The 72,089-nt window shown below is 39.3% G+C and overlaps 1 protein-coding gene across 3 annotated transcripts; it reads left to right on the top strand.

Moving 5' to 3' along the window:
- Positions 1-4,786: 4,786 nt before the first annotated feature.
- Positions 4,787-26,789, top strand: LOC308076251 (neuronal acetylcholine receptor subunit alpha-9-II). 3 transcript variants are annotated; one of them, XM_080416459.1, is made up of 7 exons: positions 4,787-4,958; positions 7,451-7,605; positions 10,294-10,474; positions 18,541-18,798; positions 21,587-21,680; positions 24,650-24,852; positions 26,254-26,789. In XM_080416459.1, exons 1-7 carry the CDS (start codon positions 4,863-4,865, stop codon positions 26,734-26,736), a joined length of 1,470 nt encoding a protein of 489 aa, XP_080272585.1. In that variant the 5' UTR covers positions 4,787-4,862; the 3' UTR covers positions 26,737-26,789. The 3 variants fall into 3 exon arrangements, with proteins under 3 accessions (XP_080272585.1, XP_080272586.1, XP_080272587.1); XM_080416460.1 differs by lacking the exon at positions 4,787-4,958 and adding an exon at positions 5,763-5,778; XM_080416461.1 differs by lacking the exon at positions 4,787-4,958 and having other exon boundaries at positions 7,512-7,613.
- Positions 26,790-72,089: the final 45,300 nt, after the last annotated feature.

The raw sequence follows: 72,089 nt of genomic DNA on the forward strand, positions 1-72,089 counted from the left end.
CAAGGCACGCTCATTTATGGCAAAAGTACAAAAGTATTGGCATCAAAATATACTTAAGTAGAAAGTATAAGCTACTCATTATGCCGAGTGTCACGTTTTTCTTGTATTATTATGAAAAAGCTTTGAAACATGCTGTAACTCATTCACTGTGACGAAAACCCTCTTTCTGCGCCGCGTAGCGCACGGAGCGCACACGGGTTGAATGCGGGGTCTGTCGCCCTAAAACACAATCGCCCCGGGTCAAAATCCAGCGACCATGGAGCGGCCGTGGATGGCCCGCTCAAAAGGTGCGTGGGGCGTGGTGTTTTGGGACGACCGTTCCGGCTGCCCATGTAATGAATTGATGAAGTAAAACTCATCTGTTTTCGCTGCAGCTGCGCCCTAATAATGTTGTTTTCATTTATTTTTGTTCACGTATGCTATTAAAATAATGCAGCTATTGCAGTATTGGGCCTTAACATGTGATTAAAATGTATATGTATTTGGCCCCTCATATATAAAATAAATACAAATAATAAAATAGAAATCTGATTTAAAATTGAAACTTAACTTAACTTAACTTGATCAATGCGTTTCTGCGTTTACGTATGGACAGGGATAAAAAAAAAAAATCTTTGTCATGTGGCCAGGGATCCTTTTTAAAACTGAGGACTAAAATACCCGCTTAGAAAAAGGCTTATTAAATGACGCTATAGAATAGAATCATTCATTTTACACCGCAGGAGCGAGCGCTTCTCAGCACCAACCGTGGCCGAATTAGAGATTTGATAGGTCACTTTTGGACAATTCTGACAGCACTACTAAGCACGGACATGCGCAAAGGAATACATGTATTCCAAACAGAGAGGAGCGTTCGGAATAAAGTGTTTACATGGTCAATTCCGACTGGTATATCCCGATTCAAACGGTCTATACCACCCCTCCAAACCCGAATGACTGGAATGGAATATTCTATTCCAATTGACGCGTTTACATGAGCATTTCTATTCTGAATGAATTCATCCATTCATTCATTCCGAATAGAAGTGTATTCATTCCGAATGAAACTGTCCATGTAACAGCAGCCAGTATAAATTAACATCCTCTGGTTCATAAAGTATTCTCAGTGTAAATTAACATCCTCTGGTTCATAAAGTATTCTCAGTATAAATTAACAAAGTATTCTCAGTATAAATTAACAAAGTATTATTCTCAGTATAAATTAACATCTTCTATCTTATGGAAGGATCTAAATTGCGTCCTGTGTTGAGGCCCACCTGGCCTGCATGTGATTGACAGCTGAATAGCTCCGTCTGTGTGCTCATGCATGCGGGGGTCTGGTTTCTACCCTACAACCCGTCTGTCATTCTGCTGCCTGTCTGTCTGTCATTCTGCTACCTGTCTGTCTGTCATTCTGCTGCCTGTCTGTCTGTCATTCTGCTACCCTACCACCTGTCTGTCATTCTGCTGCCTGTCTGTCATTCTGCTACCCTACCACCTGTCTGTCATTCTGCTGCCTGTCTGTCTGTCATTCTGCCAAATTGTTGTTAACGCTCCCTCTGGTATTGTGACTGTGGGTGTCGCTAACCTTTTGGAGGTATTTACTCAGATATGCGGGATATATATATATATATATCGGGCAAATTTGCATTTACAATTTTGAAGGCCAGTCCCATTTTTAGTTGTTTAACCCTGTCTTCCACCCTGAGCCAGCCTAGGCTGGCAAAATGGGTGGGAGAAAGGTGGGTCATGGGCCCCAATCCGAGGAGTAGCCGAATCAGTTTGTTTTGGGAGGTTTGAAGCTTAGTCTTCAGTGACACTGAGGAGTTGGAGTACCAGGAGGTGCAAGCATAGTCAAAAAGTGGTTGAATCAGGGCCCTAGAGAGGGTCCTGAGGGCCTGAGGGTTGACAAAAGAGGAAACTCTGCCCATAAATTTGGTTCTCTGGTTTACTCTTTTGACCACCTTTGTAGCCATGCTTTCACCTGTCAGGTATTTGTCAAGAACACAACCCAAATAGGTAATCTCTTCTTTGCTAGAGATAATTGTGTCATCGACTTTGACCTTGAAATCATTCATACATCCATCTGTCTGAGGGAATGTTTGGTCCCAAAGAGAATGGATTCAGTTTTCCCAAGGTGTAGTGACAGTTTGTTATCGGTAAGCCAAGTACGGATTTTTGAGAGTTCGGAGCTGAGCGCCTCCTCAACTTGCAACTTGTCCTCTCCCGAGATCAGGAGTGCCGAGTCATCAGCGAACAGGAACAATTTGCAGTTACAGGCAGCACTCATGTCCTTAATGTATAGAAGAAACAGTAACGGCCCTGATAGTGATAGTAATCATTGCTACAGAGTGTTTGTTCGGTCACAGGTTTCTCTCCAGCTCTTTAGTAAACAGAATATAGTACATATAGTACATCTGTTTAATAGAGCTGGAGAGACATGGAGACTCCTTTTACTGAACAAACACTATAGTAACACTGTTACTGAACAAACACTATAGTAATGAGTACTATCACAATATAGAGCTATTTAACACTGTTACTGAACACACTCTATAGAAATGATTACTATCACAATATAGAGCTATTTAACACTGTTACTGAATAAACACTATAGTAATGAGTACTATCACAATATAGAGCTATTTAACACTGTTACTGAACAAACACTCTATAGTAATGATTACTATCACAATATAGAGCTATTTAACACTGTTACTGAACAAACACTCTATAGTAATGAGTACTATCACAATATAGAGCTATTTAACACTGTTACTGAACAAACACTCTATAGTAATGATTACTATCACAATATAGAGCTATTTAACACTGTTACTGAATAAACACTATAGTAATGAGTACTATCACAATATAGAGCTATTTAACACTGTTACTGAACAAACACTCTATAGTAATGATTACTATCACAATATAGAGCTATTTAACACTGTTACTGAACAAACACTCTATAGTAATGATTACTATCACAATATAGAGCTATTTAACACTGTTACTGAATAAACACTATAGTAATGAGTACTATCATAATATAGATCTATTTAACACTGTTACTGAATAAACACTATAGTAATGATTACTATCACAATATAGATCTACTTAACACTGTTACTGAACAAACACTATAGTAATGATTACTATCACAATATAGAGCTATTTAACACTTATTTTAACAAAAGTAAATCACTTGCCCTACCTTTTTAAAGTTCTCAGTTTATCATATTAAAGTGTGTGGACCAAACAGTCATATTTAAATACTGTTCACCTCTCTACTGAGACAGACAGACAGACAGACAGACAGACAGACAGACTGCAGACATTGCGGTGCAGCCGCTGCAATGTGATCTAGGAGATCACTAACAGACAGACAGACATGCTGCCAGTGTTCTAAGCAGCCTGATGGTGAGAGAGCGAAGCCGAACGGAAACACAGTCGGTTTGGTTAATATCCTCCTGAGAGGGTTCATATCCTGACCCTTTACGCTGAACGGGTTCAACTGGGGTTGAACGGAGACGTTTAGATCCATGAGGATTCCATTCAGGATCATTCATCTTCCTCTGAATGCTGCTGTGTTAGAATGAACAGGATGCTCTCTGCCGTCTGCCTGCTGATGATGCTGAAAGGTGAGACTGACATTATTATTACATATATGATTATTATATATGACGTATATGATTATTATATATATGACGTATATGATTATTATATATATGACTTATATGATTATTATATATATGACTTATATGATTATTATATATATGACTTATATGATTATTATATATATGACTTATATGATTATTATATATATGACTTATATGATTATTATATATATGACTTATATGATTATTATATATATATATAACAGGATGCTCTCTGCCTGCTGAAAGGTGAGACTGACATTATTATCTTTTCATTTGGATGTTTTCAACATTTAAGAAGTTCTATTTCTCTCTGACTTATAAACTTATAAACTTATAAACAGGTACAAGCAGCTAAATGTTAAGACTTCATTCATCATGAAGAAAATACAATATTAAGCAAGGAAATAAAATAGAATAACAATAATAAAGTTATACAGATATACAGTTATAGGACTATACACTAATGATAATAATAATAATAATATAAAGATAATATATACAGTTATAGGACTACACTAATGATAATAATAATAATAATATAAAGATAATATATACAGTTATAGGACTACACTAATGATAATAATAATAATAATAATATAAAGATAATATATACAGTTATAGGACTATACACTAATGATAATAATAATAATATAAAGATAATATATACAGTTATACACTAAGTAACTTAATATAATTTGCAGCTTTTCCTCATGTGTCAATTTCTGTTCAAAAACATCAGTTTTTGATCAGAAATTGAAGTAGATTGAAGAGTCTCCTACCTAGGAGACTCTACAAGACTCTACAAGTCTCCTAGGTAGGACACACACACACACACACACACACACACACACACACACACACATTCACACACCTACACACACACACACACACACACACACACACACACACACACACACACACACACACACACACACACACACACCTACACACACACACACACACACACACACACACACACACACACACATACACACACACACATACACACATTCATACAGCGATGGCGGAGGAAACCATGCAAGGCACCAACCTGCTGGTGTGTTCTTATAAAAGAAGTGCAGATAGTTTGAGGGACCTTGAATGGTTTGAGTGTGTCTATAGTGTGTTATTCAGCAGACTGTGTGTGTGTGTGTGTGTGTGTGTGTGTTAGTGTGTCACTCAGCAGATGGTCGTTTCGCCCAGAAGCTCCTGACTGACCTGATGGATAATTACTCCACGGCTCTGAGACCTGTAGACGATACGGACGAGGCTTTAAACGTCACCCTGCAGATCACCCTGAGCCAGATCAAAGACATGGTGAGAAAACTACATTACCCATAATTCACCCTGAGCCAGATCAAAGACATGGTGAGAAAACTACATTACCCATAATTCACCCTGAGCCAGATCAAAGACATGGAGAGAAAACTACATTACCCATAATTCACCCTGAGCCAGATCAAAGACATGGTGAGAAAACTACATTACCCATAATTCACCCTGAGCCAGATCAAAGACATGGTAAGAAAACTACATTACCCATAATTCACCCTGAGCCAGATCAAAGACATGGTGAGAAAACTACATTACCCCATAATTCACCCTGAGCCAGATCAAAGACATGGTAAAAAAAAACTACATTACCCATAATTCACCCTGAGCCAGATCAAAGACATGGTGAGAAAACTACATTACCCATAATTCACCCTGAGCCAGATCAAAGACATGGTGAGAAAACTACATTATCCATAATTCACCCTGAGTCAGATCAAAGACATGGTGAGAAAACTGCATTACCCATAATTCACCCTGAGCCAGATCAAAGACATGGTGAGAAAACTGCATTACCCATAATTCACCCTGAGCCAGATCAAAGACATGGTGAGAAAACTACATTACCCATAATTCACCCTGAGCCAGATCAAAGACATGGTAAAAAAAACTACATTACCCATAATTCACCCTGAGCCAGATCAAAGACATGGTGAGAAAACTACATTACCCATAATTCACCCTGAGCCAGATCAAAGACATGGTGAGAAAACTACATTATCCATAATTCACCCTGAGCCAGATCAAAGACATGGTGAGAAAACTACATTACCCATAATTCACCCTGAGCCAGATCAAAGACATGGTGAGAAAACTACATTACCCATAAGTCACCCTGAGCCAGATCAAAGACATAGTCATATCCATAGATCTAGAAACCTAGACACCTCATTGGCCTCTGCAGTTCGTTGGAGTGACCTGTTTGGTATGGTGGCCGCCATACGCGCTGTGATTGGCCAGTGCCCGTTCCCCCCCGAAATGGGGGGAACGGGCACTGGCCAATCACAGCGCGTCTTTTCCAGGACTTGTCAGAATCTAGTTGTCCCGCCCCCACCTGCCTCTCATTGGCCTACTGAACGCCCCTTCTGTGATGCACGCGGAAATGTCCAGCTGCCCCCCAAGGAAGCTTGGGAAGCGGAAGCGCGCCCGCCATACAGACGCTTCAGAGCCAGAGGAGGCGTCTACCTTTATATGTCTATGGTCATATCACCCTGCATAAATGTCTATGGTCATATCACCCTGCATAAATGTCTATGGTCATATCACCCTGCATAAATGTCTATGGTCATATCACCCTGCATAAATGTCTGTGGTCATATCACCCTGCATATATGTCTATGGTCATATCACCCTGCATAAATGTCTATGGTCATATCACCCTGCATAATGTCTATGGTCATATCACCCTGCATAAATGTCTATGGTCATATCACCCTGCATAAATGTCTATCGTCAGGTAGGTTAGTGTGGGCCAGCAATGGACGGACAGACGGACGGACGGACAAATCATAGTGACTATAAGATATGTCTGCATAGTAAACTATAAGATATGTCTGCATAGTAAACTATAAGATATGTCTGCATAGTAAACTATAAGATATGTCTGCATAGTAAACTATAAGATATGTCTGCATAGTAAACTAACATCAATAATAATAGATATGTCTGCATAGTAAACTAACATCAATAATAATAGATATGTCTTCATAGTAAACTAACATCAATAATAATAGATATGTCTGCATAGTAAACTAACATCAATAAGAGATACAGCTGGAGGGAGGTGGAGTCTGAAGAGACTATTGTGGAAAACTCACGCATGCATGCATGCACGCACGCACGCACGCACGCACGCACTGTACTTGCCCCTTATGCTTAATTAGTTTTTGACATTTTTTGCTATTTTTTAAATAGTGAAAACAGATGATCTGAGCTAATGTTGAGCTTCAACTATTTTAACTATTACATTTTTTTTCAATATAAAAAATGCCTAAAAGGGTTTAGAGTTGTTATGAATGTATGTCACCTTCTGATTACCCATTCAACAATGACTGTACACTTCTACTGTTACTGTGTGTGTGTGTGTGTGTGTGTGTGTGTGTGTGTGTGTGTGTGTGTGTGTGTGTGTGTGTGTGTGTGTGTGTGTGTGTGTGTGTGTGTGTGTGTGTGTGTGTGTGTGTGTGTGTGTGTGTGTGTGTGATAAGTGTCTCATTACCCATTAGGGGGTTGTGCCCCCCTCTCTCTTCATCCACCTGATATTGACAGATGGGTCTGGATTTCAACACCATGACAGCCTGTCTGTCAGTGTAACGCTCATAGTCACACGTGTGTGTGTGTGTGTGTGTGTGTGTGTGTGTGTGTGTGTGTGTGTGTGTGTGTGTGTGTGTGTGTGTGTGTGTGTGTGTGTGTGTGTGTGTGTGTGTGTGTGTGTGTGTGTGTGTGTGTGTGTGTGTGTGTGTGTGTGTGTGTGTGTGTAGGATGAGAGGAACCAGGTCCTCATAGCCTACCTGTGGATCAGACAGACCTGGTCAGATATAAACCTGAGGTGGAACAAGGAGGACTATGATGGACTGGAGGTGATCCGGATCCCCTCCAGTCTGGTGTGGAGACCTGACCTGGTGCTCTATAACAAGTACGCACGTACGTCACACACACACACACACACACACACACACATCCTGATTCTAAACCTCAATCTTTGTCTAATTATAAACGTAACCATTTCTCTTGTGAGGAACCAGATGAATGAAAGCCAATAGAACTCGTCTCTGTCTCCTTCCTGACCGCATTACTGGCGAGCCAATAATCACCGTAAAGTACACCGTCTGGTGTAGTATTACTTCATTAAAATACATACAGACTAGTGATGAGCCCGCGGGAGGTCGAGTCAGGATTTCAGAGGCAATTATGCGGGCTGCGGGTGAGCGGGTCAGCCGCTCCCACACGAAAAAAAAAAAACATGCTTGTTTATTTAGCCCATGATGTGCTACTGTAGACATTTAAAGCGACTTTGGGTACTTAAAAGAGCGCTATATAAATCTGAGCTATTATGATGATGATTATCTTTTTTTTCCCACCGCGGGTCGCAGGGCGGGTTGAGCCATAGATTTATGTATGGGTTCGCGGGGCGGGTTGAGGCGGGTTGAGGCGGGTTGAGGCGGGTCTGGTTCCGTGGCGGGTTGGGGCGGGTCATGAAAAAACCCGACCCGCACATCACTAATACAGACAGTCTGAACTATGGGATGAATGCTGAACTATGGGATGAATGCTGAACTATGGGATGAATGCTGAACTATGGGATGAATGCTGAACTATGGGATGAATGCTGAACTATGGGATGAATGCTGAACTATGGGATGAATGCTGAAATATGGGATGAATGCTGAACTATGGGATGAATGCTGAACTATGGGATGAATGCTGAAATATGGGATGAATGCTGAATTATGGGATGAATGCTGACGATTCAGTCAGTGAACGAACCCCCCCCCCCCTGTCGCTGTGATTGGACGAGAGGCATCAGCCCCTGTTTCACTGGGAAATGCATGGTGATGTGGTGACGAAAAGACATCCTTCATACGAATATTAATACTAATAATAATATAGTGAAGCAGTCACACCTGGTCTGAGTCATGACTGAGTGAAGCAGTCACACCTGGTCTGAGTCATGACTGAGTGAAGCAGTCACACCTGGTCTGAGTCATGACTGAGTGAAGCAGTCACACCTGGTCTGAGTCATGACTGAGTGAAGCAGTCACACCTGGCCTGAGTCATGACTGAGTGAAGCAGTCACACCTGGTCTGAGTCATGACTGAGTGAAGCAGTCACACCTGGTCTGAGTCATGACTGAGTGAAGCAGTCACACCTGGCCTGAGTCATGACTGAGTGAAGCAGTCACACCTGGCCTGAGTCATGACTGAGTGAAGCAGTCACACCTGGCCTGAGTCATGACTGAGTGAAGCAGTCACACCTGGCCTGAGTCATGACTGAGTGAAGCAGTCACACCTGGCCAAGTCAAACCAATTAAAGTCGACACAGGTGTGACACCAAACACCAGGTGTCCTGTGTTCTTCTGGATGAGGATGATGTGTAGGACTGTCAGCATTAATTTTCACATAAATAATTGCGATTAAGGATTTCATTTTTTGCCATTGAAACATATGAATACGATTTTAATTTTCTTCATAATTTGCTTCATAATTCATAATCACAAATTGCACAGGGGCAGATATGACAAATAACTTAATATACAAAGAAATGACTGTTTATTTTTTTTTGTTTCATTTGACTATTATTTGTATTTTTAGTTGTACATTTATATTGTATTTCTTTGTTCAGGAGCCCAGGACGACTAGAGGCTCATTCATGTGATCCTTTAATAAACATAAACATAAACATGACACATCTTTAAACTTAATGTGTTGTAAGCTTGTAGATCAGCTATTTTATGATGAGTATGTCCAGAACAGCATTTATTGATGCCTGCAATGTTGGAACCAATCAACCATTATTATTCCTAGTTATTCTTAGTTATTACATTATATTAGTTATTATTAGTTATCAGCACAAATAGCTGAAACAGCGTAAACATGGACGTCTCATGTAGTTGGTGAGACATGGTCGGTTGGTCGGTATCACCTGAGGGGAATAATGCTCATAGTGATTTCTGTCACGGTATACAGAATTGCACGAGTGGCACCTTTATGGGTGCTGTCATACTATCATGCTATCATGCTATCATGCATTTTATTTTGTAACACTAGTTGAAAATTAGAAGGGTCAATTTATGAAAAATAAATAAACTATTTAAACTATTTACGGTTCTGTTCCTATCGGGACATAACTCGGACGGCGCTGAGTTGGCTGAAGCGGACTTCATCGCCTCCGCCAAAAGTCTCTCCTCCTATGGAGACAATAATAAACAAACCTTCCCTTACGTCTCTCCTCTATGGAGACAATAATAACGTCCCGTAAAGGCGTCATTTTCAAGATGACGTGCAAGATGGCTGCCAGGAGCTTAAAACGGCTTTATCTCCATTACCAGGACTCTCCATTATCCTTTTAGCCTTACTGTTCCTCTGTGCTTGTTTTCATTTCTGACTAATAAAGTATTCAATCAATTGATATCCAGGGCTGATGAGGACTCCTCTGGTGTGTGTGTGTGTGTGTGTGTGTGTGTGTGTGTGTGTGTGTGTGTGTGTGTGTGTGTGTGTGTGTGTGTGTGTGTGTGTGTGTGTGTGTGTGTGTGTGTGTGTGTGTGTGTGTGTGTGTGTGTGTGTGTGTGTGTGTGTGTGTGTGTGTGTGTGTGTGTGTTATCCAGGGCTGATGAGGACTCCTCTGGGGTCATGGACACCAACGTGGTTCTCCGGTACAACGGTGAGATCACGTGGGACGTCCCGGCCATCACCAAGTCCTCCTGTTCGGTCGACGTCTCCTACTTCCCCTTCGACAGCCAGGAGTGTAACCTGACCTTTGGCTCCTGGACTTATAATGGAAACCAGGTAAAAAACTGTAAAACAATATAATACTGTGTGTGTGTGTGTGTGCAATAAGAAATCACACACACACACACACACACACACACACACACACACACACACACACACACACACACACACACACACACACACACACACACACACACACACACACAGCGTTTATTGATGCCTGCAATGTTGGAACCAATCAACCATTATTATTGGTAGTTATTCTTAGTTATTACATTATATTAGTTATTATTAGTTATCAGCACAAATAGCTGAAACAGCGTAAACATGGACGTCTCATGTAGTTGGTGAGACATGGTCGGTTGGTCGGTATCACCTGAGGGGAATAATGCTCATAGTGATTTCTGTCACGGTATACAGAATTGCACGAGTGGCACCTTTATGGGTGCTATCATGCTATCATGCTATCATACTATCAACACTTTATTGTGAAGGTATGACCGGAAAAAGAGTTGTTGTTGCTGCTGCTGCGTAGTTGTGGCAATGTATTATAACTCTGTGGTCGGCACGGCAGTCAGACAGAGACTGCGGTCCGGTTATATTAGATAAAGTTGTGTATTTAACAGTCAGTCAAACACAAGTTGTATCATTACGAGTTAGAATATGTCTCAGACACTAGGCTACTACAAGGGCACTTATGAGTAAAGTTGGCAAGTTGCCCTACTACAGATTAACAACAATGCAAGTTGAAGATGAAACATCCAACACAGATGCATAGATACTCTTCACAACAGCTATAGGCTGCTGCAACTGTGGCATCCATGTGAAACGACGTTAATCATAAAGGTGGACACGTTAAAACGATACAAAACTGAATAGCTCTATGTATCTCGGGTCTGGATCGCATCCTAGTGAACTATCTATCCTACAGTGTGTGTGATCCCTTGTCGGCGATCAATCATATAGATATATAGTAGGTGTAAAGATACGTTTTAACAACGATTCGATACGTATCACGATACTTGGTTGTCGATACGATACATGAACGATACAGGTTAATTTAGAACGATACGATACGTTTCGATTCAGTGATTTAGTCGATACGATACATGAACGATACAGGACAGGTTAATTTAGAACGATACGATTCGATAGTGAAAAGCACAACGATATATGACAGCCCATTTCAACAAAGACTTTAAATATCTTGCAGTGTGTAGCTGCCCTTTAACAGAGATAACAAGCAGTATCATTAGATCTCACTAAGCCTGCTGTTCCCAGATGTGTACAGATGTGTGTGTGTCGTTCAGAGGGGGTAACTGAGGCCAGCCAAGAGACACACTATTCTCTTTCTTTGTGTGGTAAAGTCATTTGAGACGGTGTGTGTGTGTGTGTGTGTGTGTGTGTGTGTGTGTGTGTGTGTGTGTGTGTGTGTGTGTGTGTGTGTGTGTGTGTGTGTGTGTGTGTGTGTGTGTGTGTGTGTGTGTGTGTGTGTGTGTGTGTGTGTGTGTGTGTGTGTCCTCAGTCTCAAACAGACTGAGGCCAAACAACATTAACGTTGACTCCGTTGCAGGGAAAGTTGACCTGCGTTGTTTCTCTGATCATTGTGTTTCACATTCCATACAAATGGTACTAAAATGCTGTTATTGTGGAGGATGTTTTACTAAAATGCTGTTATTGTGGAGGATGTTTTACTAAAATGCTGTTATTGTGGAGGATGTTTTACTAAAATGCTGTTATTGTGGAGGATGTAAAATTCACCATCAAAGCAAAGACCGCAAGTATTACCAACCTGTTTGTATTACCAAGTATTACCAACCTGTTTGTATTACCAAGTATTACCAACCTGTTTGTATTACCAAGTATTACCAACCTGTTTGTTTTACCAAGTATTACCAACCTGTTTGTTTTACCAAGTATTACCAACCTGTTTGTTTTACCAAGTATTACCAACCTGTTTGTATTACCAACCTGTTTGTTTTACCAACCTGTTTGTATTACCAACCTGTTTGAATTGGAATCCTGAATTATTTCATTTTTGCTATTTTTTCATTAGTTCATTAGAATCCTGAAAAGTAACATTTGTATTTGATTTCAAATGCATTTAGTTACTTATTTATGTTAACTTTATGAACTTAAATACAAATACATTGGACATAAAAAAGACAATAGAATGTTAATACTAGTCATTAAGCTACTAATATAGACTGAAGTCATTAAAGCGGGTCATGTTATGAATCATAACAGCTGAAATCAATAATATATCACTATTCTGATATTAACCTGCGGGCCGCATTAAGTGAAGGTGGGGGCCGCATGTGGCCCCCGGGCCACCAGTTGCCCATGAATGGTTTAAACCATCATGAGTCTGAATCTAGAATCCATTAAACACATGATGTAGAGTAGTGTGGAGATAGAGTGGATCTACAGTGTAGATTCATAGAGTGGATCTACAGTGTAGATTCATAGAGTGGATCTACAGTGTAGATTCATAGAGTGGATCTACAGTGTAGATTCATAGAGTGGATCTACAGTGTAGATTTGTAGAGTGGATCTACAGTGTAGATTCATAGAGTGGATCTACAGTGTAGATTCATAGAGTGGATCTACAGTGTAGATTTATGGAGTGGATCTACAGTGTAGATTCATAGAGTGGATCTACAGTGTAGATTTATGGAGTGGATCTACAGTGTAGATTCGTGGAGTGGATCTACAGTGTAGATTCATGGAGTGGATCTACAGTGTAGATTCATAGAGTGGATCTACAGTGTAGATTTATGGAGTGGATCTACAGTGTAGATTCGTGGAGTGGATCTACAGTGTAGATTCATGGAGTGGATCTACAGTGTAGATTCATAGAGTGGATCTACAGTGTAGATTCATGGAGTGGATCTACAGTGTAGATTCATGGAGTGGATCTACAGTGTAGATTCATAGAGTGGATCTGGGTCAGTGACGTGACACACCAAAAAAAGTGTTTTTTAAAAACCTTTAAATAACAGGAATAAAAATGATTTACTTTTGTTCTACTCACTCTCATCTTTATGGAAACATATTTTGTTTTTAGATATTTTATTGAAATCAGAGTTTATTCAGCATTTTGCTGTGCTTGTGCCTAAAATCGTCATATGGTGTGACATGACAATAATTGTTTATAAAATGAAAATGGAGTACACCTTTCTTAAGTTACTCCCTTTATCAAAGTCCTTTATCATAACTAACCTGTAATCCACTATAGTTTTGTGAAAATGTATTAAATCTGTATATCATTTTCGTAATCAACACTCAATCAACACTCAATGTTGTCGGCCTTTCAACATATTTTGTATTTATTGTGACAAAACTCTCTAAAATTACACAAATATTTGTGTAATTTTTATAATAATATTTTATAATAATAATATTTTTGTATTTCTTGTTTTCATCATTAATAAAGGTATGATTTTTTCACTATTTGGAACGTCACACCAAATGATTTAGTGTCACACCGTATGATGATATCTTCATGTTTCAAAGGAAACTGTGTTTTAACCACACAAACTGGGAGCCAAAGTGCCAACATTTTATCAAAACCAACCTAACGACAGTGGTAGAAAAAGGACTCGCGTTGTTCACTTAGTAAAAATATCAATTGATGCTGCAATACAAGTAAAAGTCTGGAAGTCAAAACATACTTGGAGTGAAAGTCCAAAAGTATTAGATTAGTATACATTTACTTATACGACTGTATTGTACATCAGCCAGTCGTATTTATTGAGGGCAGCAAATCGGCTGCCTTGCTGCGGCTGTGATATGCCACAGACAACCTCATGCTCCTGGTACAAAATGCAATCACGCCTCTTTGGCCAGACAAAACCATTTTTCATTTTCCCACTTTGTTTCATGCAGTTTACGTCCATTCCTTCCTTATTAATGTCCACAATCTGCCCCACATATGGTTTCCCCTCATATTTTATAAGGACAAACTGTCCTTTTGTGTATTCATCTGAACTGGTGTCTGAATCCTCAATTCCATCTTGGGCCTCTCCAATGATGCACTTGTGTACAGCACCTGAGTAGAAGACCTTCAGGAGGAGATATTCAAATGTTAGTGACACACTTAATTGTCTTCAGTTCAGTGATTGCAATATCTAGCTTCTACTCCATAACATTTTGTAAATATGTAGGGATTATACTACTAACTGGGTTTGGGGTTCTCTGGTGGGCGAGCTGAATGAACAGGAAGGCACCTCATCAGCAGAGCCACCATCACTAAAGTCAAAGAAAGACATTTATTTGTCAGGGAGATGTTTTTAGCAGTAAAATGTAATTGTACTAGCAGGTCCTCAAATTGGCCAAGTACGTTGTACTCACTGAGTTCCGGAGGCTGTTTTGGGCCTGCCGAGCTGGGAAGGGGGCACTTCCTCAGATGGGCCACCACTTAGTTAAGGAAGAGAAAGAATGAATGGATGAATTAAGTTACTTTATTGTCACTATACAGGTACAAGTACAGGTCTCAGGAAATTGGCAAGATAATCATTTAGTTACTTACTCATCACTTGTCTTGTCACCTGGCACCACAGCCCGGGAGACTTGGTCAAACTGTAGTCTTCGCGGGTTGTGACAGGTGCAGATCTGAGGAAACTGGCAGAAACAACTCAGGTCTCTGTAAAATATCTTTCCTGGGGAGAAAGAAAGAACCTGGTCCGTAGTGCTGATCCCAGTCACTGGACGCACTGTCGGAGGGAGCATTTCATCCATGGTGGATATCTTCTCTTCCTCGATCCACATGACAGTGACAGTATCGGAGGACTTGTATAAATACTCATACAGATCCCTTGGTGTTTGTAGGTCACTGCCTCCGAGGACATGCATGTCTGCCTTACGCTTCAGCACCCCTCCCACACCGTCAGGTGCGCCCTTTCCATGGGAACGCTCTGAAAAGTTCCAGGTGACCCTCTTGAATCCCCATGTATAAGGAATGCTGCTCATGAGGAAGCAGTTTGTGCGATTCCGGTACTGGGTTGCTGGCCCATCACTGAGGACATGCAGGGTGTCAATTGCATTTTCTTGTCTTCCTCGGAAATCATCAATAACTGGCTTGATGTGTGCCCACACAGCACGCTCATCATGACGCAAGGACTGTGAAATGGTGGCATAGCACTGGGAGCCACTGACTGAGTAGGCAACTCCGGTATGCACTGTTGCCTGCTGCCTATTGCCACCAAAATGAAACGCCTGAATCTCAGTGTTTAGTTTACACGCATAGTTCTCCGAAAAGTCTATATGCAAGACCATTTCATTGGGTTGGATGTTCTCCTTGATGTGCCTGAACTGCTTCACCTGATGAAGCCAGTTGAGCTGATGACTTGCAATCACATTGAGCCTCTGGGTGAACACATCAGTGAGTTCTCCCACTGTCCCAGTCTTCTTTTTCTTCAGCCAGTTCTTGTATGTTTTCTCTCCCACTACAACATCCTGCTTTTCCCATTGCTTGTTCTTGCAGGTTGGGCTCATCATAACAGCACTTTGCGCATACACGTTTCATGCATTTTGCATTTTCAGTATCACATGTGATAGCTGACAGCAGTGCTGACAAGCTTTTTGATGTGATCAAGCCTCTGCTTGAAAGAGCATCAATTAGGAGAGAGATGTTTGCATGTTCCCAGCACGCACATGTGTTGCGGTCACTGGACTTAGCCTCTGTGATGTAAAAAGGTTTATACCTTATGAATTGTCTGTAGGAGAGTTGGTGTTTTTTTTCCACATTTTTGCATGTAGGCCTTATGAAGGTCTTTTAGTGAAGAAGTCAGCACTCGTCTTTGTCTTTTATCTTTCCTGCCAACAGTGTCCTTCTTTCCAGGAAGCAGGATGCTGTTTTCATCCAACAGCAGGAAGGCTTCCACTTGAGCTTTTTTCTCAGGTATCATTTTTTTCTTGGGTGGCAAGTGGTATTTTTCACTGGCAGTTTGTTTTCTTGCAGATTGTTTCTTAAATTTTTCAGCCCTCTTCTTTTCTTCGCTGAGCTTTCCCTGGAGTCTTTTGTTCTGTGACTTCAGTCTCTTTAGAGCTCTCTTCATCTGTAGCATCTGGTCTGGAGGTGCTAATGTAGGACCTGAGACTGGACTTGGACCTGCACTGGACTTGGACCTGAGACTGGACTTGGACCTGGACTGGACTTGGACCTGGACATGACTTGTATCTGAGACTGGACTTGTATCAGATACAAGTCCAGTCTCAGATTCTGAGACTGGACTTGTATCTGAGACTGGACTTGTATCAGATACAAGTCCAGTCTCAGATTCTGAGACTGGACTTGTATCCGAGGCTGGACTTGGACCTGGGGCTGGACTTTGATCTGGGGCTGGACTTGGACCTGGGGCTGGACTTGGACCTGGGGCTGGACTTTGATCTGGGGCTGGACTTGGACCTGGGGCTGGACTTGGACCTGGGGCTGGACTTTGATCTGGGGCTGGACTTCGATCTGGGGCTGGATTTGGGTCAATCTCTCCATCATATATTGAGTTATCTGGGGATGGAGTCAAGTTCAGTAATTGTTCTAAATTCCTCCTTTTTGTTCTGTACTTTAGTTGGGCATTTCTCCATGACTCCCTCAGCTTCTCTCTCTGTGATGGCGGAAGACTCTTTATTTTGAATTGTGGGATTTCTCCCTTATATTTCTTGTCTTGGTATCTGTTCAACGGCAAAGAGAATAGTGTGAATATTTTAACAGTGGTGAGCCAATCATGCCAGCAAGTGTTCATTGCTGGCCTGAATCAATACATCATTATTACCCACCCATAGTCTAATCTCTTAATTTCATAACTACGTTCCTCTTAGTAGCACTGCTTACAGAGTTCTAGTCCACTGACATGTTAGCTATAATGTATTGCCATGTTTCAGTAAATCTGCTCCAAGGCCTTTTGAGTCAACAATGACCCTAGCTCCATCAGACCTTCCTAATGGTCAGCAAATGGCAACAGCTCCATAGTTCTTGTTTACTTTTCCTTTCTGCGCCTCAGCAACTCCTCTCTCTTTGCTGGGTCTGAGTTCAGTTTCTCCCTGTATCTCCTTGTTCTCTCTGTACTTGCCATCTTCAAGCTGACAGAAGAACATGGAATGTATAGTTTAAGACAAAGAGAATTTTTTTTTTAGATTGAAACAGTATTTGAAAGTTTTTGTGAAGGGGTTCCCGGTCTGTCTGATGAATTTGAAATATCCCAGAATAAAACTAAATTAAACACAATTTATTGTGGATATAGATTGTATGTAAACATGTTTAAAACAAATGTTTAAATGGACAAAATAAACATGGGACTTTGTTATTTATCGTTATATCTGTACGAAAATACAGTTCATATCATATGAGTGGATCTACAGTGTAGATTCATAGAGTGGATCTACAGTGTAGATTCATAGAGTGGATCTACAGTGTAGATTCATAGAGTGGATCTACAGTGTAGATTCATAGAGTGGATCTACAGTGTAGATTCATAGAGTGGATCTACAGTGTAGATTCGTAGAGTGGATCTACAGTGTAGATTCATAGAGTGGATCTACAGTGTAGATTTGTAGAGTGGATCTGTAGATTCGTGGAGTGGATCTACAGTGTAGATTCGTGGAGTGGATCTACAGTGTAGATTTATGGAGTGGATCTACAGTGTAGATTTGTGGAGTGGATCTACAGTGTAGATTCGTAGAGTGGATCTACAGTGTAGATTTATGGAGTGGATCTACAGTGTAGATTTGTGGAGTGGATCTACAGTGTAGATTCGTGGAGTGGATCTACAGTGTAGATTTATGGAGTGGATCTACAGTGTAGATTCGTGGAGTGGATCTACAGTGTAGATTCGTAGAGTGGATCTACAGTGTAGATTTATGGAGTGGATCTACAGTGTAGATTTATGGAGTGGATCTACAGTGTAGATTCGTGGAGTGGATCTACAGTGTAGATTTATGGAGTGGATCTACAGTGTAGATTTGTAGAGTGGATCTACAGTGTAGATTCGTAGAGTGGATCTACAGTGTAGATTTATGGAGTGGATCTACAGTGTAGATTTGTGGAGTGGATCTACAGTGTAGATTCGTGGAGAAAAGCTAGAACATGGAGGTCAGAGGTTTCTCTGCTCCTCCCCCAACAGGTGGACATCTCCATAGCGATGGGAGGAGGAGATCTCTCCAGCTTCGTGGAGAACGTGGAGTGGGTTCTGGGGGGAATGCCGGCCACCAAGAACGTCATCATGTATGGATGCTGTTCAGACCCGTACCCTGACATCACCTACACCGTCCTCCTGAGGAGGAGATCTTCTTTCTACATCTTCAACCTTCTGCTGCCATGTTTCCTCATCTCCTTCCTGGCTCCACTGGGCTTCTACCTGCCGGCTGACAGTGGAGAGAAGGTACATTTTATTATATATGTATTAATACACAGTATACTGTATATGAACACCTTTATATTATATATGTATTAATACACAGTATACTGTATATGAACACCTTTACGTCTGTGTGTGTGTTTTATAAATATATATGTATTAATACACAGTATACTGTATATGAACACCTTTATATTATATATGTATTAATACACAGTATACTGTATATGAACACCTTTATGTCTGTGTGTGGATTTTATAAATATTGAACCAATGAAAATTTAAAAAGCTCTTCTGACTAAACCTCCTAACTCCATTGGATCCTCAAACTGTCAGTCAAACCTCCTAACTCCACCTTCTCATTCTAATCAATGATGAACAAAACAACAACAACTCCACATGAATGGTCTTGAGCTGTATGTGGGTAAAGTGATGATAATATAATGTATTTAATATAATAATATAATATAATGTATTTAATATAATAATAATATAATATAATGTATGTGGGTAAAGTGATGATAATATAATGTATTTAATATAATAATATAATATAATGTATTTAATATAATAATAATATAATATAATGTATGTGGGTAAAGTGATGATAATATAATGTATTTAATATAATAATATAATATAATGTATTTAATATAATAATAATATAATATAATGTATTTGGGTAAAGTGATGATAATATAATGTATTTAATATAATAATAATTAATATAATGTATGTGGATAAAGTGATGATTATATAATGTATTTAATATAATAATATAATATAATGTATTTAATATAATAATAATATAATATAATGTATTTGGGTAAAGTGATGATAATATAATGTATTTAATATAATAATAATAATAATATAATGTATGTGGGTAAAGTGATGATAATATAATGTATTTAATATAATAATAATTAATATAATGTATGTGGGTAAAGTGATGATAATATAATGTATTTAATATAATAATAATATAATATAATGTATTTAATATAATAATAATATAATATAATGTATTTAATATAATAATAATATAATATAATGTATTTAATATAATAATAATATAATATAATGTATTTAATATAATAATAATTAATATAATGTATGTGGATAAAGTGATGATTATATAATGTATTTAATATAATAATAATATAATATAATGTATCTGGATAAAGTGATGATAATATAAAGTATTTAATATAATAATAATAATATAATGTATGTGGATAAAGTGATGATAATATAAAGACACATTCAAGTATCTGACATTGTATAAAGTCACCAACTGTGATGAGGCCGTGTTGTGTTGTTATAAAAACATGTTTTTTTGGTTAATATTTTGAACATGCTGGTTTCTGCCCGATAACAGAGATATAAACCATTCTATATTATTAACCTTTATTCTACCTGCCTGACAGACCTCACAGACCTCTATCTACAGACTAAACAGACCTCTATCTACAGACCTCACAGACCTCTATCTACAGACTAGACAGACCTCTATCTACAGACCTCACAGACCTCTAGCTACAGACTAAACAGACCTCTATCTACAGACTAAACAGACCTCTATCTACAGACTAAACAGACCTCTAGCTACAGACTAAACAGACCTCTATCTACAGACTAAACAGACCTCTATCTACAGACTAAACAGACCTCTAGCTACAGACTAAACAGACCTCTATCTACAGACTAAACAGACCTCTATCTACAGACTAAACAGACCTCTATCTACAGACTAGACAGACCTCTATTTACAGACTAAACAGACCTCTATCTACAGACTAGACAGACCTCTATCTACAGACCTCACAGACCTCTAGCTACAGACTAAACAGACCTCTATCTACAGACTAAACAGACCTCTATCTACAGACTAAACAGACCTCTAGCTACAGACTAAACAGACCTCTATCTACAGACTAAACAGACCTCTATCTACAGACTAAACAGACCTCTAGCTACAGACTAAACAGACCTCTATCTACAGACTAAACAGACCTCTATCTACAGACTAAACAGACCTCTATCTACAGACTAGACAGACCTCTATTTACAGACTAAACAGACCTCTATCTACAGACTAGACAGACCTCTATCTACAGACTAAACAGACCTCTAGCTACAGACTAAACATACCTCTATCTACAGACTAAACAGACCTCTATCTACAGACTAAACAGACCTCTATCTACAGACTAAACAGACCTCTATCTACAGACTAAACAGACCTCTATCTACAGACTAAACAGACCTCTATCTACAGACTAAACAGACCTCTATCTACAGACTAAACAGACCTCTATCTACAGACTAAACAGACCTCTATCTACAGACCTCACAGACCTCTATCTACAGACTAAACAGACCTCTATCTACAGACTAAACAGACCTCTATCTACAGACTAAACAGACCTCTATCTACAGACTAAACAGACCTCTATCTACAGACTAAACAGACCTCTATCTACAGACTAAACAGACCTCTATCTACAGACTAAACAGACCTCTATCTACAGACCTCACAGACCTCTATCTACAGACTAAACAGACCTCTATCTACAGACTAAACAGACCTCTATCTACAGACCTCACAGACCTCTATCTACAGACTAAACAGACCTCTATCTACAGACTAAACAGACCTCTATCTACAGACTAAACAGACCTCTATCTACAGACTAAACAGACCTCTATCTACAGACTAAACAGACCTCTATCTACAGACTAAACAGACCTCTATCTACAGACTAAACAGACCTCTATCTACAGACTAAACAGACCTCATGTGTTCCAGGTGTCTCTGGGCGTCACCGTGCTGCTGGCTCTCACCGTGTTCCAGATGATGGTGGCTGAGAGCATGCCTCCTTCTGAGAGCGTCCCTCTGATAGGTTAGTACCATGACTAGCATCCCATCCTCTGAGAGTGTGCCTCTGATAGGTTAGTACCATGACTACCATCCCATCCTCTGAGAGTGTCCCTCTGATAGGTTAGTACCATGACTACCATCCCATCCTCTGAGAGTGTCCCTCTGATAGGTTAGTACCATGACTACCATCCCATCCTCTGAGAGCGTGCCTCTGATAGGTTAGTACCATGACTACCATCCCATCCTCTGAGAGCGTGCCTCTGATAGGTTAGTACCATGACTAGCATCCCATCCTCTGAGAGCGTGCCTCTGATAGGTTAGTACCATGACTACCATCCCATCCTCTGAGAGCGTGCCTCTGATAGGTTAGTACCATGACTACCATCCCATCCTCTGAGAGTGTGCCTCTGATAGGTTAGTACCATGACTACCATCCCATCCTCTGAGAGTGTGCCTCTGATAGGTTAGTACCATGACTACCATCCCATCCTCTGAGAGCGTGCCTCTGATAGGTTAGTACCATGACTACCATCCCATCCTCTGAGAGTGTGCCTCTGATAGGTTAGTACCATGACTACCATCCCATCCTCTGAGAGTGTGCCTCTGATAGGTTAGTACCATGACTACCATCCCATCCTCTGAGAGCGTCCCTCTGATAGGTTAGTACCATGACTACCATCCCATCCTCTGAGAGTGTGCCTCTGATAGGTTAGTACCATGACTACCATCCCATCCTCTGAGAGTGTGCCTCTGATAGGTTAGCGTGGCATAGTAGCTGCAGTAGTAGCTGCAGACATACTGGTGGGGCTCAATGTTAAGTCAACCTGTTTAGACCCCAGCAAGATGACCACGCTTGTTGACGCCCCCTTCAGGATGTTTTGGTACGCACTAAGATCACTATAGATCACTATAGATCATTATAGATCATGTTGGTCTTCAGGCCATAGATATAGAAACCTAGATACCTCATTGGTCCATAGATATAGAAACCTAGACACCTCATTGGTCCATAGATATAGAAACCTAGACACCTCATTGGTCCATAGATATAGAAAACTAGACACCTCATTGGTCCATAGATATAGAAACCTAGACACCTCATTGGTCCATAGATATAGAAACCTAGACACCTCATTGGTCCATAGATATAGAAAACTAGACACCTCATTGGTCCATAGATATAGAAACCTAGACACCTCATTGGTCCATAGATATAGAAACCTAGACACCTCATTGGTCCATAGATATAGAAACCTAGACACCTCATTGGACCATAGATATAGAAACCTAGACACCTCATTGGTCCATAGATATAGAAACCTAGACACCTCATTGGTCCATAGATATAGAAACCTAGATACCTCATTGGACCATAGATATAGAAACCTAGACACCTCATTGGTCCATAGATATAGAAACCTAGATACCTCATTGGTCCATAGATATAGAAACCTAGACACCTCATTGGTCCATAGATATAGAAACCTAGATACCTCATTGGCCGCTGCAGTTCATTGGAATGACCTGTATCGCGGCCTCCATATTATACAACTAGATTCTGCCAAGTCCCGGGAAAGGCGCGCTGTGATTGGCCAGTAGCCAGGAAGCTTCCCTCCTCAAATATGGCGCCCCAGAGTCTACCTTTATATATCTATGGCTCAGGCTTCAGTCATGGGCTCTAGACCAGTGGTTCTACCTTTATATATCTATGGTTCAGGCTTCAGTCATGGGCTCTAGACCAGTGGTTCTACCTTTATATATCTATGGTTCAGGCTTCAGTCATGGGCTCTAGACCAGTGGTTCTACCTTTATATATCTATGGTTCAGGCTTCAGTCATGAGCTCTAGACCAGTGGTTCTATCTTTATATATCTATGGTTCAGGCTTCAGTCATGGGCTCTAGACCAGTGGTTCTACCTTTATATATCTATGGTTCAGGCTTCAGTCATGGGCTCTAGACCAGTGGTTCTATCTTTATATATCTATGGTTCAGGCTTCAGTCATGGGCTCTAGACCAGTGGTTCTACCTTTATATATCTATGGTTCAGGCTTCAGTCATGGGCTCTAGACCAGTGGTTCTACCTTTATATATCTATGGTTCAGGCTTCAGTCATGAGCTCTAGACCAGTGGTTCTACCTTTATATATCTATGGTTCAGGCTTCAGTCATGGGCTCTAGACCAGTGGTTCTACCTTTATATATCTATGGTTCAGGCTTCAGTCATGGGCTCTAGACCAGTGGTTCTACCTTTATATATCTATGGTTCAGGCTTCAGTCATGGGCTCTAGACCAGTGGTTCTACCTTTATATATCTATGGTTCAGGCTTCAGTCATGGGCTCTAGACCAGTGGTTCAAGTCAAGGACCCCACATTGCTGTTATTTGGCCCCCATTTGATAATGTTTTGTTCCAGAACAGAAGATGTTTGTAAACAAATTCAAATTTGTTAAAAATGTTCCAAACATTTTAGTTATTTTTCAAAATCTTTCAAAAATAGCTGATGTAATATATTTATTTATTAACACATTGAATGCCAGAGTTATTTCCGATTTTTTAGCTGTTTTGTGCCAGAGATTTTTCATTGAGAATAAAAAAGTACTCAGGAGCCGAGATACAGAATTTTTAAGTTTTAAGTTAACAAGGAAGTGGATGGGAGTTTAAATCTTCAAAAAATCATATCTCCTTGGTCTTTGGGTCAAATTTAAAAAAAAGAAATGTAAAAAAAAACAAAAAACGCACGTTCTTGGCACACAAGTGATGGATTCAAAAGAACGCAAAGAACGCATCTATGCGTTCTTGGCATTCAATGTGTTAAACAGGTAAATACTACATCAACAGCCTCTACCATCTCTATAATGAATATTCATGAGTTGAATTTAAATATCATGTTTATTTATTAAACAGGTAAATACTACATCATAGAACAGCCTCTACCATCTTTATAATGAATATTCATGAGTTGAATTTAAATATCATGTTTATTTATTAAACAGGTAAATACTACATCGCTACCATGACGATGATAACAGCCTCCACATCTCTAACCATCTTCATCATGAATATTCATTTCTGTGGAGCCGAGGCCAAACCCGTTCCTCAGTGGGCCAGAGTCCTCATCATCCACTGGATGAGCAGGATGTTCATGGTGTACGAGGTGGGAGAGAACTGTACGTCTGTACCTTCATCTGATGACCAGGTGATTATTATTATTATTATTATTATTATTTTAATACATAATGTAGAGAACTGTACGTCTGTACCTTCATCTGATGACCAGGTGATTATTATTATTATTATTATTTAATACATAATGTAGAGAACTGTACGTCTGTACCTTCATCTGATGACCAGGTTATTATTATTATTATTATTATTATTTAATACATAATGTATAGAACTGTACGTCTGTACCTTCATCTGATGACCAGGTTATTATTATTATTTAATACATAATGTAGAGAACTGTACGTCTGTACCTTCATCTGATGACCAGGTGATTATTATTATTATTATTATTATTATTTAATACATAATGTAGAGAACTGTACGTCTGTACCTTCATCTGATGACCAGGTGATTATTATTATTATCATTATTATTATTTAATACATAATGTAGAGAACTGTACGTCTGTACCTTCATCTGATGACCAGGTGATTATTATTATTATTATTATTATTATTATTTAATACATAATGTAGAGAACTGTACGTCTGTACCTTCATCTGATGACCAGGTGATTATTATTATTTAATACATAATGTAGAGAACTGTACGTCTGTACCGTCATCTGATGACCAGGTGAATATTATTATTATTATTATTTAATACATAATGTAGAGAACTGTACGTTTGTACCTTCATCTGATGACCAGGTGATTATTATTATTATTATTATTATTTAATACATAATGTAGAGAACTGTACGTCTGTACCTTCATCTGATGACCAGGTGATTATTATTATTATTATTATTATTATTTAATACATAATGTAGAGAACTGTACGTCTGTACCTTCATCTGATGACCAGGTGATTATTATTATTATTATTATTTAATACATAATGTAGAGAACTGTACGTTTGTACCTTCATCTGATGACCAGGTGATTATTATTATTATTATTATTATTTAATACATAATGTAGAGAACTGTACGTCTGTACCTTCATCTGATGACCAGGTGATTATTATTATTATTATTATTATTATTTAATACATAATGTAGAGAACTGTACGTCTGTACCTTCATCTGATGACCAGGTTAGTTATTATTATTATTATTATTATTTAATACATAATGTAGAGAACTGTACGTCTGTACCTTCATCTGATGACCAGGTGATTATTATTATTATTATTATTATTATTTAATACATAATGTAGAGAACTGTACGTCTGTACCTTCATCTGATGACCAGGTGATTATTATTATTATTATTATTATTTGATACATAATGTAGAGAACTGTACGTCTGTACCTTCATCTGATGACCAGGTTAGTTATTATTATTATTATTATTATTTGATACATAATGTAGAGATTTTCTTACCTTTAATAACATTTTTCATAAATGAATTAAATCCCTCCTCACAGGACGACTTCGGAATAGGCCCCTCCCCCCTCCAGGCCAGCGGTAAACCCAGGGGGCGTGGCCAGAGCGGGGGCCCAGACCGGAGACCCCCCCAACCGCAGACCCCCGGCCCCCAGCGGCCCCCCAGAGTGAAACCCCAGCACCACATCACCAGGGAAGAAGAGCGCCCCCATGTGGGGGGAGGACCTCCCTGCTGCTCCGAGGACCTGAAGGGCCCCGCTGGGGGCCCCGACACCCCCACCCTGACCTTTGGCCCCTGCGTGTTCTGTAGCAGCGGGGGGGCGGGGCTTCCCGGGGTGGACCCCAAGCTGCTGCGGAACGTGGAATACATCGCCAACTGTTACCGCGAGCAGCGGGCCAATCAGAGCAAAGGGGCGGAGTGGAAGAAGATCGCCAAGGTGATGGACAGGTTCTTCATGTGGATCTTCTTCGTCATGGTCTTCCTCATGAGCATCCTCATCATCGGCAGAGCAGAGATTTATTAATTTATCTTTTCTTATTCCCTGGGGGGCTTTAGGACCCTGCAGCGTTCCCTCCTGAGTGGTACATCCGTATTAGCCTGGTTAACCGTCCCGGTCGCGTGAATTCACATTATCATTTATATTGTACTTATGATAATATATATATATATATATATATATATATATATACACATGATGATGTGAATTCACATTATCATTTATATTGTACTTATGATAATATATATATATATATATATATATATATATATATATATATATATATATATATATACACATGATGATGTGAATTCACATTATATTACACTAGTCCATACCCGGTGAAGTGCGCAGGCGAAAGTAGTTGCAAACGTGGGGTTATTGCGCATCCCGTCGCGGACGCGCTGACATATTATCATAGCAATCACATCGCTATGAATGGAATACGTTTGTATTCTTTTATTTAACCCATACCGAGCAGCGCGTTCGAGTTACACTAAAATAAAGCAGTCATGTAGACTATTCCCCATGAGACTCGGGCGGGCTGCAGTGATCCTCCCGTGCCACCACGTTAATAGGAGATTGGAGCGTCGGGTTTATATCCTTAACCCAGCCAGGTTGTAGCCTACATAACTCCGTACCATAGGACAAGCTACTGTTAAGTTTAAGTTACTACAAGCTAAGTTTGTAGACCTCACTGTCCATGAAAAAATGGTCGGGAGTTCCGACTCCCGAAAATGCTCTCTCAAAAGCGCTATATGTATATTTATCTAATAGCTGCTGTAATGACATGGAGGTGTCGCCAAAAACACCACTAAAATGTCATCACTTTAATCAATTATTATGAATTAAGTAATTAACCCCTTCAACTCACAAGGCCTGGAAGATATTCCATATATAGAGGGAAATACTAGAGCATCTTAGTATACAGCCCTGGGGGATGCCAGTCAGTTATGAAGTGGTTAATAATTAATCATTATTTGACCTGTCTGATGAAATATGTTTTATATAAACTTGTCTTATGTTGAGGTTTTTGTTTATTGATATTGTCAATATAATTTACTATTACTTTTAAATTTAAATATCTTTGTTCATGGTTTCCATAGGGTTAGATTTAAATGTTTTCCATATGATCTAATCTGTTATTTGTTACATACTGTAGTATACTGTACATACAATAATTCATAGCATCAGAACCATTCATAAACAAACTTTAAGTTGAATTATCAATGTGATATATGATCAATTTAAATTAGTATTTTGAGTTTATTTTTGGTAAAAAAAAACAGTGGAATAAAAATATATTTTTATTTGTACAGAATGTCTGAAAATATTGGTGATTTATATTATATTATGTATTATATTATATTTACTATGTCACTAGATTAGTAAATTCCTGTTAAAATAATCATTTCTAAACTCACAGTAGTTAAAGTGTTAATTACTTCACAGTAGTTAAAGTGTTAATTACTTCACAGTTAAATGAATTCTGAGGATTTTTCCTGCGTAGATAAAGAGATTTGCTCTGGCAGATTGGTGTGGTTTTCCAGGCTAAATTTTTACACACCTGCTGAATATTAATGAGCATGAGAGTGTGCACGTGAAGTGACTAGTGTGCGCACGTGTCTTATTACTTTAGAGACACGCACGCACGCACGCACGCACGCACGCACGCACGCACGCACGCACGCACACACGCACATACGCACAGCATCCATTTTTACTGAATATTTAATGAGCTGTTTTGTATCTGGCCCGGGGGGGGGCGGGGCTGTGAAGATGTAACACAATATGATCATTAATATTAATGATCTGTGTGTGTGTGTGTGTGTGTGTGTGTGTGTGTGTGTGTGTGTGTGTGTGTGTGTGTGTGTGTGTGTGTGTGTGTGTGTGTGTGTGTGTGTGTGTGTGTGTGTGTGTGTGTGTGCATCACTGAGTCAGAGGAGGGGGAGAGGAGATTACATGATCCTGTAATAATGAATAAATAAGTACCGTTAATCTCCTCTCCTCGTTTTACCAGCCGCCCGTCTTTTCCTTCAGCATTTATTACAGCAGTTTATTTCATTTATTACATCAGAGTTTATTTCATTTATTACATCAGAGTTTATTTCATTTATTACATCAGAGTTTATTTCATTTATTACAGCAGAGTTTATTTCATTTATTACATCAGAGTTTATTTCATTTATTACAGCAGAGTTTATTTCATTTATTACATCAGAGTTTATTTCATTTATTACATCAGAGTTTATTTCATTTATTACATCAGAGTTTATTTCATTTATTACATCAGAGTTTATTTCATTTATTACAGCAGTTTATTTCATTTATTACAGCAGAGTTTATTTCATTTATTACAGCAGAGTTTATTTCATTTATTACAGCAGAGTTTATTTCATTTATTACAGCAGAGTTTATTTCATTTATTACAGCAGAGTTTATTTCATTTATTACATCAGAGTTTATTTCATTTATTACATCAGAGTTTATTTCATTTATTACATCAGAGTTTATTTCATTTATTACATCAGAGTTTATTTCATTTATTACAGCAGTTTATTTCATTTATTACAGCAGAGTTTATTTCATTTATTACATCAGAGTTTATTTCATTTATTACATCAGAGTTTATTTCATTTATTACATCAGAGTTTATTTCATTTATTACATCAGAGTTTATTTCATTTATTACAGCAGTTTATTTCATTTATTACAGCAGAGTTTATTTCATTTATTACAGCAGAGTTTATTTCATTTATTACAGCAGAGTTTATTTCATTTATTACATCAGAGTTTATTTCATTTATTACAGCAGAGTTTATTTCATTTATTACAGCAGAGTTTATTTCATTTATTACATCAGAGTTTATTTCATTTATTACATCAGAGTTTATTTCATTTATTACAGCAGAGTTTATTTCATTTATTACAGTAGTTTATTTCATTTATTACATCAGAGTTTATTTCATTTATTACATCAGAGTTTATTTCATTTATTACATCAGAGTTTATTTCATTTATTACATCAGAGTTTATTTCATTTATTACAGCAGTTTATTTCATTTATTACAGCAGAGTTTATTTCATTTATTACAGCAGAGTTTATTTCATTTATTACAGCAGAGTTTATTTCATTTATTACATCAGAGTTTATTTCATTTATTACAGCAGTTTATTTCATTTATTACAGCAGAGTTTATTTCATTTATTACAGCAGAGTTTATTTCATTTATTACATCAGAGTTTATTTCATTTATTACAGCAGAGTTTATTTCATTTATTACAGCAGAGTTTATTTCATTTATTACATCAGAGTTTATTTCATTTATTACATCAGAGTTTATTTCATTTATTACAGCAGAGTTTATTTCATTTATTACAGCAGAGTTTATTTCATTTATTACATCAGAGTTTATTTCATTTATTACATCAGAGTTTATTTCATTTATTACATCAGAGTTTATTTCATTTATTACAGCAGTTTATTTCATTTATTACAGCAGAGTTTATTTCATTTATTACAGCAGAGTTTATTTCATTTATTACAGCAGAGTTTATTTCATTTATTACATCAGAGTTTATTTCATTTATTACAGCAGTTTATTTCATTTATTACAGCAGAGTTTATTTCATTTATTACAGCAGAGTTTATTTCATTTATTACATCAGAGTTTATTTCATTTATTACAGCAGAGTTTATTTCATTTATTACAGCAGAGTTTATTTCATTTATTACATCAGAGTTTATTTCATTTATTACATCAGAGTTTATTTCATTTATTACATCAGAGTTTATTTCATTTATTACAGCAGAGTTTATTTCATTTATTACATCAGAGTTTATTTCATTTATTACAGCAGAGTTTATTTCATTTATTACAGCAGAGTTTATTTCATTTATTACATCAGAGTTTATTTCATTTATTACAGCAGAGTTTATTTCATTTATTACATCAGAGTTTATTTCATTTATTACAGCAGAGTTTATTTCATTTATTACATCAGAGTTTATTTCATTTATTACAGCAGAGTTTATTTCATTTATTACATCAGAGTTTATTTCATTTATTACAGCAGAGTTTATTTCATTTATTACAGCAGTTTATTTCATTTATTACAGCAGAGTTTATTTCATTTATTACAGCAGCGACAATAAAACACAGTGTTTTATTTTGTAGTTTACCGGTTCCACCTTTGTTGTCCCGTTTATCGACGAGGAACTCATTGAAAAACTTGTAGAAGCAGGAATAGAAGTTTCATAAGAAGAGGAGATTCAGCGGTGAGTATCCTTAGTTTATAGTTAACATGAATGATTTTGTTCATTTTAATGTACATTAAGTATGCATTACTCCCAATTGTATTGATTTCCATCTACTTTATTCTGTAATTTATCATATTTTAATCTACTTTATTCTGTAATTCATCATATTTTAATCTACTTTATTCTGTAATTTATCATATTTTAATCTACTTTATTCTGTTCAGACAGACAGACAGACTGGTGTATGTGAGACTGACAGACTGGTGTGTGTGAGTACTGATACGTATATGTGTGAAAATGTTTGAAGTGGTCCATGAATTAATAGATAAAGGAGATATTTCTACTTGTACCGACTTTGTTCCTCTATTCCTGAATGAATGGCCTGTTGCATGTCAGTAGATCTACATTTGTATTTGAAGTTGTAAACCATGTTTGCCAATTTACATCAACCACCTTTTTTCACCAACAAAAAACTATTAAAAAAGGAATAAAAACTAAGCAATGAAGACAAAAACTATGATTAAATACACTGACAATTTTGTCAACAAATAGAAACTAGACTAAAATGTTAGGCAGGGACTAGTGGAGAAGAGATCCAGTAGAACTAAGACTAGTGGAGAAGAGATCCAGTAGAACTAAGACTAGTGGAGAAGAGATCCAGTAAAACTAAGACTAGTGGAGAAGAGATCCAGTAAAACTAAGACTAGTGGAGAAGAGATCCAGTAGAACTAAGACTAGAGGAGAAGAGATCCAGTAGAACTAAGACTAGTGGAGAAGAGATCCAGTAGAACTAAGACTAGTGGAGAAGAGATCCAGTAGAAGTAAGACTAGTGGAGAAGAGATCCAGTAGAACTAAGACTAGTGGAGAAGAGATCCAGTAGAACTAAGACTAGTGGAGAAGAGATCCAGTAGAACTAAGTCTAGTGGAGAAGAGATCCAGTAGAACTAAGTCTAGTGGAGAAGAGATCCAGTAGAACTAAGACTAGTAGAGAAGAGATCCAGTAGAACTAAGACTAGTGGAGAAGAGATCCAGTAGAACTAAGTCTAGTGGAGAAGAGATCCAGTAGAACTAAGTCTAGTGGAGAAGAGATCAAGTAGAACTAAGACTAGTGGAGAAGAGATCCAGTAGAACTAAGTCTAGTGGAGAAGAGATCCAGTAGAACTAAGTCTAGTGGAGAAGAGATCCAGTATAACTAAGACTAGTAGAGAAGAGATCCAGTATAACTAAGACTAGTGGAGAAGAGATCCAGTAGAACTAAGACTAGAGGAGAAGAGATCCAGTAGAACTAAGACTAGTGGAGAAGAGATCCAGTAAAACTAAGACTAGTGGAGAAGAGATCCAGTAGAACTAAGACTAGTGGAGAAGAGATCCAGTAGAACTAAGTCTAGTGGAGAAGAGATCCAGTAGAACTAAGTCTAGTGGAGAAGAGATCCAGTAGAACTAAGACTAGTGGAGAAGAGATCCAGTAGAACTAAGACTAGTGGAGAAGAGATCCAGTAGAACTAAGACTAGAGGAGAAGAGATCCAGTAGAACTAAGTCTAGTGGAGAAGAGATCCAGTAGAACTAAGACTAGTAGAGAAGAGATCCAGTAAAACTAAAACTAGTGGAGAAGAGATCCAGTAGAACTAAGACTAGTAGAGAAGAGATCCAGTAAAACTAAGACTAGTAGAGAAGAGATCCAGTAAAACTAAGACTAGTGGAGAAGAGATCCAGTAGAACGAACACCAGTAAACAAAATGTATGCTTGGTTGCATAAGCGCTCCGAAAATAGCTGATCTACAAGCTCACAACGAGCTTGTAAATCTGCTATTTTTTAGACTTTAACCACAACTACGGTTGGTATTTTGTGCCATTATTATTAGTATTATTGATTGATTGAATACTTTATTAGTCATAAATGTAAACCGCAGGTGGTACGGTCAGACATTAAGGCTGAAAGGATAACACTTCCAGTGGTCATTTGACGAAGCTTAGTTGTGCTTAAATTCCAAAAGTAGGCTTTACAAAGTTAAAAATATGAGTTAAAAATCCAACTACAAATGGGCCTGTAGTGGTAGTGCTGTGGATTATGTATGTATTGACATCTGGCTCCCTCTAGTGTCCGTTGTGTGTCATAGTCCAGTTCAGAATGCATAGCCATCTACAATGCTATTTTTACTATTTGACCTACTGTAAAGTACAATCTATAGGATTTATTTTTTGTTAAAATAAGTGTCAAATACAATACCTCCATATTCTGATCGTAAGCATTGCTATAGTGTTTGTTCAGTAACAGTGTTAAATAGCTCTATATTGTGATAGTAATCATTACTATAGAGTGTGTGTTCAGTAACAGTGTTAAATAGCTCTATATTGTGATAGTAATCATTACTATAGAGTGTGTGTTCAGTAACAGTATTAAATAGCTCTATATTGTGATAGTAATCATTACTATAGAGTGTTTGTTCAGTAACAGTGTTAAATAGCTCTATATTGTGATAGTAATCATTACTATAGAGTGTGTGTTCAGTAACAGTGTTAAATAGCTCTATATTGTGATAGTAATCATTACTATAGAGTGTTTGTTCAGTAACAGTATTAAATAGCTCTATATTGTGATAGTAATCATTACTATAGAGTGTTTGTTCAGTAACAGTGTTAAATAGCTCTATATTGTGATAGTAATCATTACTATAGAGTGTTTGTTCAGTAACAGTATTAAATAGCTCTATATTGTGATAGTAATCATTACTATAGAGTGTTTGTTCAGTAACAGTGTTAAATAGCTCTATATTGTGATCGTAATCATTGCTATAGAGTGTTTGTTCGTTTATAAATATTTATACTTATCTTTATTTACTGTTAATTTCTCCTACACATTTTCTCTGATTGGTTCTGGACAACCGTGTGTGTGTGTGTGTGTGTGTGTGTGTGTGTGTGTGTGTGTGGTGGGCCTAGCCTACAGGGTGTTGTGATGCGTCTAGTGCAGTAGTTAGAGGTAAGGTCGCATGCATACTTCCTGCTTGCTAACCTCTCGCTTTCAGACACTGCCACTGGCTAGCCCCCTTGTGGTGAACGGAGAAGCAGCCTCTGGTGTAAGTCTTCTCCTGCCAGTACACAGCCTCTCCTTCACCAAGACTCCTGCCAGGCCTCCACGTGGCCGCGCACGGTAACTGGGGCCCCGCGGCCCCAGGCCAACGTGGCAGGGGATCTCGGAGCTGCAGTGGTCCCCAGAGGTGTGATGTGCAGGCCCACGGTGTGGACACCGCCCTGGCATCAGCCAACCACTGCCCCGCTGCCTGGCCCTTGTGGGTTAGTCTGGGAGGACGAAAGGCTAGAGGAGCACACTCTGAGAGAAGAGCAAAAGACTAGAGGAGCACACTCTGAGAGAAGAGCAAAAGACTAGAGGAGCACACTCTGAGAGAAGAGCAAAAGACTAGAGGAGCACACTCTGAGAGAAGAGCAAAAGGCTAGAGGAGCACACTCTGAGAGAAGAGCAAAAGGCTAGAGGAGCACACTCTGAGAGAAGAGCAAAAGGCTAGAGGAGCACACTCTGAGAGAAGAGCAAAAGGCTAGAGGAGCACACTCTGAGAGAAGAGCAAAAGACTAGAGGAGCACACCCTGAGAGAAGAGCAAAAGGCTAGAGGAGCACACCCTGAGAGAAGAGCAAAAGGCTAGAGGAGCACACTCTGAGAGAAGAGCAAAAGGCTAGAGGAGCACACTCTGAGAGAAGAGCAAAAGACTAGAGGAGCACACCCTGAGAGAAGAGCAAAAGGCTAGAGGAGCACACCCTGAGAGGAGAGCAAAAGACTAGAGGAGCACACCCTGAGAGGAGAGCAAAAGACTAGAGGAGCACACCCTGAGAGAAGAGCAAAAGGCTAGAGGAGCACACCCTGAGAGAAGAGCAAAAGGCTAGAGGAGCACACCCTGAGAGAAGAGCAACGTGCTGGCAGGGGCACCATAGGCAGTCCTCCGACAGTTGAGTATGTCTTGTATAAATGGCAGTGTATGTCTTGTAAAAATAGTTGTATATGTCTTGTAAAAATAGTTGTATATGTCTTGTAAAAATAGTTGTATATGTCTTGTAAAAATAGTTGTATATGTCTTGTATAAATGACAGCATATGTTTTGTATAAATAGCTGTGCTGTGTGTTCTAAAAATAATTGTATAGCCTTTGTCTTATATATAAAATAGTTGTATGTCTTGTAAAGATAGTTGTATATGTCTTGTATAAATGGCATTGTATGTATTGTAAAAAATAGTTGTATATGTCTTGTATAAATGGCAGTGTATGTCTTGTAAAAAAAATTGTTGTCTATGACTTGTAAAACATAGTTGTATATGTCTTATATAAATGGAAGAGTATGTGTTGTAAAAATAGTTGTATATGTCTTGTATAAATAGTTGTATATGTCTTATATAAATGGAAGAGTATGTGTTGTATAAATAGTTGAATATGTGTTGTAAAAATAGTTGTATATGTGTTGTAAAAATAGTTGTATATGTCTTATATAAATGGAAGAGTATGTGTTGTATAAATAGTTGAATATGTCTTATATAAATGGCAGTGTATGTGTTGTAAAAATAGTTGTATAATGTGGCGGTCCGCCCCCTGATTTTATTTTTACGTCACGTTCATTCATTAGTTCCACTCCCCATTCACAAAACCGGTCAGCCAATCACCTTCCTTCTGTCTCCACCCCGCTCCCTTTGAAGTGCACTCCAGGAAATCACCTCTCTGGCTCTGTCACTGTGTTTGTGTAGCGTTTCAACCCTAGAGGCTGCGACCGTTCGGTTTTGTGTTATGATAGCCATATGTTTATAGTGGGTTATGATAGTAGATGGTAGAGGGTTATGATAGACATATGTTTATAGTGGCTCTAGCGTCCGTGCGCCGCGTGTGTTACAGTCCGCGTCGGGAGGAAACCTGTTTGATCCGCGAAAACCAACAAACAAACAAACAAACAAACACAACTGGACATCAGCGAGGCGACAGCAACGGCGGATCCGGACCGGCCATTAATCCGGGATTCCACGCCATGGTACCGAAGGTAAAGGGGAGGAGCCTGGTTACTGGAGTTTAAGCTTTCTTTAGAGCCTTTTAACAGGCGGAGGTTGGAGGAGTTTTGAAGTGGGTTATTTTGTTTATTTTGGGGTTATTTTGTTTATTTTGGGCGTGGATCTGTTTCCTAAACATTTATTTTGGGATTTTTTTTATAAGAGCGCTAATTAACTGTGGGTATTTTTGTGCTTGGAAGTGGAACTGAACTATGAACTGAGGAATGAACAAAATCCTAAAAAGGTACTTTTTGATTTAAACAAGGACCGCATGTTCTTTTCTTTAATGTGAACTGTTTAGAAATATATGGTGTTGAATTGAGTCTATTCCTCTGTGACCAATTGTGACTGAAAACGGGTTGGTGTGGACATGATGGGTTCATGTTGTACATGCAGGTTGCATGGTTGATAAAATATGTATCCTTATGGTGAGTTCTCTGTAAGGTATTCACACAAAAAAATGTGTCGGTTGAAACCCCAAACAAATGTGAATTTAAAGGGTAATCCGCTACAATATGTCTTGTAAAAATAGTTGTATATGTCCTGTATAAATAGCAGTGTATGTGTTGTAAAAAATAGTTGTATATGTCTTATATAAATAGCAGTGTATGTGTTGTAAAAATAGTTGTATATGTCTTATATAAATAGCAGTGTATGTGTTGTAAAAATAGTTGTATATGTCTTATATAAATAGCAGTGTATGTGTTGTAAAAATAGTTGTATATGTCTTATATAAATAGCAGTGTATGTGTTGTAAAAATAGTTGTATATGTCTTATATAAATAGCAGTGTATGTGTTGTAAAAATAGTTGTATATGTCTTATATAAATAGCAGTGTATGTGTTGTAAAAAATAGTTGTATATGTCTTATATAAATAGCAGTGTATGTGTTGTAAAAATAGTTGTATATGTCTTATATAAATAGCAGTGTATGTGTTGTAAAAAAATAGTTGTCTTATATAAATAGCAGTGTATGTGTTGTAAAAATAGTTGTATATGTCTTATATAAATAGCAGTGTATGTGTTGTAAAAACATTGTTGTATATGTCTTATATAAATAGCAGTGTATGTGTTGTTAAAAATAGTTGAATATGACTTGTAAAAAAATAGTTGTGTATGTCTTGTAAAAAATAGTTGTGTATGTCTTATTGTCTTGTATAAATGGCAGTGTATGTGTTGTAAAATAGTTGTGTATGTGCTGTAAAAATAGTTGTGTCTTGTATAAATGGCAGTGTATGTGTTGTAAAATAGTTGTATATATCTTATATAAATAGCAGTGTATGTGTTGTAAAAAATAGTTGTGTATGACTTGTATAAATGGTAGTCTATGTCTTGTAAAAATAGTTGTATATGTCTTGTAAAAAAAATAGTTGTTTATGTCTTGTAAAATTAGTTGTATATGTCGTGTAAATTTTTTTTGTATATGTCTTGTAAAAATAGGTGCATATGTCTTGTAAAAATAGGTGTATATATCTTGAAAAAATAGGTGTATATGTCTTGTAAAAATAGGTGTATATGTCTTGTAAAAATAGGTGTATATATCTTGAAAAAATAGGTGCATATATTGTAAAAATAGGTGTATATATCTTGAAAAAATAGGTGCATATGTCTTGTAAAAATAGGTGTATATATCTTGAAAAAATAGGTGTATATGTCTTGTAAAAATAGTTGTATATGTCTTGTATAAATAGTTGGGTATGTCTTGTAAAAAGAGTTGTATATGTCTTGAAAAGATAGTTGTATATGTCTTGTAAAAATAGGTGTAGGTCTTGTAAAAATAGGTGTATATGTCTTGTAAAAATAGTTGTATATGTCTTGAAAAAATAGGTGTATATGTCTTGTAAAAATAGGTGTATATGTCTATATGTCTTGTATAAATAGTTGTATACGTCTTGTATAAATAGTTGTATACGTCTTGTAAAAATAGTTGTATAGGTCTTGTAAAAATAGTTGTATAGGTCTTGTAAAAATAGGTGTATATGTCTATATGTCTTGTATAAATAGTTGTATACGTCTTGTATAAATAGTTGTATACGTCTTGTAAAAATAGTTGTATAGGTCTTGTAAAAATAGTTGTATAGGTCTTGTAAAAATAGTTGTGTACGTCTTGTAAAAATAGTTGTATAGGTCTTGTAAAAATAGTTGTGTACGTAAACAAACAAACAAACACAACTGGACATCAGCGAGGCGACAGCAACGGCGGATCCGGACCGGCCATTAATCCGGGATTCCACGCCATGGTACCGAAGGTAAAGGGGAGGAGCCTGGTTACTGTGTATATGTCTTATATAAATAGCAGTGTATGTGTTGTAAAAATAGTTGTATATGTCTTATATAAGTAGCAGTGTATGTGTTGTAAAAAATAGTTGTATATGTCTTATATAAATAGCAGTGTATGTGTTGTTAAAAGTAGTTGAATATGACTTGTAAAAAAATAGTTGTGTATGTCTTGTAAAAATAGTTGTATATGTCTTATATAAATAGCAGTGTATGTGTTGTAAAAATAGTTGTATATGTCTTATATAAATAGCAGTGTATGTGTTGTAAAAATAGTTGTATATGTCTTATATAAATAGCAGTGTATGTGTTGTAAAAATAGTTGTATATGTCTTATATAAATAGCAGTGTATGTGTTGTAAAAAATAGTTGTATATGTCTTATATAAATAGCAGTGTATGTGTTGTAAAAAATAGTTGTATATGTCTTATATAAATAGCAGTGTATGTGTTGTAAAAAAAGTTGTATATGTCTTATATAAATAGCAGTGTATGTGTTGTTAAAAATAGTTGAATATGACTTGTAAAAAAGTAGTTGTGTATGTCTTGTAAAAATAGTTGTGTATGTCTTGTATAAATGGCAGTGTAAGCAGAGCAGCGTTGATCGCACCCGACGTCCCGCCGAGGATCGCCGCGACCACGCAGATTGATTACTGCTACATGCCAGCCAACCCGGCCTTAAAGGGACGGTCCTTCCAAGCTCTATCAGCATTGTGTGAGTGAGACGCTACGTTTATTTCTGCCACTATCGCTTACAGAGCCTCTGTTTCCTCCTCAGTTTCTACCTACGGCCGTGGCCCACGTTCGTCATCACGCTTGGTGCCAGGCAACCGACGCCACATGCGGGGCTTCTCCTCGTCCGGAGCCCCGATTGGACAAGGGACAGTGACGTCACTCTTCCCGGCTGGGCCTCCATTGGAAGAGGACTGAGATTGAGCACCTGGGCTCTGGAGCCGTGAGTTAAAGATTTAGGTTTAGTTGTATATTAACACATTCACCGCCAAAGACGGACATGTCCGTCTTTTGGTCTTTTTTATTGATTTACTGTAAATTGCACTGCTGCGCAGCCTGTCCGTTAATACGGTAGCTCTAGGTGAACAAAAAAAACAAAGAAATCATGTGATCAGTCATGTGATCACCCAAAGGTGTTAAAAAGCCGACGGTGGAAGGAGGAGTTCTGTGTGCCCATTGCCCAAACAATTTCAGAGAGAGACAGTAAGACAAATAGAGATCGGAGTAAGAAGAGACAGTTTGAGAAAGGTAAGAGTATTTTTGATAGATTTTTGATAGTTTGTAGATCTGCTATTTGTATTTTTTTTTTGTGGGGGGGATACACCTGCACAAAGCCCCCCTCCCTCTGGTCTGTCACAATGAAATGCTTCAAAGGGAACATCAACATGTCAACAAACATTTTAAAAATCCCCTTTGATCTCAATTGACTGACAGATGACTGACAGATTCATAACCTAAGACCCACATGCTAAATGCCTAAATTGATTTGATGTGCATAATATTGACCAAATATTTTATTTCAGGGTCAGACATTGTTGAGGATGAGCTGGATATAGACCCGGTTCGACCATCTTTTGTCAGATGTAAGAACATGTTCTGCATGTCACTTGTACAGAGGAATACAAAATTGCTAAAACCCCACAAAGTAATGGTAAATGTAGCCTATATATTATCTATGCATGTGTGTGGTGCCATAAAAATAGCAGATCTACAAGCTTGTTGTGAGCTTGTAGATCTGCTATTTTTATTCTTTTTTTGGTGGGGGGTTAAGGCAGCTAAGAGTGTACTCTGCACTATCAGTCACTTTCTTGACTGATATTCTTGCCCTGTGTTTACTTTTATTGATTGTTTTTAAGTTGTTTTATCATGCTTTTATGCTTTTATTGTATTGGAGTTTTCGAGCGTAAGTTTTTCACATTCGTATGTACCTAAACAGTGCATCTAAGTGGCAATGGGTCAGGATTAACAGCAGATGCTGTGTTGTCTGTGTTGTCATTGTCTAAAGAGGAGAGGTGGCTGCTAGCTGTGAATTGTAATTATACAACAGGTAGTTCCGACCAAGCAATCTGATTGGCTGAAATAGCTATCTAGCCGTGCTTCAAACCAGCATCATAGCACGGGCCTAATCACATTAATAAATCACTCCGCACTGCAGTCCGCTCCTGATTAGACCATATATGGCCCAGCTGTGCTGTGACGTCACGCTGTCCCACGGTAGGAAAACAAACAGACAGTAGCCTGACCCACCGCCGCCACCGGAGAACAAACAGCTATGCAAAATGGACTATGTTGTTAATTTTGACTTATTTGGTGGACTTACGGTTGATCAATGGTTAGAAGGTTATAAATATCCTCCTGTGTTAAAGTAAAATTACTCCCATTTCGTTAACAGTCCAGTGTATGTTATACTTTATCGTATGAAGGTATCGCATGCCGAAAATAGCCGATCTACAAGTTCACAACGCGTCGCCATCGCGACGCGTTGTCAGCTTGTAGATCAGTTATTTTGGCCACGTGACACGGTCGTACGACGGAGCATATAGCCTACTGGAATTCATTCCACTGCGCAAGCATTGATAGCTCAGCTGTGTTGATGAGACGGTGCCTCAAACTCAAAGCGCTGCTACAGGGACTATTTAATGTCTCTTAGTCAAAAACTCTTCTCTTTACAGGGAAACGGATAATAGCGAAACATTTTTATTATTAATTGCCCCACAATATGAATACATTTGGATGTGTTTTGTTGGTAACTGTTGTATAATCGCAATATTACACTCGAGGGTGTGCTTTACCGTCATTATTGGCACGCCAGTGATGCGGTCAGGAACGAGGCGAAGCCGAGTTCCGCGAGCATCACTGAAGTGCCAATAATGTAATATTGCTCGTGTAATAGATATGTAAATAAGACACAAGCCACAGACACTGTCTTCACTCCACCCTTCCTGTGTGACAACACATATATTATATGGTCTAGACCTGTATGCAATGCTCATGAAATATACAACATACATCAAATCAATTTAGGCATTTAGCAAACAGATTCAGATTTATTGTCACTTAGATGCACTGTTTAGGTACATACATGTGAAACACTTATGCTCGGAAACTCCAATACAATAAAAGCATAAAAGTATGATAAAACTTAAAAACACTCAATAAACACAGGGCAAGAATATCAGTCAAGAAAGTGCATAGTGCAGAGTACACTCTTAGCTGCCCTATCCCCCCACCAGAAAAAAAGAATAAAAATAGCAGATCTACAAGCTTGTAGATCTGCTATTTTTATGGCATCACACAAATGAGTTGCAAATCAGGTCAACCCACACATGTACCAGCCGGCCTTCTAATGTAGCTACAGTATAAAGAAGCTGACTGAAATGTAAACTTGCTGTGTGCCATTCCAAAGCCGTGAGGCTGTTGGTAGGAGCATATTCCACATGTACATAATATTTACCAAATATTTGTATTTTTACTGTGATTTCAGACACACAGTCGAGTGAGGCAGAGCCCACGTGTTCTACTCCTGTACCACCTGTCAGCACTAAAAGAGGTAAGCACTTTTTCTGTTTGTCACATGTTTACCACATGAATAAAAACAAGAGTATTTTATGGTAATTATGTATTTCTATAATTTACAGCTCGTAAGAGATGTCCAGCTGCAGATCCTGTGGATGAGTGGTCTGACACAGACTGGCATCCGACCGTCATCCCCTTTACTGCCGGGAATCCGGGCCCTCAGGTTGCTGCTGCTGAGCTCCAGTCCGACCACCCTGTCGACTTCCTGGAGCTGCTACTCTCTGATGTTCTGCTCCAGGAGATCTGTCATCAGACCAACATCTATGCTGAGTGGAGCATTTCAGAGCTGCCACATGCCAGAGGGAATGTGTGGACATCGTTGACTGTTGGAGAGCTGAAGTGTTTCCTGGGGCTGTTGTTTCTGACCGGCCTTGTTGTCAGGCCTGACCTGGAACAGTATTGGTCGACAGATGAGCCCCTGGAAACCCCCTACTTCAGTAGGACCATGTCTAGAAACCGGTTCCAGTTGATTTGGAGTAACCTCCACTTCAGTGACACTCCTGATCCTGCTGACCCGATGTAGAGAGTACGCCCAGTCCTGGACTCCCTCGTGGCAAATTTCCAGGAGATGTATCTGCCAGGCCAGAACATAAGTATTGATGAGGGTACGCTGTGTTTCCGTGGGCGCCTACAGTTCAAAGTATACAACCCGGCAAAGCCCATAAAATATAGCATCAAGTCATACATGCTGTGTGACTCTGCAACCGGCTACCTGCACAATATGAAGCCATACTGTGGCCTCCGGTTTACCAACCAGCAGACCGTTACCTTCCTGCTAGGATCCCTTACAGGTTAAGGGTACAGGTTGTATATGGACAACCTGTACAACTCAGTCAAGAACTGTAAAGCCTTCCTCCAGCAGGGTACCCATGTGTGCGGTACTCTCCGTAAAAATAGAGGGCAGCCACCAGCCATAAGCCAGGTGACCAAGTCCAAGCTGGCACTTGGATCCACATTGATGCGTCACCAGGGGGATGTGATGGTAGTGGCATGGCGGGCCAAGGAAGCCAAGATCGTCACTATGATTTCCACATTCCACAAGGACGAAATGATCACTGTGGACACAAAGAAGAAAGGCCACAGAGAGACGGTGTCAAAGGTGAAGCCAGTGTGCGTTGCGTCGTACAATCAATACATGAATGGTGTTGATAAGTGTTGTGATTTCGGTTGACCATACATATGGTCCCTAAGAGTCTCCATCTATAAGGGTTGTGGTGAGTGAAGGTTCAGAAGGGTCAGTGTCTCTTGATAAAGTACTTGATGGTCATCGTATCACGGATATCAATATGCTTACGTAGATGCACATATGCAGTCGGAGTACTGATAATAGAGCCATTTAATACTTATGCGATATATATATATATATCATTTTTGAATGGAAGTTGATGGCCTACTGTGTTCCTCTTTCAAACAAACAGTAGGAGTACTAATAATAGAGCCATTTCATACTTATGCGATATATATATATATAATTTTGAATGAAAGTGTATATGAGCTTTAGAATATTGAGATTTGGTTTGACTGAAGTAGACATTTTTCTCATGTCGTCATGTGGACGCGCATGCCGGAAGGGAAAAATCCTACCAAGCCTAGTTGCAAGTTCAAAATAAACAATATAATTTTAGTTAAAGGGAGGTCTGTAAATTCTGTGACTGAAACATATCAGTGTCTAGCTGACTATTTATTTGAGTGGTTGGTCATGACTTTAACATAATGTCATAATGGTGTGTTAACAAATATGTCTTCCCCACAGTGTGAATTTGTTTGAATTGTATGACTAACAACTAACAACAAACTAACTTGTTAACAATACATACGCCTGTACACTGTATGGACTCATGAAAGGCTGTGAATAGGCCCTTTCAGCCTTTATCTTAGTAATAATAACAAAGCCGTTTTCTTTACAGTTCCAAGAGGCCCAAATGTGGAAATGGTGAGTATTAAGCAATAGACACACCGTAGGAACACTTTCTATGCACCATAGATGCAGAACTTAATATTGTTAAAGATTTTTATAAAAATAGTTTGATAATAACAATTAATATATAGACGGAGACTCTTAGGGACCATATGTATGGTCAACCGAAATCACAACAATAAGTGTGACCAGAACCTGGCATACTACCTCTTCACCAGGAAGACGAAGAAGTGGCCCAAGAAATGTGTTGTTTACCTTATCCAGATGGCTTTGTTCAACGCCTTTGTGCTTTACAAAGCAAAGCACCCAAAGGGCATAAAAACCATGTTCGACTTCACCAGGGCTGTAGTGAAGTCATGGACAACCTTGAGCCACCTTGGGGGTGAGGAGGGGGGTGAGGAGGGGGGTGAGGAAGGAGAACACAATGATGACCCAGATGGACCCAGCCCGAGGGCCCCACAAAGCACAGACCCTGACAGCAGACCGGATGGCAACACCGCTGCCCATGAACTGGTGCGGTTCCAAGCCTCTCTCAAAAAGCCTCCTAGACCAACTAGGAAATGCAGAGTCTGTGCCCGTAACGGAAAACGTAAGGAGACGAGGTTTTACTGCAAAGGCTGTAAGGTCCCCTTGCATGTGGGTCAATGTAACACAGTTTATCTCTCTAAGAAGAAATGTTTTTAATATGATTTATTTTTGCTGAACTGTCAAAAATAGTTGTTTGTCTCGTATAAATATACTGGCCAGTTCCTGTGTTGGTTCTATGTTTCCCCTTTCCCGCTGCAGGTAATGAGAGGGCGGTGAAACAGTTGGAGGTGATACCTGACGCCCCGTTATTGGATGGCAGCGGTATAAAGGAGGCATTATTCGGCAGCGCGCGTCAGAGGGACACGCCACTGACTGCACCAGACGCCCGACACCACGCTGCACGCCACCACGACCACGCTGCTCGCCCGACAACACTGAGCCCCTGCTGATATGCCAGTTAACCCTGCTTAAAAAGGGACGTTACCCAAGAGATCCAGCTTTGTGTGAGTATGGTGCTGTATTGCAAATCTGACCGTTACTTACGAGCCTTATCCTCCTTCCCAGTTTCTGCTCCTGGACGCCGCAGAGCAGCGTTGATCGCACTCGACGTCCCGCTGAGGATCGCCGCGACCACGCAGATTGATTACTGCTACATGCAAGCCAACCCGGCCTAAAAGAGAATGTCCTTCCGAGCTCTATCATAATTGTGAAAGTGTGACGCTACGTTGATTTCTGCCACCATCGCTTACAGAACCACCGCCGTCCTACTGGATCTGCCACCGCTCTACACCAGCCTAAACAGCTACGCAACCAGCTCTCCACTGGTTCCCTTCCCACCATCATCATCATCATCACCCGACAACGAAGATTGACGAGCCTCAAACCGTCCCTGACGTCCAGATCAGTGGAGGACAACGTTGATACACCATGATATTTATAGTGATATGATATAATGTTTATTTATAGTGACATGATATAATGATACACCATGATATTTATAGTGATATGATATAATGTTTATTTATAGTGACATGATATAATGATACACCATGATATTTATACTATAGATTCACAATAAATCTCAGTAAGAGAGTACCAGCATCACGGAACAGTCCTTTTAAGGCACTTTTATTTATATATTTTAAGCATGGTAGTATGCTGCAGAACAGATAGCAACGAGTTTCGGCCTTAAGCCTTCATCAGCGTTGTGTGTATGTGTGTGTGGGCAACAGAAGTGTCCTATTTATAGTGTCCGGGTAAGACTGCACATGGACAGAGGAAGTTGTTGGTCTGTACAAGGACAGGGGAAGTTGTTGGTCTCTACATGGACAGGGGAAGTTGTTGGTCTCTACAAGGACAGGGGAAGTTGTTGGTCTCTACATGGACAGGGGAAGTTGTTGGTCTCTACATGGACAGGGGAAGTTGTCTTACCCGGACACTATAAATAGGACACTTCCGTTGCCCACACACACACAACGCTGATGAAGGCTTAACGCCGAAACGCGTACTGTCTGCTTTGCCACATACTACCATGCTTAAAATAAATAAATAAAAGTGCCTTAAAGGACTGTTCCGTGATGCTGGTATTCTCTTACTGAGATTTATTGTAAAGTTACTTTTCCCATTAAGTACACACTTAAAGGGTCTGTTCAAAAATTCAAGGAGATTTGCACCCCCTTCCTTGACTATTACGATAGTTTGCGGGTGCCGCTTGATGAGGAGACCTGTGGATGGGGCACTAGGCGAGACAGCAGGGTTCCCACCCACCCACAAAACCAAATGGGGCAAATTCTCCTTCTACAGCACTGCCACCCAGGTTTGGAATAGTCTAACCCCATCCCTCAAAAAGTGCAGATCGCAGGGCTCTTTTAGAACAGCCCTGATTGGGCTGCAGCCCTAATTCACCTTTCAGGAGGCAAAGAAAGGAGGTAGTACTATTTTCCCGTTAGACAGACGACCCCCCCCCCCCCCCCCCTGTTCTTGTTGTTTTATTTTATTTTTTCACCCTTTTTTTTTTTTGATGTACATGTTATCTTTTACCATTTTTTTTTTTGTAACGATATTTTAACTGTGGTGCCACTATATGTCTATGAATTGAATACCAAGGCCCTCATTGGAAACAACACTGCAAGGACTTATGAACGGACCTTTTAGACAAAGTATTTTAAATATAACTGTGCTGTTTTACATGTTTGCCTAATAAAATATTCAATCAATCAATCAATCCCCTTTCTTTCCCCCCTTCCCTTCCCTCTCTTCCTTTTCCCTCTTTTTCTCTCTTTATTATTACTATTATTTTAAAACATTTGTGAATTATACATTGTTTCAATAACATATAGATGTGTATTTTGTATTTTGTTAGTTATGTATGCTTATGACAAAATAAATTGTTGCAAGATTTACTTTTGTATATATACAAAATAAATTAGGAAAAAACTGTTAAAGCTAAAGTTGCTTTTCCCGACCGTGTACCAGGTAAGAAAGTTTATTGTTGAGAAGAGTTTGAGTCGTGCTCTCGCACTCTTTATTTGAAGATGTTCCTTACCGAGCGACGCACCTCCCGTGATTTGGGATGCTGCAGTTTCACCATGACCGACGTGGTTCTGCACCGCTTTGACTCCTGATCCAGGGAGATTACCGTCTCCAAATGACTCATCTCACCCGATAGAGGACGCTGCGCTGTCGACGCTAAAACACCGTCAACACTATAACCGTTCCTAAATTGTTATGTTCTTGTAACAATCTGCCTTTTTATCTGAAAGGATAATTACTACTAAAAAGGAAAAACAACGAGATCGGTGGGAGTTTTAACTGATAAGATTTTTTATATAATAGCCAGGAATTAATTGACAAGTCAACCGGTATTTAAATAAAATAATAACACTTCACAATGACTTCTGTCCCTGTTGCTCTCCCTGATAAATAAAATAAACAAGGAAACAAACAAATAAATCAAAAACAAACAATAATTACTTCATCTGCCCCTCCCACCCAAACAAATCCCACTGTCCTTTGTAACCCCGCGGGTCACAAAGCAAATACAAACAATAACCAAGTGCACACGGCGTTTAAGAGTCTGTCATGCACGCACGCTGCTTAAATAAATAAATAAATAGTCCCGCGACCGCTCTCCTCGGATCGCGCTCCCGCGACGCAACAGTTCCTTTTAATCCTTTTACTCCAAATGAAAAGAAAAGTCTTCTCCGCCCGATGCGGCCCAAATAATAACTAGATAACGGGGTACCCCTCTAATTTGTATTCCAACACGAGCAGAACGCTCGGGTTGATCTCACCGGTTTCGGCTGTCGGCTCCAATCCCGACCGGCGTCTCGACCACGGCGCTCGGATCCCACGGCCCGACAGAAACGGCAGGTTCCTCTCCGCTGGGTTCGAAAGTCCGTTAACCTTGGCTGCAGCTTAATGTCACGTTTAATCTTAGTATCAAAAACGGTCTAAACTGGCGCTTCAAGGTCTTTGCTTTCCCCTCCGTTCAACCTGGCACAAACGGTTTGGTTCGTTCAACCCCTCTGTTGTGTACCACACCCTCTATTAGTAACCTCGGGTGGCACTAATGATTCAATTACCCCCCCAATCAGACCCATTACAGCTCACGTGAATAGGACAAGTTCATATTTTCTCATGGCTTCAAACATGTTACATATAGTATATTTTACAAATATAATAACATGCACAGGTCGAGTGGAATACTAATAATAATAATGTGCAATTGTCACATTCTGATGCAGAATTGACCATGCTCCACTGGTGTTCACAAGGGCTTTTTTATTTCCACCCAAGGTAGACAACGTGAAAAACTGCAATATAAAACAAATAATATATGTGGGTTGATTAAAGGTCAATTTAAGATTGAGGAAAAGGAGTGAAAGGTTATACTTTTGTTTCAATAAGAAAAATTACAGATTTCTACAGCAGCCTAAATGGTTCATTATAGCAGTAACAAATCACTGTAATTGTGGTAGCAGTGTAGCTGTCGTCATAAAAGGGCTGTATATTTTTTTATTTTATTTACATTTTGAATGTGGTTTATATTTGAGTGAAACACTGTATTGATTATTTTTATATGACTGTAGTGCCATCTACAGTTCAGGTAGTGGCATTGTGTTACCTGGGCAGTCACATAACACCAATCACTGAACATTGGGTTCACCTGTTATACTAAGATGCCTGTAATCAGTTCTACTGAGTTTCTGAAGAAGGAAGGAGCTCTGTCATTGTCTTTGAAGAGTCTCTGAAAACTATTACAAATCTAACCTCCTAGATAATTCTGTGCAGAAGGCGCACACGGTATGTCTTTTGTTATGTTATCTTTGTATAAATTGTCTTCATTGTTGTTGTATTAGATGTGTTTGCGACAGCTACAAACACTTTGTGAATGAGGCCGGCATGAATGGACCGGACGGTTCTTCCGACAGTATTGAGGTAATAAACGCACTACGACAGGTCTGGTTTGATTGAACCAATTTATAAATTAAACTACTTTGACTGTTTGGAACTGAGGTTGACTTTTAAGAAGCGCTCCTGGTTGTGTGGTGATGATTGTTATGCTCTGACACGAATACGAACACATGAACTCTAGAATATCCAGGCATTATGTGTAATTCTTACCGAAAAGAGAGGATGAATGAAGATCCGAGGATTGGACACTATTAGCCTGTTATAAAGACCTTTAAATGTATTAAATGTATTTCCTTGTATTTAATAGTTTTTTGTGATGTATGTGAGTTTAAAAATGTTTTGCTTATATGTAGGTTAAACGTGAATTGTTTCTATAAATAGATATTATGACGAGGACCTGAACTAACAAACCTTATAGGCTATTTTTGTCCTTTTGTCTTTAATGTGTAGATTAACCTATTAAGACAGGGATGAACTTAAATTGAGTATTCATTGAGAAGAGAGGCTCGACATGCCCTTTTAATAGTTAAACACTAAAAAGGCCTAATATTAGTGTTCTAGTTTGGGTATGTGTCTTAACCTGTCTTCCTATCAAAGAGTGAGCCTGAATGGAGCTACTTTTGCACATTGTCTTGTTCTTTACAGCTTGCATTGGTTGTTTCTATATAAATGTTTTTGTCGCAATACTATTTAGTGGAAGTATTATTTTTCTTCATCTAACAGAAGGACTGGATAAGGGATAGACACATGCAGTACCATATTGACCTTAAGCACCTTTTGCTACGTTTGTGCCTATAGCATACACAGCACTGCTCTGGCTTTTTAAATAAACGTCTTATTTTTTTACCCCTAACCATCAACACCATACAGAAGGTCAAGGTTTGAACAGTGGTCCAGAACTAGACAGTCATGTGCAATCATTCCAAAAATAATAATAACTAGAAAGTACTGTTCCTGAGGGGATCGCTAGGAATGTTGAAAGTATTGAGTAGTTTTATAAGTGTTAACTCGGGGAGTTAACACTTATCGGGGAGGCTCTGGCACGTGGACTAGGCTCTGTGGGTTGTCTCCTGGCCGGGCTCCTCCTTCGTCTCACCAGGTCCAGGACCTGAGCGCTGCGCCAGATCAGGTGCACCGCCCCGATCCAAACATTTCCTTCTGGCGTGATGGTTCCTTGGGCCGATACCACTAGATTGGGCCGTCTAATGGTATTAGCTCCACTTGCGGTTTGCTGGAATGGCCCTCCTAAAGGCCTCACCGTGGGTTTGTTGGGCTTCTTCCTCACGGAAGACACAGCCTGGGGCGCTAACCCATACTGCTCCCGGGATACCGTCTACATTCCGGCTGGGGGCACGGTGGCGCAGTCGGTAGCGCTGTCGCCTCACAGCTAGAAGGTCCTGGGTTCGATTCCCGCAGGGGACGCTGTGGGCGCTGGGGGCGTGTTCTCTCCTCCGCGTCATCAGTGCCCACACCCTAGGTGGGGTTGGCGAAAGGGCCTTTCTGTGTGGAGTTTGCATGTTCTCCCCATGTCTCCTAGGGTAGGTACCCTCACAAAAAACATGCAGTAATCCTGGTCACTATACTGCCTCCCCCTGGCCAGCTGGGGCGCCTGATGGAGGGGAAGGGAACTGGTTGGAATAACGTGCTCCTTCCACGCGCTACGTCCAACCAGGGAAACTCTCCCCTGTCAGGTGATAAGAAGGTCAGACGGCTCTCATGCATTGAAGGAGGCACGAGCTCGGCCCTGGTCTCCCTAGGTTGGCAGAGGGAAGGTAGTGCCCAGGATTACACGCTTAGGCATTGGCACTAGGGTGAAAAAATAGGGGTTACAAAATCGTGGGATAAAAATTTAGAAGAAGAAAAAAAGAAAGAAAAAAGAGAAGTAAAAATAAAAAATACATTCCGGCTGTCACCAGTCTCTCCTGTGGTCACCAAACTATTCCTGGTTGTCACATAGTCTATTCCTATGAGCCACTATAAATAGAATAACTAATAAAGAAAAACATCACATGGATGCAACTGGGACGTATCATCAGTGTTGTAGCCTGGGGTCATCGGGTGTTTCGGGTCTCGCGACATACAACATACACCCTCGCCCAGGTGACCCAGCCAGGGTTGATCAAGCCCCGACTTACGTCCCAGTAGCTACTGTACCCACGGTCAGTCCTATAGGGCAAGACAGGGCCACTCAGTCCGCTTCTCCGGAAATACTCTGCCGGGACTCGGGGAGGCTCTGGCACGTGGAGGGACTAGGCTATGTGGGTTGTCTCCTGGCCGGGCTCCTCCTTCGTCTCACCAGGTCCAGGACCTGAGCACTGCGCCAGGCGCATGTGTGTACATGTGTGTTCGCGATGCGTTGTGAGCTTGTAGATCGGCTAATTTCAAACATTTTAGTACTTTTACTTTTGATACTTTAAGTATATTTTGCCAATACTTTTGTACTTTTACTCAAGTAACATTTTGAACACAGGCCATTTACTTGTAACAGAGTCTTTTTTACATTGTGGTATTGCTACGTTTACCTAAGTAATATATCTTGAGTACTTTCTCCCGCCGCTGTGCGCAGGTTTGACCGCATCTCTCACACCAGAGAGACCATGAACAGGGACGGCCTCAGGTCTCTGTCCTACCGGGTGGTGAGGACGGACAGAGAGGCTCTCTACACCATGGTGACCGCGGACATCGGCAAGCCCTGAGGGACGCCGCCAACACGCACCAAAGACATGGACAGAAACACCAGAAGAAGAAACTCTGTGTTTTCATTGGCTAATGTTTTCACAAAATGTAGAAAAGAATGGTCTCCAGTAATATGTAAAGTATACATGATTAGAACATGCTTAATTGATTCATTGTCACTCAGATAATCGCAATTAATGATTTAATTGTGTGTTTGGCGTTGAACACATGAATACAAATTTCATTTTCTGTTTGCCTTATAGGCTTCATAATCCAAAATTGCCCAGGGCAGGTATGACTAAACTTAAATATACAAAGAAATTATTGACATATTTATATTATATTTAATAACTGTATACATGTAAAAATAGCAGAAATAGCTGATCTACAAGCTTACAACGTGTCACGAAGTGACGTTGTAAGCTTGTAGATCTGCTTTTTTTAAATATTTGAAATGATTGGATTTCTTTTTCTTTTTACATTTTGGAAGAACTAGCCAATGTAACAATGATCTCTCTTCCTGTCTCCAAATGGACGAGTGGAGGAGCAGAGCGCCTCCTAGTGGAGGAGCTGGAGATGGAGTGTGAACTGAAAACAAAAACAAAAATGTGCCTTTAAGACATTCACACATCAGAGACTTGTGTGACTGTCTGTGTGTATGTGTGTATGTATGTATGTATGTTTGTGTGTGTGTGTGCGGGCGTATGTGTGTGTGTGTGCGTGCATGTGTTTGTGTGTTCTTTTTCCTTGCTGGACCATCAGAAAGGGGGGGAGTTCTGTGGAAGGGGTCGTGATCTTTGACCCTAGCTGTGACCTTTCTATTTTGTTGTTGTGTATTTGCACCCGCAACCCCATTGGTCAGCCCAGTGAACCCATGAGCCTTATTCTTCTTCCTTCTGACAGGAAGTCAGATCAGAACCATCAACCCAACGCTGTTCCATTTCTCACTAATTATCTTTCTCTTCCTACTGACAAGTGTGTGTGTGTGTGTGTGTGTGTGTGTGTGTGTGTGTGTGTGTGTGTGTGTGTGTGTGTGTGTGTGTGTGTGTGTGTGTGTGTGTGTGTGTGTGTGTGTGTGTGTGTGTGTGTGTGTCAGCAGACTTGGGTCAAAATGTTACTGCATATCGTTGCTGTCGGGCAGAAGCCTTGTATCTCCATATCTCGACTTTTTAATGATTGGTTCATAGATTCATGCCGTACTTCCTCATAGGAGAGTTTCGGTTCACACTAAAGTAGTGGAAAATAGCCGATCTACAAGCTTGTAGATCGGCTAGTTTCACTATTTTAACACATCGAGTGCCAGAGGTTTTTAAAAACAGAGTACATCCAGTGCCAGTGTTTCTTACCGTTTACGCCGATCGAGCTGTAGATCCTCCACGAGGACCCGGATGTAAACAAAGGGTGTCTGGGCGAATGGTCGAGGGTCCCGTCTAACGACTAGAACGAAAATATTTCTAGCGTGATCCGCCATTGCTGAGTGATCGCCCGTCGAAAATGGCTTGTTTTGACCACTGTAAAAAAGTATGGAGATATGGACCTTTTTTCTTTTTACCAAATCCTGTCATTGGAGTGGATGGTAGTGACGTTTTTTGGGCTGACGTCACATTCGGATCATTCCTAAGTTGCGTTAGAGCGTCCCTTGTGGAATAAATAAAAAAGGAAATTGAAAATACAAATTCTGGTTTATGGCACTCAACTCAATACTCACTCAACGGGTGTATTTGTAAAACACGAAGATTCTCGTGTTTTTTGGCACTCAATGTGTTAAAATGTTTTTCAAATAACTGGGTTTTGGACATGCTAGGTTTCCACCCCGACGGTAATTAAATCGTTGTTTGTATGTTTTTGTCTTTGCTTTGATGTCCACAAGGTGGCTGATGATGATGCTTTGTTCCAGACAGAGTTGTTTTATCCTGTGATTGTATTAATGCTTTAGTCCAAAGCCCACCAGCAAGGCACATGAGGAGGAGAAAAACCAACTAGTAACAGTATTCTCTGGGTTTTTTCTCTGAACGGTCCAGACCGGTTCCTTTTGTCGCCCGGTTTAACATAGCAAAGAGTTTTTAGAAAACAACTGAAATGCAAAGAGAAGCCGTTCGGATTATCGTCGGATCGTTAGTGGATCTGTCAGCCTTGAATCAACAGTGTGACTGTGCAATTATTTTTTTATACTTTGGCTGTTCACAAAAATAGCAGATCTACAAGCTCATAGCGTGCGCTACGAACTTGTAGATCTGCTATTTTTGAAAGATCTTGAACATTTGTGCAAATCTTTTTTTAACGCAAATCTTTGCTTCTAGGGGGGTCCCTGGAACAACATATTTTGATGGGGATCGGCGGCCAAAAAGGTTTGGGTGAAAAAGTATAATATATTTATATTTGCACACATTTTCAATATTCTTAAAGAAATGGCAGATCTAAAAGCTCATAGCGCGGCACCGAGTGCTGTGCTATGAGCTTGTAGATCTGCTATTTTCGAATAGCCAAAGAAATCTAAAATGACAGATGCGTTCACGGATTCTATGGGTTAAGAGAGTATGCCTTTTGAGCTGAGGAGCGCTGTAGACATCATGTCCATAGTGTGGACATCATGTCCATAGTGGACATCATGTCCATAGTGTGGACATCATGTCCATAGTGTGGACATCATGTCCATAGTGTGGACATCATGTCCATAGTGTGGACATCATGTCCAGTGTGGACATCATGTCCATAGTGGACATCATGTCCATAGTGTGGACATCATGTCCATAGTGGACATCATGTCCATAGTGGACATCATGTCCATAGTGTGGACATCATGTCCATAGTGGACATCATGTCCATAGTGTGGACATCATGTCCATAGTGTGGACATCATGTCCATAGTGTGGACATCATGTCCATAGTGTGGACATCATGTCCATAGTGGACATCATGTCCATAGTGTGGACATCATGTCCATAGTGGACATCATGTCCATAGTGTGGACATCATGTCCATAGTGTGGACATCATGTCCATAGTGTGGACATCATGTCCATAGTGTGGACATCATGTCCATAGTGTGGACATCATGTCCATAGTGGACATCATGTCCATAGTGTGGACATCATGTCCATAGTGGACATCATGTCCATAGTGTGGACATCATGTCCATAGTGGACATCATGTCCATAGTGTGGACATCATGTCCATAGTGGACATCATGTCCATAGTGTGGACATCATGTCCATAGTGGACATCATGTCCATAGTGTGGACATCATGTCCATAGTGTGGACATCATGTCCATAGTGTGGACATCATGTCCATAGTGGACATCATGTCCATAGTGGACATAGTGGACAAGATGTCCATAGCGTTCATCTACATTATTAGCACAAATATCTTATCTGAAACGATGTGAACTTGGACTTCTCAAAAATTACCGGGTCGTCAGACACAATCAGGAGGATCAGAAGAGCAGCGCTTCTTTCCAGCTTGAAGCGTCCAGGAGGCTGCACCCAAAAAATGGCAGCACGATGCTCTGCGCTTTACCATAGAAATGCATGGAGGACTGGCGCTGCCAACTCTAAATGCATTCTATGTTGACATGTGCTCCTTAAAGATCCTAGAATGTCCCCACAATGTCCTAAAATGTCTCCAAAGTGTCCCAATGCACCGGCTTCGAATGCTATCAATGCATTGAATGGGAGATTATCACGTTGTATCAGACCTTTGAATGGGCGAAGTAGGCGACCTACTACCTACCCGCGATTTATCAGACCATTCATTTAGGAGCTACTGACCTACTTGGAGGCAGAGCAGTCCCCACAACAATATTTACGATTCTGTGCCTATCGGTACATAACTCGTACGGCGCTGAGTAGGCACAGGCGAACGTCACACCGTTCAGGACGGCAACTCGGTCGCCTTAGCTCCCTCGGTGGTCCTTCACGGGGTGACAGTTCGCCTGTGACTGACGGCCTCCGTCATGGTCCCAAACCAAAAGCGAAACCTAAACTGAACTATTAAGTCATGTCAGTTGGTAGGTCAGTATGTCTTGATAACACCCAAATGAATGGTCTGATAAATCGCGGGTAGGTAGTAGGTCGCCTACTTCGCCCATTCAAAGGTCTAATACACTCGCCTATTTCCCCATTCAATGCATTGATAGCATTCGAATCAGGTGCCCAATGTCTCCTTGTCGTAAAATGTCCCCAAAGTGCCCTTAATTTCCCCAGTGTCCCTATGTCCCCTTGTCCTAAAATGTCCCCAAAGTGCCCTTAATTTCCCCAGTGTCCCTATGTCCCCTTGTCCTAAAATGTCCCCAAAGTGCCCTTAATGTCTCCAAAGTGTCCTTATAATAAGTGCGTTGAGGCAACTAGTTGAGAAGGACTGTGGAAAAAATATTCCCTGGGTCCAAAATATATTATTTTAAAATGTATATTTTGTGTTTAAGAGATTGTAGTGTCATAATGATACACAATGTTATGCCAGCAGTCAAAATGTCATTGATTGGATGGACTTGTAATATTTATATTATTGTAAAAAAAAAAAAAGCATATGATTGGCCATGTCTTAATATAAATTGAATTATTTTTGGGCTGTACAATGTGGACAAAATCAATCAATATTTTTGACCAAATACCTTGATAGAGATATTTTGACGGTGATGGTAATTTTTTCAAATAATTATTCAAATGTATTATTTATTATAAATAAATATTTTTGCTATTTTTGAAGATTTCTGGCAAGGTGGCGGTTTAATACATAAAAAAAAAAGTAAATTTCATATCACAACATTACGATATCCCAAATCCCAGACGATTTCTACGATATATTTCCAAGTTCTAGTTATGCCGTCTACTTTTCTCAGACCAGATTGTTGTTGCAGTTTGTCCAACAAACCAAAACAAATGGACTTCATATGTGTACAAAAAAAGAATCGGTCCTTGACATGAAACATTTTGAGAACCACGTCTAGACATTTCATAACCCTTTAAGACCGGGAACGCATCTGTGTCATTTTTAGATTTATTTGGCTATTCAAAAATCGCATATCTACAAGCTCATAGCACGGCACCAAGTGCTGCGCTACGAGCTTGTAGATATGCGATTTTTTTTTTAATTGTGAAAATTCGCGCAAATCTTTTAATATATATGTATATATTATTTTTTAAAGCGAACATTTTTTACTCCAATCGCTTCTGGGGGGTCCCTGGAACAACATATTCTGGCGGCCAAATACATATCATTTTGGGGGGTCCTTAACATGAAAGAAGTTTGAGAACCACTGATATTATAGCAACATAAGTTTAAAAAAAAAACTGTTAGGATTTAGAAGACATTTTGTAGAATCCCCCAGAATCAAAGATTTGAGTTACAAATGTTCGCTTTAAAAATGTATATATGTTCAAAGATTTGCACAAATTTTCACGATTTTTCAAAAATAGCTGATCTACAAGCTCGTAGCGCGGCACTCGGTGCCGCGCTACGAGCTTGTAGATCTGCTATTTTTTTAATAGGCAAAGAAATCTTGAAGTGACACAGATGCGTTCCCGGTCTTAATGGGGTCAAAGTTACTACATTACCACTAGTTGGACTGTTGTGTCTGCTCACCTGAATGTATTTACCATGCTGTTCAACCATGCTGTTAATTAGGGCAGGGTGTGTGTGTGTGTGTGTGTGTGTGTGTGTGTTCAAGTTGTGTTTAATTTGTGTAGTTGTTTTGTGAAAAATAATTCAATCAAACATGGCCTTAAAAAAATATATGTTATTGTCCATTTTGTACCGTTTTTATTCTGTTCTGTTCTATCCTGCACAGTGAAATCCTCAGCGTTCAATTTAACTCTGAGTTAAACTCACGCTGAGAATTATTTTGCTGTGTCATCCTGTTATGTTTTCTGAAAGCGACAGACAATTCATGGAAATGTGTTTTTCTATTATAAATATGTTGAATCAAATTACCTAAAATATATTCAACTCAACAAGCTGTGATTGGTTACTTCTCTTTCTTTAATTCCCTGGTCATACAATGTATGCATACTATGTTTTACATTTCATTATTCCATTTTCAGTTATCATATTCTATCATATTAAAATATTGTACTTTTACTCCACTACAATTATTTGAAAACTTTAGTTACTAGTTACTTTGTAGATTATTATTTCAAAACATACATTAACCACTTCAACCCTATATACATTTCTGCCATTTGAGAATAGCCGATCTACAAGCTCACAATGCGTCGGGATGTGACGCATTGTGAGCTTGTAGATCTCCTATTTTCAAAAGGATTTCATATATTTGAAAACTTGTGAAATGGGACACACTGCATAATGAGTACTTTCAACTTTTGTACTTTAAGTTAATTTTGATACCAATACTTTTGTACTTTTATTCAAGTACATTTTGAATTCCAGACTCTTTGAAGAAAGTGACACTGAAAATCAAGCAGGTAGTGGATACCTCTGCGACCACTGCAAACAGAAATGTTTTGGTTACATATTTTTTCCCCATTTTTTGTTTCAAGTTACTCTATATTGTTAATTTGTGGTAGTAATCATTGCTATGTGTAACCCATTTGAGCCATATAGGGCTACTAGAAATGTGATTTAGAGGTGTAGTGCGTAGCGTGTAGCATGTTGTTCCCACCGCGGGGCGCACTACACTTTCTCCATATCTTCAGGAACTGCATCCTGTTCTGTAATTTTCACTTCCGTTGAGATCGTTTTGGTTCCTGAGAACAAGCTGTGACAAACAGTGGTATGTAAAACACACATAATAATCATGTGTTGATTATATCGAGAAGTTCTGTTTACCACTTTTACAGTACATTTAGAAGATAGCTATAACAGCAGCAACGTTGTGAAGCATCTGCTTAGTCTAAATGTAAGTGCTCACTGTTATTAAAATACAAACTATAAAAATTGCTAAAATACAGAAAATGAATGGTCATACGTTCATAAAGCATAATTCATAATCATTTCATGATATAAATATTTGGGTCATAATTTATTTCATGTAAGGTTAAAACATTTAAAACATGATGTGATTAAAACTTTCTGGGGAGGAACAAAGTTCCCTGTCTGTCAGTAGCACTAAATTAGACCATTACTGATTGATTCATGATTTCATGTCATTACTGACAGGTGGTGCAAACAAACCTGTTGACTGAGCTCTGTAAACTTGCTGTTTAATGTGATATCGTGCTGCTAAAGTTATTAAAGACGTCTGAAACCAAGGACAGTCGGTCAAAAGGACATTCTAAGGACTTTAAGCAACCCAAGAACGAAGAACCTCTTTTCCACAACAAGCGGCCAACGAGTTATTCTATTTTTAGATTTTGCTTCGATGTTGCTGTTGTGTTTGATGGACACTCTTAACCTTTGGCTATTCACAAATAGCAGATATACAAGCTCATAGTGCGGCACTCGGTGCAAAAAACAAAATCTTTAAAATGTGTGCAAACTGTCAAATGTCTCAAAAAATGTCTTTATTTTTCCTGAAAAATGTGAATATTGTTTCTCTATCAGTGGTGCTCAAACTTATTCTTGTCAAGGACCGCACAAATTTTGGCCACCGATCCCCATCAAAATATGTTGTCCCCCCCCCAGAAGCAAAGATTTGAGTTAAAAGATTATTCAAATATCCTATTTTAGATCCTATTTTTTATATCTGAGTTGCGATACCAACCCTTGACAGCCCATACATCCAAACGGAAAAGTCTGATCTGATTGTATCGATTGTCCTCTTTGTATCTGCCAAGTGTTTGTTTCATAAAAATCCACCATAGACATGATGTTATGAGCTACTTTCTGTCAATACCCCTACTCTACACACCCTCTCTCTCTCTCTCTCTTAGTAACTGAGATCAAATCGGCCAGATTTGGTCTCAGTTACTAAGGTGGTGACTGGATTTGAACCAGTACACTCCTACAAGTTATTCTACGGATATCAACCAATTTATCCGCTGTCTCAACTTACCGGGACACTTCACGTGAGTGGGAATCGAACCCAGGACCGCTCGGTTATTGGACAGATACTCAATCAGTGAGCTATCTGTTGGCTGACAAATACAGCTTTCTTTGTGCTTTTAAGTTGATGTTCTGGAAGCCAGCCTGCAAAGTAAAGCATCACAGTAAAGAATCGAACCCATGGCCTCTGGATCATGTATACAGCGTCTTATCCATTCACCTAGAGCTGTGTCTATAGATTCTGTGGTTCTAAAACATGTTGTTGTCATGGCCTCCCCCAATGTGAACAGATGTAGTGTCAGGGCCCCCCATGAAAAAGATTTATATTTACAAAAAAAAAGAAGAAAAAAAACTAAATAACTAAAAGTATATATATTTATTCCAAATGTGTTGATATTTTCACACAATGTCAGGGTTAAGAATCGAACTCACAACCTTCTGTTTCTCAGGCAGGCTCTTAATCCAGCAGGCCATTGTGCCATGTTAAAGATTGAAGGCCAAATAGACAAGACAGAAAAGACAGAGGCTTGTTTCCATTGTGGTTCATAAACATTCAAACATATAGACAAGCAACAACAAACCAGAGACAAAATAATATGTTGTTAAAAGCTTTTTCTTTTTTGTATTGTTGTGTGTTGTTCGTCAAAGAGGAATGAAGACCAGAACACAGACAGGTAGTCAATAGCTCAGTGTGTAAAACACTGCCTACATGATCCAGAGACTGAACACACACACCCAGAAACCCTTAAAGCAACACAGAAAGCGGTGAATTTCAGGCTGTACTGATGGCGTAGTGGACTAAGTCATGGTCACAAGGACTAGCAATGCTAGGACTAGTTGGCGCGGTCCCAGTCCCAGTCCTAGCCCTATATACATTTCAGCCATTTTAAAATAGCAGATCTACAAGCTCACAATGAGCTTGTAGATCTGCTATTTTCAAAGAATTTGTTTGCATTCGAAAACTTGAAATGGGAAGTTCTGCAATGTGCAAGGTTATAAAGGTTCATGGTTATAAAGGGTCTAAAGGTTTTAAAGGTTCTAAAGGCCTAAGGTTCTAAAGGTTTAAGGTTTTAAAGGTCTCAGGTATTTTTAGCAATTAAAAGTGAAATATCTTTGAAATTACAATTGTTTTCAACAATGTAAATGGTAGCCGATATGTCCTAAGTACGCCGAACGTTGTAGAGTTGGAACGGAGTTTGTAGCTAAAAGTATGAAGTAGGACTAGATAGGGGTCAAAAAACAGTCAGAAATGAGTCAAGCTTTAGTAAATGTAAGTTGTGTAAAAAAAAAAAGTCTGACTATACTAAGGTATTATTTGTTTAAGTCAGAGTCATAAGTTTACAAAATGTACTAAAGTACAGTGAATGTCTGTGCGTTTTGTCTCCATCACTGAAAATAACATACAGAACCTTTATTACATTAATAATAACTAGCCCATACCCGGTCGACCCAAGACAGACAGAGGTTACTCCAATTATATAGTAGGATACCTATTAGATTTTAAAAGTGTTGCACAGGGACACCCTGACATACTGCCATAAGCGGGCCTTGAACCAGCAACCTCTGACTCACAAGTCAGCCACTTCATCCATTCACCTACAACCATGTCTTTAATGCTGATTCTAAAACACCTTTTTGTCAAGGACCCCCATGTGGAAAGATATAGTGTCAGGGTACCCCATGAGAAAGATTTATATTTAAAACGTTTAGAATATAAATATTTATTCCAAATTTGTCAAGATGTTGGAGATACTTTCATAAAATGTCATGAACAGGAATTGAACCTGTAACCTTCTCTGCCTCAGGCAGGCTTTTAGTCCACCGAGCCACTGAGCCGTACCATGGCTCGAAGGCCAAATAGATGACAGAAAAGGCAGAGGCTTGTTACCATTGTGGTTCATAAACATTCAAACATCTAGACAGCAGCACAACAAACCATAGACACAATATTATGCTGTTAAAAGTTTTTTTTTTTTAATTATTATTATTGTTGTGTGTTGTTCCTCAAAGAGGAATGAAGACCATGTCATGTCAATCCAGTTGATGGCTCAGTATGTAGACACATTGCCTACATATCCAGAGGCCGTGAGTTCAAACCCCACTCACTCTTTACCCTGAACCTTTCCTTTACAGAAGAGGTTCAGGGTAAGGAGTGAGTGAGGTTTGAACACACACACCCAGAAACCCTTAAAAGCAACACAGAAAGCAGTGACTCTCAGGGCTACAGATGGCGTAGTGGACTAAGTCATGGGCACAAGGACTAGCATGGCTAGGACTAGTTGACCGGCCCCTTGTAGGGTTACTGACGAGGGTCCCTATGTCGGTTAGTAGGTTACTCACTCAAGTGGGTGTGGGGAGTGGGCGCGGGGGCTTCTCTCCCCCCGTGGTTTCCAGACAATAAAGCGGAGGGGTTATAGAAAAGATATAAACGGGCAGCTGAACTATTACAGAAAGAGGAAGGAAGGGGTGGAGCTAGAGAGAGGAAGTGGCGGAGCTAGAGGGGCGGTGTTAGATAGAGGAAGGGTCGGAGCTAGAGAGAGGAAGGGGTGGAGCTAGATGGGCAGAGCTAGAGAGAGGAAGGGGTGGAGCTAGAGGTGGGAGCCAGAGAGGAAGGGGTGGCGCTAGAGACAGGAAGGGGCGGAGCTAGAGAGGAAGGGGTGGAGATATAGGAAGGGGTGGAGCTACAGGGGCGGAGCTAGAGAGAGGAAGGAGCGGAGCTAGCAACAGGAAGGGGCGGAGCTAGCGACAGGGAGAGAGAGAATACAGAGATAATATAGAGACACTAACACTATAATATAGAGACACTATAATACAGAGAGAGATAATATAGACACTATAATATGGAGACACCAACACTATAATATAGAGACACGATAATATAGAGACACCGACACTATAATATAGATAATATAGACACCATAATATAGACACCATAATATAGACACTATAATATAGAGACACTAACACGATAATATAGACACTATAATATAGAGACACGATAATATAGACACTATAATATAGAGACACTAACACTATAATATAGAGATAATATAGACACTATAATATAGAGACACTAACACGATAATATAGACACGATAATATAGAGACACGATAATATAGAGACACTAACACGATAATATAGACACGATAATATAGAGACACGATAATATAGAGACACCGACACTATAATATAGACACTATAATATAGATAATATAGACACCATAATATAGACACTAACACTATAATATAGACACGATAATATAGAGACACCGACACTATAATATAGATAATATAGACACTATAATATAGAGACACTAACACTATAATATAGAGATAATATAGACACTATAATATAGACACGATAATATAGACACTATAATATAGAGACACTAACACTATAATATAGAGATAATATAGACACTATAATATAGACACGATAATATAGACACTATAATATAGAGACACCGACACTATAATATAGATAATATAGACACTATAATATAGAGACACTAACACTATAATATAGAGATAATATAGACACTATAATATAGAGACACTAACACTATAATATAGAGATAATATAGACACTATAATATAGAGACACTAACACGATAATATAGACACGATAATATAGAGACACCGACACTATAATATAGATAATATAGACACTATAATATAGAGACACTAACACTATAATATAGAGACACTAACACTATAATATAGAGATAATATAGACACTATAATATAGAGACACTAACACTATAATATAGAGATAACAGACACTATAATATAGATAATATAGACACGATAATATAGACACTAATATAGACACTATAATATAGAGACACTATAATATAGAGACACGATAATATAGACACTATAATATAGAGACACTAACACTATAATATAGAGACAAGATAATATAGACACTATAATATAGAGACACTAACACTATAATACAGAGAGAGACACTATAATACAGAGAGACACTATAATACAGAGAGACACTAAAATACAGACACTATAATACAGAGAGACACTAAAACACTATAATACAGAGAGAGACACTATAATACAGAGAGACACTATAATACAGAGAGACACTATAATACAGAGAGAGACACTATAATAAAACACTATAATACAGAGAGACACTATAATACAGAGAGAGACACTATAATACAGAGAGACACTAAAATACAGACAGACACTATAATACAGAGAGACACTAAAATACAGACACTATAATACAGAGAGACACTAAAACACTATAATACAGAGAGAGACACTATAATACAGAGAGACACTAAAATACAGACAGACACTATAATACAGAGAGACACTAAAATACAGACACTATAATACAGAGAAACACTATAATAAAACACTATAATACAGAGAGAGACACTATAATAAAACACTATAATACAGAGAGAGACACTATAATACAGAGAGACACTATAATACAGAGAGAGACACTATAATACAGAGACACTGTAACATTTTTGGAGTAAGAATTTGAACGTGTCCTGAAAGTCAGGGGACACATAAACCTGGTAATACGAACAGGGTTGTCATAAAGTAATCATTCAGAACCATATATTAGGACCCCAGTTCAACATGAACGAAACAGCTTTCCAATGATCCAACTCCCATGAAACCCACTGGCCTCCAACTCTTTTTAACTCTTTGGCCTCCAACTCCAAACCATGTGTCCTTTTAACTCTTTGGCCTTTCTTTTCTTGGTACCCCTCCATTCCTCTCAGGTGCATAACGCAGCTGCTGGGGAAAAAAGAAGAAAAAACCGTGTTATAAAGATAAATAAGAAAGCTGCAGTGGGCACGTTCCATTCCAAAGTGATATAAATGTCCAGTGTCCTTTAGTGTACTAGATTTTCAGGTGGCCTTAGGAGCACTTCACCCATGTTCAACCCCATAGTCATAATTGATCCACTCTAATGCTCGTAAAAAGTGCCACCATTTATGTCTACTCTCAGTCAGAGGAGGGCAGTGGACAGCTCAGAAACCTGCCTACCAGTGACATCACATGTCATCATTTGCAATGTCCATTAGCTTGAAATGATGTCACTGGTAGGCAGGTTTCTGAGCTGTCCACAGGCAAAGACCACCTCTGAGAACCATTGAGTGAGACAGAAATGGCGCCATCTTATGGCATTACAGAGGAGCACTTATATGACGTTAAGGTTGGAAATGGGTGAAGTCAGGGGCGCCGGAATGAAATATGACCTGGGGGCATGCATGTGGACCGCATGCGCTTGGGGGACTGGACTGATTTCATTATTTATTTAAAAAATATATATAGTGGGGGGACACAGTGTCCTTTAATTAAACAGGCGCGTGAAGTGCTTCTTTAAGAGTGGATGCATTTTCCATCAGGATCATTCCATGACGAGGAAAATGCATCCATTCTTATTTACTTGATAGAAGATAAAATACTTAATTAAATTAAATATCCGTCATCGCCCAGTTGAAGATCTTGGTCGCGGATAGCATTCACCGGATCATATTTTCTGAGTTGGTCCAGGCGGGTTGTCTTAACAGATTAGAGAGAAAATGGTTAGTGTGCTAAAGTGTGCATGTCAAAGTGCTAAAGTGTGCATGTCAAATGGACAGAATATTAGCACATTTTTTAAGTACAAATGTAATGAATTTTAATACCTTTTTATCAACTCTACTTTATGGTCAAATACGACCATTACTGTGTCAAAACTAATCAACAAACAATGCCATTAAACAAATTGTCTAAATGAATTGTCAAATATTGACTAAGAAATAAATATCCCACATATCATTTCAAGATGTTCTGAACTTGTAGATCGGCTATTTTCACATTACTTTCTATTCTATTATTATTATTATAATTTTTTGGGTATTTTTACTTTACTGGAGTTTTTCCAATTGTCTTTACTTTTACTTCTACTTGTACTTCTACTCCACTACATCTCAGAGGCAGATATTGCAGATTTTACTCCACTACAATTATTTGAAAACTACTTTGCAGATATAAATGATTATATTATAAAACATACATTAACCACTTCAGCCCTATTTTATACGTAGGCTATTTGAAAATAGCCGATCTGTGAGCTTGTAGATCTGCTATTTTCAAACATTTTAGTACTTTTACTTTTGGTACTTTAAGTACATTTTCATACCTTTCAATACTTTTGAACTTTTACTGATTTTACATTTTCAATTATATTATTCTATTCTAATTATATTCTAATATTACAGCAACATAAGTTTTTTCCAAAAACTGTTAGGATTTAGAATACATTTGTAGAATCCCCCAGAAGCAAAGATTTCAGTTACAAATGTTCACTTTAAAAATATATATATTCAAAGACCCACAATTTCACGTTGGCCTCTTCTGCTCCGAGTAGTTATATTATTCTATTCTAATTATATTCTAATATTACAGCAACATAAGTTTTTTCCAAAAACTGTTAGGATTTAGAATACATTTGTAGAATCCCCCAGAAGCAAAGATTTCAGTTACAAATGTTCACTTTAAAAATATATATATATTCAAAGACCCACAATTTCACGTTGGCCTCTTCTGCTCCGAGTAGTTTAACCCCTTCTCGTCCAAAAGTTTGTCGAGAGTAATTTTGAGACTGCCTTGTGAAATACCTTTGATGAAGCTGCTCCGCACAGAAAACAGTCTCTGTTCTGGACGACTGTTGTGAAAATAGAAAACAGAACTCTGTAAGAATCATCATCAGGTTTTGATTAATCTACTTCATGTCTTTGTTGTTAATCCTGTTGGCTCCATTTTATGGTTGAACTGTTGAGCTTCTGTGTTTTAAATCTCTCAAGAGGATCATTGTCAAAAGAAGAGGTCCATTAAAATACTACTTTTCTTTTCTAGTCATAGTCAACAACAAGCATGTTTGACAGGTTCACCAATAACATACTGTGTTTCACTAGCAGAATACAGTGGATAAACATCAGGGTGTATTGGATGTTTCTATACCATAAACATCAGGGTGTATCGGGTGTTTCTATACCATAAACATCAGGGTGTATCGGGTGTTTCTATACCATAAACATCAGGGTGTATCGGGTGTTTCTATACTATAAACAAGCTCATGACACGTTGGTGACCAGAATCACTGGTCTAGTAGTACACTGGTTCTCAGCATATGGGGCCCAGGGACCCCCAGGGGTCCTTGAGGGTGTTCGAAAATAGAGGGGTCCTCAGATAGATTATTGATAGTTAGGAAGTTAGGAACCAAATGGACCCTTTCGGGAGTGTATTTTGTACGCTGTGTGTCCATTATACCCATAAGGGTCCATGTGGTTCCATTTGTACACTCTCAGAGTTCAAATAATAACAAAAGGATTTAAAGGAAAATCTTATTTTCTATGAAGCCTTGAATTCATAGAATTCTGGGGACCACCTCAAGGTCTCCTGGGGGGTTGCCGGAACCCCACTTTGAGAGCCAGCGGCCAATGTTGTCCTCCACTGACCTGGACGTCAGGGACTGTCCATCTTCGTTGTCGGGTGGTGATGATGATGATGATGGTGGAAGGTGGGAGGTAGGGAACCATGGTGTCAAGTGGAACCATGGTTCCAGTGGACACCATGGTTCCACTGGACACCATGGTTCCAGTGGACACCATGGTACAGATCTGTACCATGGTGTCCACCATGGTACAGATCTGTACCATGGTGGACACCATGGTACAGATCTGTACCATGGTGGACACCATGGTACAGATCTGGCAGAGCAGATCTGGCAGAGCAGATCTGGCAGAGGGCAGATCCGGTAGGACGGCGGTGACAGGAGGAGATGGATCTGGACCCGGTTGAGGCTGCAGGTTTCAGATGGTTCTGCTGGTGGAGGTCGTTCAGAGCTTTGACCAAACCGTCTGCAAACGCCTCCTGCTCCTCCATGTCGTTTCTGTAGAGAGACGACAACAGATCTGACTGGGGTCGCTATAATGGAGAATATACGGACATTATCGCGAGTGGCTGCAAGGGAGGAAAGTAAGTGCAACATTAGCACACGTCCTGTGTGTGTCTGTGTCTGTGTGTGTGTGTGTGTGTGTATGTGTGTGTGTGTGTGTGTGTGTGTGTGTGTGTGTCTCTGTCTGTGTGTGTGTGTGTGGGGGGGGGGGGCATGACGGCCCCCTTGTGTTTCACGGATGTATAATAAGACCATCCAGGTACACATACCTGTTCCTGACCCATAGAGGACATGCTGGGAGAGGACCCTGAAGACAAGGAGGTGACCCTCATCTGACCCATAGAGGACATGCTGGGAGAGGACCCTGAAGACAAGGAGGTGACCCTCATCTGACCCATAGAGGACATGCTGGGAGAGGACCCTGAAGACAAGGAGGTGACCCTCATCTGACCCATAGAGGACATGCTGGGAGAGGACCCTGAAGACAAGGAGGTGACCCTCATCTGGCTGCTGGTCAACATGGAGACGTTGTTGAGGTCATTCTGCTGGGCGAGCTGGACAGACTGATGACTGAGGAGAGAGACAATAGGAGATGAGGAGATGAGGAGATGAGGACAGTTCATTTTGTGATTGAATACTTTATTAGTCAGACATTATTTGTCAGACATTAAGGCTAAAGGAGAACACAGAACTTCTGATGAACGTTTCCCACACCAAGCACCATAACTATTAATATGATGGTTTAAAAATTGTCCTAACTTAAGTGAATGGCAGACATAATAATAATAATATATTGTATTTGTAACGCAGCCATTACTTTTCAATGGTGTGACATCACCTTCTCTTTACATCTGATGCCATGAATGTGACTGAAGGTTCTATTGTTTGACAATTGTCTGATTCTTCTAATTCATGTACTAGTGTTAGTGAGACATGAGCTACATTCACAAGCAGGATTCAAACGTCCAGAATATGGATGATTACAAATATAAGTTGACTGACTGTAGTGTTATGATCTAGAGGTTAGGTGACTGACTGTAGTGTTATGATCTAGAGGTTAGTTCATTTAGACACTTCAGCTCAGAAATAACCAGACCGTAATGAACCATTAACCATTTATTACCATATAGCTGTTACCATATGTGCAATGATATTGCATCCAAAGTTTGGCGGTGTGACTCTGCTCATGTGATATTACAGATTCCTGTGCAAACATGTGTCAGATCATTCCATCACAACCCCCAGAGCAGAGCATTCAATTCAATTCAATTAGAGTGTCAAATCACAAAGTTGTCTCAACACTTTACATGTAGAGAAGAGACCCGACGATCCCACCCTGAGGAAGCAATTTGCGACAGTGGCAACGAAAAAACTCCCTCTTAACTGGGAGAAAACGTCAGGCAGACCCTAGGCTCTAGGGTGGCGGCCTTCTGCCTCGACCGTGTCGGGGGAAAAGAGAGAGGGAGAGACAGAGGAGAGACAGAAAGCATGAAACATAATACAGTTTAACATAACATTGAACCTTCAATGCATAATTAAACAACCACAACATAGTACAATCCAAAAACGCAGTACAATACACAGAATCATAGAACCACAGAGTACAATACACAGAATCATAGAACCACAGTACAACACAGAATCAACCTATAGAACCACAGTACAATACACAGAATCAACCAATAACAATATGAACTAAAAGCCACAGGGAGGAGGCCGGGGAGGTGGAGGGAATTTGAAAACCTACAGCTGTACAACCGGCACTGACAGCCACACACATAGAATGAACAGAGAACAGAGGCTGCTTAAATGAACCGCCTGAGATGCACTGTGGGTATGAGGGCGTGAGTGAGTTAGCTTGTAGCAAATGAGAATGACAAGGGGTTGAACGTATGCCTTAAAGGAGTACAACTGAATAAGCTTGTTAGCGAATGGGGGGGTACGGGGAGTATGAATGAAGTATATAAACATTCTGCCTTCCGTGTCTACATGAACTAACGTTTACACTGAATGTGACTGACTGTAGTGTTATGATCTAGAGGTTAGGTGACTGACTGTAGTGTTATGATCTAGAGGTTAGGTGTAGGATGTGCTGCGTGATTCAGACCATATAAAGGCTTCAATTAATGCAGACAATCGATGTGCGGTATTACGAATCATATGAGTGAGACTATGAAAGATCATGTGACACTGTGTGTCTGGAGACATAATATATCCACACAGACAGTGTAGGATGGTGAACTACAACTAAACCCTGATTATTAATAGATGGGGGGTGGGGGGGGGGCAGGCTGGGGGAGAGAGGGGAGGAGAAGGGTCTGGGGGAGGGTGGTGGCGAGGCCTGTACTGGTACCTGTACTGGTACCATAGCTGGGCGGGAAGGGGAACTCCTGGTGCATGGACTTGATCATCTGCTGCATCATAAGTCCCACTAGGACATTTCTTTGCTATAATATTAGATTTGTTATTAAATGTAGTTTGAATTAGACACCAGCTGGATCACAGTGAAAAGTACGTTCTTACACTTCAGAGTGTAAGAAGGCCCCGCCCTCTGTGTTATGGATGCAGATCGGGGCTGCATGGCAGCAGGAGCCTGGATGAGCTTCGGCTGTCCTTTCCCACTGAGATCCAGGACCTTATTTGTCGTTTCCTCTCAGGGCCGTTACAGTAATTTAATTAGTTAGGTTAGTTATCCAATATAATTATATTTTTTATGATATGTGACTGCTATGACCTTAACACTGGGAAGAGGCAGGGTGAAGGCAGGTATCCTTGTTCTTTTAAAAGTATTTTAGTTGTGATTTGAATGTTATTAGTATCATCAATAGTCCATGAGGCAGAGCCCCAAAATTGAACAATGATTATCGAAAGAGTGGGCAAAACCATACCTATATTAAATTGTTTATAGGGTCAATATATAAATATATGATAACCTTTCCATGACAGGTGAAAAAATTACAAATTTAAAAAATAGTTATCATAATGAAACTTCCCCTGTTGATTACTTACATGAAGACTGAAGAATGAATGATTTATCGTATTACAAGTTTTCTGAAATTGTATATTTAAATATGCAAATTAGGCATTTAGTCCATGAGCCAGAGCCCCAAAATTGAGCCAGATATTGAATATTCCCTCGTTAAAAACCTTTGACTCCAACATCTTAACAAAATGAAATAAGAATGTTGACTCTGGCTTTGTCCAATGTTCCAATGTTGATTCTGGAAAGTTATGCAAATTCGGGCATATTTTCCTAATGCCTAATTTGCATATTCAAATATACAATTTCAGAAAACTTGCATCTTTGACAGGTGTATTCAACTTCCCCAGTAATCAACTGGGGAAGTTTCATTATGATAACAATTTTTTAAAATGTTGTCATTTTTTCACCTGTCATGTACGTATGGGGAAAATAACAAAATGTGTGATAACTATGATAAAGCTGCTCCTGTGGAAAGGTTATCATATATTGATTTACTTATATTGACCCTATAAACAATTTAATATAGGTATGTTTTTGCCCACTCTTTCGATAATGAAATCTTGTCTGGCTCATGGACTACAAGGACACAGTGATGTTGTGATGTGAATGTTATTAGTATAGTCTGATGGCTGCTCATCAAGGACACAGTGATGTTGTGATGCACTTTGAGCAGCAGAACAACATCCATTCTGAGGCTGTGGTTCAACAAGGTACATTGTAGTGCTTTGTACCTTTTCAGCTTAGTGTCATTCATTGAAGCCACTTTCCTCCACCGACTTGGTCTCTGCCCTCAGGGAGCCAGTCTCAGGTGGTGTTGGCTGCAGCCTCTCTAGTGGCATGGGACCAACAGAAGTGACGTTATAGGGCCAGTAGGGGGTGTCGGTCCAGGTTGAGAGGCCATGGAGACTGAAAGGGTCCGGGTAGGGCGGCTTCATCGCTCCTCCTCCTCCTCCTCCTCCTCCTCCTCCTCCTCCATGGTACCATGGCAGGTTCTCAGGCTAATGATGGAATAATGTAATGTTAAACAGTAAGACATGTACCTCAGTGTGTTTAATGTTAAACACTAAGACATGTACCTCAGTGTGTTTAATGTTAAACACTAAGACATGTACCTCAGTGTGTTTAATGTTAAACAGTAAGACATGGAAACCAAAATGGAACCAAATGGACCCTTACGGGTCTGTAACTCTGAGAGTGTACACATGGAACCATATATATATATCTATATCTGTAGATGTTAAAGTACCATTACTGTTGTTACCCCACAAATCATTAGGCATTACATTTATTTATTCAGCTACTTTCAATAGGGAGTGTAGTGTTTCAGTAAACTATAGGATCATAGAATACAGAGAGAGTATTGTCTCAGTAAACTATAGGATCATAGAATACATAGACAGTGTAGTGTCTCAGTAAACTATAGGATCATAGAATACAGAGACAGTGTAGTGTCTCAGTAAACAATAGGATCATAGAATACAGAGAGACAGTGTAGTGTCTCAGTAAACTATAGGATCATAGAATACAGAGACAGTGTAGTGTCTCAGTAAACTATAGGATCATAGAATACAGAGAGACAGTGTAGTGTCTCAGTAAACTATAGGATCATAGAATACAGAGACAGTGTAGTGTCTCAGTAAACTATAGGATCATAGAATACAGAGACAGTGTAGTGTCTCAGTAAACTATAGGATCATAGAATACAGAGAGACAGTGTAGTGTCTCAGTAAACTATAGGATCATAGAATACAGAGAGACAGTGTAGTGTCTCAGTAAACTATAGGATCATAGAATACAGAGACAGTGTAGTGTCTCAGTAAA

Source organism: Gymnoscopelus braueri, assembly GCF_963280865.1.
Source record: "Gymnoscopelus braueri genome assembly, chromosome: 20".
NCBI lineage: Eukaryota > Metazoa > Chordata > Actinopteri > Myctophiformes > Myctophidae > Gymnoscopelus > Gymnoscopelus braueri.

Bases quoted from the DNA above. Each gene is read 5' to 3' on its own strand.
- LOC308076251 (XM_080416459.1), top strand. From the start codon at position 4,863: ATGGATAATTACTCCACGGCTCTGAGACCTGTAGACGATACGGACGAG. The intron at 10,475-18,540 runs GTAAAAAACTGT...CTCCCCCAACAG, and splicing joins GGACTTATAATGGAAACCAG to GTGGACATCTCCATAGCGAT. The intron at 24,853-26,253 runs GTGATTATTATT...CCCTCCTCACAG, and splicing joins TACCTTCATCTGATGACCAG to GACGACTTCGGAATAGGCCC.